Source organism: Nannobrachium achirus (assembly GCF_963921795.1).
Source record: "Nannobrachium achirus genome assembly, chromosome: 1".
NCBI lineage: Eukaryota > Metazoa > Chordata > Actinopteri > Myctophiformes > Myctophidae > Nannobrachium > Nannobrachium achirus.
The window spans coordinates 73,010,975-73,083,063 of NC_137810.1; the positions used below are offsets into that span (position 1 = coordinate 73,010,975).

Below are 72,089 nucleotides of genomic sequence, written 5' to 3' on the forward strand. Positions count from 1 at the left end.
AGGATTTTCTGCCTCTTCTGCCAGTGATCAGTGATCAGTGATCAGCATCCAAGGCTTATTTGTAGTTTGGGTTTAGCTTATAACTTTATATAAATTTCACCACTTTTGCAGTAAAATGTTTTTATACTAGAATCCATGTCATGTATGGGAGGCCTTAGAGAGGAGGAAAAGCTGTGTTGTGTTTGGTCCTGTGTTTCTGTGTGTTTGTCTCTGGTCTGTTGCTGTTGGACTGGTTTGACTCACAGAGAGAGATGTGTGCAGTCTGGCACCATGCCAAGAGCACTTGAGGACGTTTAGAAGGGGTTTGTGTGCGTGTGCGTGTGCGTGTGCGCGCGCGTGCGTGCGTGTGTGTGTGTGTGTGTGAATGTAATGAATGTTTATGTGAATGGGTGAATGTAATGCACAATCTCTGTAATGCGCCTTGGACACACACACACACACACACACACACACACACACACACACACACACACACACACACACACACACACACACACAAAATAAAGATAAAATAAACAAAAATGAAAATAAAACAATTCAAAGGAAGCAAGCAGTGATCACCCCATGATGTTCACTGCAATGTAATTTCAAATGCACTTCATTGCAGATGCTTTTTTGAGAGTAAAAAATAAATAAAAAAGAAGAAGAAGACACGTGTGACATGCATGATCTGGGCAGATTGACCCAGGTAATGTGCCAATCTCAACCCAAAACAACGGTATCGTCTGTTCTGTTTTATACACTCCTGTAGTCTAGTGCAGTTTCTCAAATGGGGGTACGTGTATACCTAGGGGTACGCAGGGGTACTGCAGGGGGTACGTGAGAAAAACTAGAAAATGACAATATGTATTTTACTGACAGACTTTGTGTGAACCTTCTTATTTGTAAATTATTAAAGCAAATGATATCAATGCCTTGACTCCTACCACTGTCATTGAATAGGAAGCATTGACTCCTACCACTGTCATTGAATAGGAAGCCATTTGCTCTTGTATTTTGAACATAGTGACATTGGAACTGGATTTTTGATGTCAATATTTCATAGCAAAATGCTGTGTTCAGGGGTATCACTAGACCAGTGACCAGTGGTCTAGTGTGTAATCACTAGACTCTAGTGATTAATTCAGGGGCGTCATTTGGGTATGGCAGGGGTATGCAGCTGCAATACCCTGGGTCAAGGGGGGGGGGGGGGGGGGGGGAATAAAAGCTACTTTAAAATATAAATCCATGAATGTTTCTTTGTCTATCAATTACAGTATAATAACTACAAATGCAAACTTTAACAAGGTTTTATAATTATATTCTCCACACTTGTATTCTCCCCATCTTGACTAGATGGTATATTCCCAGGTTCTGCAGGTCAGCTGCACAGGTGCAATGCATTATTGTTAATTGTGCCACGTTAACTAACATGCCATGTTTAGCTGCACTTGAACAACCGCTCCATGCTGCAATATCCAGCCCAAGATAGGGGGGAAAAAATTTAATGTATCATGCCTGTTGCTAAGGTATGGCCTGTTGCTAATATGACTGGTGTCTTGTGTGCAAGACACTAGTCATGTTGCCATACCTTAGCTTTTTTCTGACCAATTCAGACCAACACTCCATTATTCGGAGAATGTAAACCTAAACAATTAAATATGTCTAAAAAGCGTTCACAAAAAATAGAACTTAACTGTACAAAAGTACAATTTTGAGGTATTTGTCTGTTACTTTACTTGAGTATTTCCGATTTGCAATACTTTCACTTCGACTCCACTAAATCTCGGATCCAAATATTGTACTTTTACTCCAATACATTTATAAAAAAAACGTAGGTTTTAATGTCACGTTTTAACATTACGCCGGATAGACGCCCTGGGCGAACGGCCGGGCGGGCAAAACGATTGGTATTCCCTCTGTGCATGTTAGTGACACCCGACACCGTTGTTTCAGCTGCAGACAGAGGAGAGGCAGGAAAAGACTGCTCTCCTCTCTTCCTTAAAGTTTCCTCCATGAGCTTCTCTTGAAAGAAACATTTAAGAAACTGTAATAATTATGACAACAGTGAAAATGTAATGTAATATTTGTCCATCTGTAATGTAAAGGAGCTGTAAGCAGCTTCTCTGTTCTCTGCTGCTCTCTGTCACTCACTGGTTTCACTCCAGACTCACTGCCTGCTCTCTTCACTCGTCTGTCTATGACCACAACATTTAGTTGAGTTAGCTCCGCCCCAGTCGATCTGCAAGCCCACAATGCACCGCTGATATAACGTGGTGTGGACTTGTAGGTTAGCTTTTTTGTTCCTGCACGAGGCCATTGTACGTTGAAGCAAACATAGCAGGCGTTAGCAAGCAGACCCTATGACATGAAAGCAGCACTGCTCTCAGTGCTCTGTGTGTAGCAGGTGTAGGTTAGCCTAGTAAACTGACTCCTCCCATCTACGAGGCTAGGTGTAGGTGTGGCTGTGAGGAATGACAGGGAAGTGATCCCACAGAGTGACTGTCAATCAACAACAACCGTCGTGCAGGGGTGTCGCACCACATTCTGGGCCTGGGTACAATGATTCACTGTGGGGCCCCTGTGCTTTAACTATTGAAAAATGGCAGATATACAAGCACCGAGTGCCGCGCTGCGTAGCTTGTAGATCTGCTATTTTTGAAAAATCATGAAAATCAGCTAAAACCTTTTCATGTGAAGGACCCCCCAAATTGTATGTATTTGGCCACAGACCCCCATCTCCAAATATTGAGTTCCAGGGACCCCCCCCCCCCCCCGCCCCCCAGAAGCAAAATTTGAGTTACAAAATACATATATTCAAAGATTTGCGCACATTTTCCACGACTTTTCAAAAATAGCAGATCTACAAGCTTGCTCGGTTCCGCGCTGTGAGCTTGTATATCTGCTATTTTTCAATAGTTAAAGTATAAAATAATTAAGGCCCCTCCACCACCTTGGGCCCTAGTAACTCAGTACCCCTTGTGACGCCCCTGCGTGGTGGACTGGAGGAGCACAGAATGAGTTCCTATGAGCTTAAACTGTCTGGAGGAGCACAGAATGAGTTCCTATGAGCTTAAACTGTCTGGAGGAGCACAGAATGAGTTCCTATGAGCTTAGACTGTGTGTGTTTCTGTGGTGTGAATGCAGCTTCACCCTCATGATGAGCAATGGCTTTCTGTGGTGTGAATGCAGCTTCACCCTCATGATGAGCAATGGCTTTCTGTGGTGTGAATGCAGCTTCACCCTCATGATGAGCAATGGCTTTCTTTACTTTACTTTATTTGTTTATTTAGACGGGACAATGCATGTTAATGAACACTACATAAATGCAATGTAAATACACTGGAATTAGCAAGAATGCTAAATTTCATCCACATGAAGACAAAACAATACATACCAACAAACAGTAACCCTACATTAGGAGAGGGCATTTAAAACATACATACAAGTACTATATCATTCGTTCATTCCTCCTGTAAACAAGAAACAACACATATTACCAACAAAACCCTACATTAGAACAAAAATAATCAGATGAAGCCACTCCTCCTCGACTCTTTGCACATGTATTTCTGCCATGCACATCAGCAGCATCTGAAGAGTCAGTGGACAACCTACAACCTTTAACAATGGATTCACAAAGTCATGTGAATTCCAAAATGTTGACTTTCACTACAAAAATGCTGTGTTATTGGTATTGATTGATTGAAGAGTTTATAAGCAGTTTGCAATAGAAAAAAGTACAGTTTCATGACAGCACAAATCACTGGTACAAATGAAGGCTCCGGGGTGCTGCGTTGGTCACTCGCCAACGAGCTCAGCTCTTTGGCTGACTGGTTAACGTACACACCTGTTGGATGCATGACCAACCAATACCTACACTGTTCCATGAGTGGGGTCAAAAATGACCCCAATTAAAATCCATGCGTTTTGCAATAAACTACTTTGCTCTCACACGTAACTCTGCCATACTTTTGCCTAGCAAAGTGATTTCAACTTTAAAACACTCACACAACTTGGGCCTTTTTTCTGCCTATAGGGATGAGCTGTAAATGTTGAAGCCCCGCCCCCTCTGTCTACTAAACGCGTGCAGCAGCTGTCACACTTTGCTGTCACACTTTGCTGTCACATGTAACTCTGGCCTACTTTTGCGTAGCAACGTGATTTCAACTTTAAAACGCTCACGCCACTTGGCACTTTTTCCGGCCAATAGGGACAAGCTGTAATTGTTGAAGCCCCGCCCCCCCTGTATTCCTATTGGCTGGGCTTTAAACATCCATAACTCCAGTTCGCAGCATGGTACCGTCACGAAATTTGGTGTCTGGACTTAGACCACCATAGGGATGAGCTGCAATTGTTGAAGCCACGCCCCCCCTTTCCTCCTATTGGCTGGGCTTTAAACATCCATAACTCCATTTTGCAGCATGGTACCGTCTCAAAACTTGCTGTCAATATGGACGAGCTGTAATTGTTGAAGCCCCGCCCTCTATTACAAGTATGTTGTCTCCACCCGCCCTGACGGTCGCTTCTCGCCCTTAGGGCGTCTTACTGGTAATAGTAGTAGTAATATAGTAGTAATAGTAGTAGTAATAGTAGTAGTAGTAGTAGTAGTAATTGCGACCGTCAGGTCGCAGTTTAGTATCAAAACCTCCACCGGCCGTCCGTCCGTCCGTCCGTCGGTCACACGTCACACGTCACACCTTTGCCCTGCTCATATCTCCGCATCAGTATGACATCACACTGCTTGGTGTGTGCCGTCAGGGTCATTTGTGTACGGTGTGACGTCATACTGATGTCAGCAGTGTGATGTCATACTGATGTCAGCAGCTATGTCTCTATATATGGAGTTATATGTTGTTTGTGTCCAAATATGGGGCTTGTGAGGTCAGACTTAGTGAGATTCGTCGGTTATCTCCATATATGGAGGGAGAACCAGCTTATGAGCCGATGAGTTGTGTCAGAGTCGAGATCCTGCTTGCATCTAATCTGTCGGTAGATAATGCCGGTCTTATATAAGGGTCATTTGTGTACGGTGTGATGTCATACTGATGTCAGCAGTGTGATGTCATACTGATGTCAGCAGCTATGTCTCTATATATGGAGTTATATGTTGTTCGTGTCCAAATATGGGGCTTGTGAGGTCAGACTTAGTGAGATTCGTCAGTTATCTCCATATATGGAGTGATGTGTTGGTTATCTCCATATCTGGAGATTCAACCTTCAACGATTTTGACATCTTGTTACTAATCTGTCGGTAGATAATGCCGGTCTTATATAAGGGTCATTTGTGTACGGTGTGATGTCATACTGATGTCAGCAGTGTGACAGGAGATAAGCGACCAACGGTCGCTTATCTCCCGATTAGGGAGTCTTACTGGTATTAGTAATAATAGTTGCGACCGTAGGTTCGCAAGTTTAGTATGTGAACGGTCACAGCTTGTCCGTATGTATGATTGTATCTCTGTCACGCCTGACGCTGTGGTTCTATGGGTTTATTGCTCTGACATCATGCTCTGATGTCACTGTGATGTTTTTATGCCCATACATGGAGATCCCTGTCTGTAGAACCAGCTACACAGATATGGGATGTCTTGGCCTTCTGTCTTGGCCATATATGGATTCTGTTAGTGTGGTATGTGGCTGATGTTGTCTCCATACATGGGTATTCCCATATGACGTCCTGTTAGATATGGGCTTAATAGTAATGACATCAGGGAACTCCATGTTTGGGCATAAAAGGGATTCTGTTGGTGTGACATCATAGTGAAGCCAGAGCGTGAAGCCAGAGTGGCAAACCCATTCTGTTAGTGGTTCCCCTGACATCACAGTGACATCAGAGCATGATGTCAGAGCGACAAACCCATAGACCCACAGTGTCAGGCGTGACAGAGATACATACATACATACAGACAAGCTGTGACCGTTCACATACTAAACTTGCGATCTACGGTCGCAACTATTTTACTACTATTACTACTACTATTACACTATTACTACTACTATTACTACTATTACTTACTACAATTACCAGTAAGACGCCCTAAGGGCGAGAATCGACCGTCAAGGTGAGTGGAAACAACAGACTTGTAAGAGGGTGCAGGGCTTCAACAATTACAGCTCGTCCATATTGGCCATCTAAGTCCAGACACCAAGTTCCGAGACTGTACAATGCTGCAAACTGGAGTTATGGCTGTTTAAAGCCCAGCCAATAGGAGGGAAGAGGGGGTGTGGCTTCAACAATTGCAGCTCATCCCTATGGTGGTCTAAGTCCAGACACCAAATTTCGAGACGGTACCATGCTGCGAACTGGAGTTATGGCTGTTTAAAGCCCAGCCAATAGGAAGACAGGGGGCGGGGCTTCAACAATTACAGCTCGTCCCTATTGGTCGGAAAAAGTGCCAAGTCGTGTGAGCGTTTTAAAGTTGAAATCACGTTGCTACGCAAAAGTATGCCAGAGTTACGTGTGACAGCAAAGTGTGACAGCAAAGTGTGACAGACAGCTGATGCACGCGTTTAGAAGACAGAGGGGGCGTGGCTTCAACAATTACAGCTCGTCCCTGTTGGCTAAAAGGCCCAAGTCGTGTGAGTGTTTTAAAGTTGAAATCACTTTGCTAGGCAAAAGTATGGCAGAGTTATGTGTGAGAGAAAAGTAGTTTATTGCAAAACGCATTGATTTTAATTGGGGTCATTTTTGACCCCACTCATGGAAGAGTGGGGTAGTGATACAAAAACTGCAATTTCTTAAAATGAATGAAAGGAATGATAAAAATGCAAATGGCCTCATGTCACAAACATGTTTTATGAGGAATACCTGGAATATGAAAATATTTAAACTTTTAATTTTAAAGATATTGAAGAATAACAACCCCTGGGGTCGTTTTTGACCCCACTCATGCATCCTAGGGTTAAGTAGCGGCCCAGATTCGCCAGCCTCGCGGTCCCCGGTTTCAAAGTGGAGCTTCTCTCCTGGCCGGTGCGCGTGGTCACACTTCTAGGTAGAGGGGACGACTGTAGGCTCCGGGGTGCTGTGTTGGTCACTCGCCAACAAGCTCAGCTCTTTGGCTGACTGGTTAACGTACACACCTGTTAAGTAGTGGCCCAGGTTCACCTCATGGTTGTTGCTCGCGGTCACGCTACATAAAGTCAACTGCGTAAAAGGAGATCCTAAGCTTTATGGCTTATTTACAGGAACCACTTCATGTATCTCATTATAACATTGAACAACAGACGGATAGAACACAGTACTTTGCATAGGATAACATCAATTACAAAAGCAGAAAAGAAAATAATAAAAAAACAGGGCTCTAAAAACAACAGATCTTAGTCTATTCACAAGTCACGAGTAGCAGCCGCCTGAAGGTGACTTTTCAGACCAATTTTGAAGGAGGCTAGGGATTTGATCTCCTTTAAGGCCTGCGGTAGAAGGGGGCACGGTGGCGCAGTGATTAGCGCCTCGCCTCACAGCTAGAAGGTCCAGGGTTCGATTCCCGCCGGGGGACGCTGTGGGCGCTGGGGGTGTGTTCCTCCCTCCGCGTCATCAGCGCCCACAACTCTAGGTGGGGTTGGCGATAGGGCCTTTCTGTGTGGAGTTTGCATGTTCTCCCCGTGTCTCCTAGGGTAGATGCCCTCACAAAAACATGCAGTAGTACCTCCCCCTAGCCAGCCAGGCGCTCCCCAATTCCCCTGGCGCGGCAGGGGGGGAGCGGAAACCAGGACTACAGGTTAGGTAGTTTGCACTGGGTGAGAAAATGGGTTGCAAAAAACGTGGGATAAAAATATATATAAATAGAAATAAGGTCTGCGGTAGGGCGTTCCACATGTTGGTGGTATAGCTGGATAACGAATTAGAGCCTTGTTTAGTGATGAATCTAGGTTGAACATGATGGAGCTGCCTCTGGTGTTGTGATTGTGAACATCCTTGACCTTTAGTTTGCCAGGTACATGGGTATCTTGGAGGTGTGATGCTGCACTCTGTCATTAGTTTATTATTATGTGGTATTCATAATCATAATGCTTTGATGTGCCAAATCTCCCTGCCTCCCTCCCTCTCTCTACTTTACTGTAAACCACATGTCTTCAGCAGCAGTTGGCCACTGGCCATGAGAGAGAGAGAGAGAGAGAGGGAGAGAGAGAGGGAGATGGAGAGGGAGAGGGAGAGAGAGAGAGAGAGAGAGAGAGAGAGAGAGAGAGAGAGAGAGAGACCTGGGTGTCATATAGCTAGGTGTCATATAACAACAGCAACAACAGCAGCTGCAACAGCCAGTGATAAAGATACAATAAGATTAAAATATAGACTGGATATGAACAACATCTATCTAAGCCCACACTCACCTCCCCTTTCCACTGTAAACATCAGCTTCTTCTGTTTATTTTATTGGTGTCAGGCAAATTCACCTAAAACTATTGGTGTGATTACTATGGAGTGCATAAGGTCAGGATATTGTGTATACCAGACCTACTAATGGTCACGGTTTGACAGGTAACACCACTGTCAATTTAAATTACAGTCTGTCTGTCTGTCTGTCTGTCTGTCGTTAGGCTATTGTGCCAATTGTATTTCAGCTTGTGTTCATGCAGGGTGAACCCTGTCCTCACGTCAGTCAGCCCAATGATCTTCTATTGTGTGTTTAAACACTGACTAAAGTCATAGCATAGGCTACTCATAACATAATAAGTTGGAGTTGGAATGAGACATGGTGGGACTTGCCCAACTCGTTCCCTGACTATTATGTGTTCACCTATGACGATATCATCTAACTGACTGTAGCCCTAGAGCTGTAGAGGCGGGTCAAAGTCACATTATAAAGGAAATTAAAGTGCGCAGCTCGGGAACCATTTTGAGACACGACAACAACTGTGAACTTGACAGTCTGTGCGGATGACAAAACAAAACAGAATGGACCAAACTTAACCAACTTTACGTAAAGTAAGTGTTGTTGTTTTAATATTCACTACTAGAACCACTTGGTTCTCACAGGAACAGTTTATAAGCTACTTTATGCTTCTGGTTTCTACTAAAGCTACCACTCCCTGTTGTCTAGTCTGCCTGTCTGTACTTGTTCTCTGTGGTTAATCTGGTTATGAATCTTATGATTGATGTCACCAGCAAAATACTTATTTAGACAGAGCAGAACATTATGAAATAATTATGTTGATTATTTAACCCTATAAGTGACGCATGCATTTGGAATAATTATTTATGACCTTTTATGACAGTAAACCTGCCGCTTCAGCGTTGCACTCTGCAGTCTTTTCCCACTCGGCTGAAACCTTGGTTTTCATTGTGAGTTAACAGTGTCATCCGTTCTGGAGCCCGCCTACTGTATCCTGTTACTTGCGCGCGCACACACGCACGCACGCACGCACGCACGCACGCACGCACGCACGCACGCACGCACGCACACACACACACACACACACACACACACACACACACACACACACACACTTCTAGCGGAACGGAGCACACATGCAAACACAGAGCGTTTCCGTTGCAGACCAGATGTGCAACATGCAGATAGACTTGATACCAGTTTCAATGTCTACTCTGCTTGAATATAAGAGGAGGCTGCCTATGTCTGCCTATGCCTATGACTCACCTTTTCAGACTCCACCTAAACCCATAGCACTACTGAAACACTCAATGACCATACATGAAGCTAGTTAGCATTTGTTTTTAGTTTTTTTTTCTTTACCGATTATTACACATCACTATACCGATATTATAGTGATGTGTATTACCTGCTTATTGTAAATCGCTTTGGATTAAAAGCGTCTGCTAAATGCCTAAACTGTAAACTGTAAACTATGTGAGGGAGAAGTTGTTTTAAGGGTGTGGTGTGGTGTGGTGTGGTTGGTTTCCTTTTGAGTATTTAGTGTTTGTGAACAGTTTTAGAATAAAAATAATTGTAATCCAATCAAGAAAAATATGTAATGAATATTTTAAATATTTTAATACAAAGGAACTGTTGAGCTAGCTGACATCTCAAAGCTGCCAGCAGTCCATGACTTGTTTTAGTGAATGAAACATTATTTTAACCATGGTAAAGTATGTTAATCAATAGTATTATTAACATGATATTCAAAGGTCTACCTTGTTCTGTTGGAACATGAGTGTCTCCCTGTTCTTCTATTGTTCAATTATGTGGTGCTGTAGGACACCTGTTGGTTGACAAGAGCTACTGCATGCATCTGCATCTACTGTAGTCTCATCATTATGATGGTGATATTGTTGTTCATCTACTGTAGTCTCATCATTATGATGGTGATATTGTTGTTCATCTACTGTAGTCTCATCATTATGATGGTGATATTGTTGTTCATCTACTGTAGTCTCATCATTATGATGGTGATATTGTTGTTCATCTACTGTAGTCTCAGTCTCAGCATTATGATGGTGATATTGTTGTTCATCTACTGTAGTCTCAGCATTATGATGGTGAAATCTGTGTAGAAATCCATGCTGTTACGCCACATCTTCAGTACCCAGGTAGCCAGCCGACACTGGACGAGTCCGGTTGAGATCTGGCAGTTCTGGCTGACTTCCGGCAATCGGTTTGCCATAAGTGAACCAGATCTGGGCCAGATGTGTTTGCCAGATGTCTGCTGGGCACCGGTTTGCCGTAAGTGAACCAGATCTGGGCCAGATGTGTTTTGCCAGATGACTGCCGGCACTGATTTACCATAAGTGAACGAGATCTGGGCCAGATGTGTTTTGCCAGATGACTGCCGGCACTGATTTACCATAAGTGAACCAGATCTGGGCCAGATGTGTTTTGCCAGATGTCTGCCGGCACCGGTGTGCCTTAAGTGAACCAGATCTGGGCCAGATGTGTTTGCCAGATGTCTGCCGGCACTGGTATGCCTTAAGTGAACCAGATCTGGGCCAGATGTGGTTGCCAGATGTCTGCCGGGCACCGGTTTGCCGTAAGTGAACCAGATCTGGGCTAGATGTGGTTGCCAGATGTCTGCCGGGCACCGGTTTGCCGTAAGTGAACCAGATCTGGGCTAGATGTGGTTGCCAGATGTCTGCCGGCACTGGTATGCCTTAAGTGAACCAGATCTGGGCCAGATGTGGTTGCCAGATGTCTGCCGGGCACCGGTTTGCCGTAAGTGAACCAGATCTGGGCCAGATGTGGTTGCCAGATGTCTGCCGGGCACCGGTTTGCCGTAAGTGAACCAGATCTGGGCTAGATGTGGTTGCCAGATGTCTGCCGGCACTGGTATGCCTTAAGTGAACCAGATCTGGGCTAGATGTGGTTGCCAGATGTCTGCCGGCCACCGGTTTGCCGTAAGTGAATTTGGCTGTGTTTGATAGGTGCTCGGATATGTTTTTTTCTCAAGTCTGCACGTAATTTCAAGCCTCAGGTCGACATTCAGTAACCCTAATATCCTATCTTGATTTTATAGTAATTCAAGGGAGACTAACCCCAGTTTAACCCAAGGAATGTCGCACAGAAATAAAACAAACCTCCACGTGTTCATCTCGGTGAGCTATACAACATACTAAAAGACGGGCCCTTGACAAATGATGGTTTTCGACTTATAACGCAAAATAGCTAACCCGGGCACCGGTTTGCCGTAAGTTAACCAGATCTGGGCCAAATGTGTTTGCCAGATGTCTGATGTCTAGGGTTAGGTATTTTGCGTTATACGTCAAAGACAATGCGACATCAGACCTTGGTTCCGAGATATGTTGTAGAGCTCTCTGAGACGAATGCATGGATATCTTGATTGTCCTCCTACGACCTTTCTTCCCCGGGATCTCCAATTTGACCAAAGGGTCATAGAGTCTATAACCGTTAGAGGACATTGAAAGGCAGGCCTGAAAAAGCTATTTCCTCACAGGAGTGTCTGTGTGGGATGATTCTTATACTGGTGTGTTCAGCTCACCGAGCCGAACATGTTGGTGTGTGTAACTCCTCTGTAGAACACTCGTGTGCGGAGTAAACAGCCCATGAAGTTAGAATTAGGGTTAGCCCTCTAGGGGTCGCTCAGAAATGAAAGGCACATCCACGCGTTCGTCTCGGCGAGCAGATCAATAATCTTTTTTCCGTTTGTCTGTACGCCCCTTAGAACCCGAGCTAGCCTTTCTAGAAGGGTTAGAAATCGACCGAAGCATTTTCACGCGACGGGACCAATTTCATCAGACTCTGCGTCAAAAAGCAAGTCAGAATAAGTGTCTTTTATCTGAAAAAATATATAATTGAATTGACACCGGCCAGATGTGTTTGCCAGATGTCTGCTGGGCACCGGTTTGCCGTAAGTGAACCAGATCTGGGCCAGATGTGTTTTGCCAGATGACTACCGGCACTGATTTACCATAAGTGAACCAGATCTGGGCCAGATGTGTTTTGCCAGATGACTGCCGGCACTGATTTACCATAAGTGAACCAGATCTGGGCCAGATGTGTTTTGCCAGATGTCTGCCGGCACCGGTGTGCCTGAAGTGAACCAGATCTGGGCCAGATGTGGTTGCCAGATGTCTGCCGGCACTGGTATGCCTTAAGTGAACCAGATCTGGGCCAGATGTGGTTGCCAGATGTCTGCCGGGCACCGGTTTGCCGTAAGTGAACCAGATCTGGGCCAGATGTGGTTGCCAGATGTCTGCCGGGCACCGGTTTGCCGTAAGTGAACCAGATCTGGGCTAGATGTGGTTGCCAGATGTCTGCCGGCACTGGTATGCCTTAAGTGAACCAGATCTGGGCTAGATGTGGTTGCCAGATGTCTGCCGGCCACCGGTTTGCCGTAAGTGAATTTGGCTGTGTTTGATAGGTGCTCGGATATGTTTTTTTCTCAAGTCTGCACGTAATTTCAAGCCTCAGGTCGACATTCAGTAACCCTAATATCCTATCTTGATTTTATAGTAATTCAAGGGAGACTAACCCCAGTTTAACCCAAGGAATGTCGCACAGAAATAAAACAAACCTCCACGTGTTCATCTCGGTGAGCTATACAACATACTAAAAGACGGGCCCTTGACAAATGATGGTTTTCGACTTATAACGCAAAATAGCTAACCCGGGCACCGGTTTGCCGTAAGTTAACCAGATCTGGGCCAAATGTGTTTGCCAGATGTCTGATGTCTAGGGTTAGGTATTTTGCGTTATACGTCAAAGACAATGCGACATCAGACCTTGGTTCCGAGATATGTTGTAGAGCTCTCTGAGACGAATGCATGGATATCTTGATTGTCCTCCTACGACCTTTCTTCCCCGGGATCTCCAATTTGACCAAAGGGTCATAGAGTCTATAACCGTTAGAGGACATTGAAAGGCAGGCCTGAAAAAGCTATTTCCTCACAGGAGTGTCTGTGTGGGATGATTCTTATACTGGTGTGTTCAGCTCACCGAGCCGAACATGTTGGTGTGTGTAACTCCTCTGTAGAACACTCGTGTGCGGAGTAAACAGCCCATGAAGTTAGAATTAGGGTTAGCCCTCTAGGGGTCGCTCAGAAATGAAAGGCACATCCACGCGTTCGTCTCGGCGAGCAGATCAATAATCTTTTTTCCGTTTGTCTGTACGCCCCTTAGAACCCGAGCTAGCCTTTCTAGAAGGGTTAGAAATCGACCGAAGCATTTTCACGCGACGGAACCAATTTCATCAGACTCTGCGTCAAAAAGCAAGTCAGAATAAGTGTCTTTTATCTGAAAAAATATATAATTGAATTGACACCGGCCAGATGTGTTTGCCAGATGTCTGCTGGGCACCGGTTTGCCGTAAGTGAACCAGATCTGGGCCAGATGTGTTTTGCCAGATGACTGCCGGCACTGATTTACCATAAGTGAACCAGATCTGGGCCAGATGTGGTTGCCAGATGTCTGCCGGGCACCGGTTTGCCGTAAGTGAACCAGATCTGGGCTAGATGTGGTTGCCAGATGTCTGCCGGCACTGGTATGCCCACTGGTATGTCCGAATTTCGTGTATTTTTCATGATTGTCCTGCCTGAAAAAGGATTTTTTTGTAATTTTGTATTGATTTTAATGACTCAAGGCCCAAACTAAGCCTGTCTTGAGTACGTGACCTTTAGGGGTTAGAAGTGTCGTACGTAGAGACACGACCAAGTTCATTGAATTCAGCAATCAGCACTTCAAATATGAAAATAAAAAAATACTTGGAGATTCTGGACAGTTTGCCATTGTTTCATTAATTATAAACATGCTGCAATTGCAGCAAGAAAATATTCTCTACTCCCTATGTTGATATGAGTATTAAAACATGAACAAAATCTGTTTATGGTAGATTTAGAGAAGATAAGAAATCTGCGATTAATTTGCGATTAATCATGCGATTAATCAGATTAAATATTTTAATCGATCCCCAGCCCTAGTTTATATATAAGTAAACTATATTTGTTTATGTGCAAAATAAAAGATATTTTTAAACATACTCTAAATTTATTATTATGATATGATTATTATTATAATCATTGTTTATTACTTGTTATTCATATTATTATTATATTGTTACACATTATTATTACAATCGTTATTATCATCATTATATTGTTATGAATACATATGATCATCGACCTTATTACACACACGCACGCACACGCGCACGCACACACACACACACACACACACACACACACACACACACACACACACACACACACACACACACACACACACACACACACACACAGGCGAGGCGGGACTATTTACCCATAGTCTCGCGTAGCCACAATCTCCGAATGGGAGCATTCCAATAGCACCAACAGTCTGGCCACGCGAGACTACCCATAATTCATCATCACGTCAAAGTTCAGAGCGGAGCGCGCGCGCTTTCTCTCTTCCATGTTTTGCTCTGCTGTTGGGAAGGAGACCACATACGCCGATACCGCGGACTCAACAGTATTATACACGGTAATACATCTAAATACTATAATTCATATCACTTCTGTGGCCGCAATGTCGATATCTTGTATGCATGCCGCAGTATTTAAGGTTGTTCACTTGTTGTACATTGTACAGCTGTGTGTGTGTGTGTTAACGTTAGCAATAGCCTTACATTAGCCTTACATTAAGTCGTACCTGCAGTGGCTAACGCATTCTGGCTTTGGATCCCAAAGCCAGAATACGAATAAGCCACTGCAGGTTCGACTTAATGTAAGGCTACGTTAGCAACATAGTTGCTCGCATAGCTAGTTTGAATCACAGAATTCCCGTGTGTGTTGTGGACTTGTGGGTGTAGTAAATTAGTTTAGTGGTGTAGACGTGAGTTGGCTCGTAACTTGTGTGTGATAGTTTTCTCACTTTGCTTTACAAAGTGCCTTTATTTGGCCGTGTTCTAGTACCGGTGTTGTTCATGTGTATGTGAAAATGGGGCCGGATACAACGTGTTTTAGCACGCATTAAAAAGTGAACAGACACCAGGCCACACAAACCACGCTGTTCAAGCTGCTCGTAAATCGGCTCTTTTAGACCTGTTTGTTCTGTTTATATCAGCCAGTTTGCTGGTGTGAGTGAGTGTAGGTGTCATACACGGTACAGCTCTATGCACGACTGTTGGAGGAAATGCGCTAAAACTTGGTTTGTACTTTGTCCTTACGAAGGTGTTGCAGGTTTAACTGTGCTAATCTACAAGCCTACAACTCGTCGCATCCGCTGGGCTAGGAGGGCTTTTAGATCATATATATGGCTCACCGTCTGTCTGCTTTACGGCTCGTGTCGTTTTGGTTCAGATTAAAGGAGCTATAGTCAACTTTTCCTTGAAAAATGGATGCTAAATAAAAATGTTTCAAAAATATTTCATAAAAAAGATTAAGCTTCATATGTTTCTATTTAAAAATGACCACAAAAATCATAAAATAACCATTTGGGCCATTTACATACTGAATGTTTACAATGTTTATATCCCTCTTCTATTATTTTTGATAAGGGATATGAACAAAGTAAGTCTGACAATGGCAAAAATAATTATAATTATTTTACGCTTTTGTGGTAATTTTTTGAATAGAAACACAAACATGAAACTGAATCTTTTTTTTATAAAATATTTTCAAAACATTATTTTTATTTTAGTGTCCGTTTTTCAATAACAAGTCCTATGAGATGGAGTTATTTATTTGAGATGAGTGGACCTGTCTGCTTTATTTTTTGAATTATTTTTTTTTATAGCAGATTTACAGTGCTTTGTGAGATTACTATTTGTCATGAAGTGTGTAGGGCTTAAATGTAACTCCTGCAGGCTGCTTTTGGTAGTGACAAATACATTAATGTTGAATAGAGTTGTCTGCTTAATCGATGTTAACCTAACTTGGTCTCATCTCTCTCGTTCAATGTCCACTTCTCCAGAACCACCTTATCTGTTTGCTGACGAGCTGCAGTGCCGACTGCTTGCTATCTTGGGCAGACTAATCCCTCATCCTATACCTCTCAGGTGGTGGAGCCTTACCTCTAACCCCCACCCTACCTCACCTCAGGTACATCCACAGAAAAGTCTTCTGTATTAAACAATGTTAGAGTGTTTTGATTAAAACAAAAACAAAAAAAGAGAAGAAAAGTGCTAGTTTCTGTGAAAATCTGTGCAGGTGATTATTGTGTTAGTTTGGAAGTGTCCTGTGTACCACCTATTTCTATTTGCGTGCCAGAGCAGGGGTTTTAAAAGTGGGTGACGGGGCACCCTGGGGTGCCGTGACAGCAGTCCAGGGGTGCCGTGAGATAATTTGGTAATATTTGGAATTTATTTGGACACTTGAAACTATATTTTGTACAAAGTACAAAGTGAATTATTTTCAGTCAGTTCTAACCAAAATAGCTATTATCTCAATGTTTTCCTCGCAACATAATCACTAAAATATCGTCACTGTCGGGCAGAAACCTTGTATTTCCAAGTTACAACACTGTCGCACAAAACTAGTGAAAACAGCCGATCTACAAGCACACAACGCCTCGCATCACGAGGCGTTGTGTGCTTGTGGATCTGCTGTTTTCACTAGTTTAATACATATTTTAGATGATAAATACAAAACGAACGGTTTCCACCTGACAACGACGATATACTATAAATATAAGGTGCTGGGAGTGAGAATTATAATGTAGGGGTGCCTCAGATTAAAAAACAGATTTATGGGTTGCCCTGAGTCAAAAAAAAAAAAAAAAAAAAAAAAACGTTTGGGAACCCCTGCTATAGAGACACATGTTTCCCAGATAAAACCACTCCAGCTGGCAGCCATGTAAGGAAAAAATGCCTCATTTTGACTTCTGTGATTTTGTGATGTCACTAAGTAACACTAATTTAATTTGCCTGCTTAGAACGCCGCCCATCCTTGTCCAGAGTGAAGCCAGTGCTCAACACCCTCCTCTACATCTACGTGATACCAGTGGTACTGGTCCTTGGGCTACGTTGACCTTCGTGTTGTCGCTCTGGAGGAACAGCTACTGGGAGCACTTCCGGAGTTCACTCTACCGAGCAGGTACCAGGACACATCCTAAACCTTGTTGTCTGTAGCATAGCTGTGTACATAAAATGATCAATTCCACCATCATCTTATCTTATCCGTGCGGCACTCTATTCTGCTGCTATTCAAAATGTGCTTTACCCAATGATATACAACAGTTCAGTAATTCACTAAAATACATTTGCAAAAGCATGTTAATTTGGTTTTCTGTCTGCTTAATCGATGTTAACCTAACTTGGTCTCATCTCTCTCGTTCATGTCCACTTCTCCAGAACCACCTGATCCACATCTGTGTGCTGACGAGCTGCAGTGCAGACAGCCTGCAGTGCCGACCGCTTGCTACCTTGGGCAGACTAACCCCCATCCTAAACCTAACCTCCCAGTTGGGGGAGCCTCACCTCTAACCCCACCATACCTCACCTCAGGTACATCCAAACAGAAAAGTCCTATCTTACTGTATTAAACAATGTTAAAATCACCAACATTGTAGCTGTAGGAAAGCTTAGATTATCCTCTATCTGCAAAGTGTTTTGATAAAAAAAAAGAAAGAAGACAAGCTAGTTTCTGTGAAAATCTGTGCAGGTGATTATTGTGTTAGTTTGTAAGTGTCCTGTGTACCACCTATTTCTATTTGCGTGCCATAGAGCAGGGGTTTTCAAAGTGGGTGATGGGGCACCCTGGGGTGCCGTGACAGCAGCCCAGGGGTGCCGCGAGATAATTTCGTATCATTTGGAATTTATTTGGACACTTGAAAAAATATTTTGTATAATTTTAAACTTGAAGTACAAAATTATTTTCAATCGGTTCTAACCAAAATGGCTATTATCTCAACGTTTTCCTTGCAACATAATCACTAAAATATCGTCACTGTCGGGCAGAAAATGTGTATTTCCAAGTTACAAGACTGTCGCACAAAGCTAGTGGAAACAGACGATCTTCAAGCACACAACGCCTCGCATCACAAGGCGTCGTGTGCTTGTAGATCTGCTGTTTTCACTAGTTTAGTACATATTTTAGATGATAAATACAAAACGAACGGTTTCCACCCGACAACGACGATATGCTATAAATATAAGGTGCTGGGAGTGAGAATTATAATGTAGGGGTGCCTCAGATTAAAAACAGATGTATGGGTTGCCCTGAGTCAAAAAACGTTTGGGAACCCCTGCTATAGAGACACATGTTTCCCAGATAAAACCACTCCAGCTGGCAGCCATGTTAATTTGGTTTTCTGTCTGCTTAATCAATTTTAACCTAACTTGGTCTCATCTCGTTCATGTCCACTTCTCCAGAACCACCTGATCCACATCTGTGTGCTGACGAGCTGCAGTGCAGACAGCCTGCAGTGCCGACCGCTTGCTACCTTGGGCAGACTAACCCCCATCCTAAACCTAACCTCCCAGTTGGGGGAGCCTCACCTCTAACCCCACCATACCTCACCTCAGGTACATCCAAACAGAAAAGTCCTATCTTACTGTATTAAACAATGTTAAAATCACCAACATTGTAGCTGTAGGAAAGCTTAGATTATCCTCTATCTGCAAAGTGTTTTGATAAAAAAAAGAAAGAAGACAAGCTAGTTTCTGTGAAAATCTGTGCAGGTGATTATTGTGTTAGTTTGTAAGTGTCCTGTGTACCACCTATTTCTATTTGCGTGCCATAGAGCAGGGGTTTTCAAAGTGGGTGATGGGGCACCCTGGGGTGCCGTGACAGCAGCCCAGGGGTGCCGCGAGATAATTTGGTATCATTTGGAATTTATTTGGACACTTGAAAAAATATTTTGTATAATTTTAAACTTGAAGTACAAAGTTATTTTCAGTCGGTTCTAACCAAAATGGCTATTATCTCAACGTTTTCCTTGCAACATAATCACTAAAATATCGTCACTGTCGGGCAGAAAATGTGTATTTCCAAGTTACAAGACTGTCGCACAAAGCTAGTGGAAACAGACGATCTTCAAGCACACAACGCCTCGCATCACAAGGCGTCGTGTGCTTGTAGATCTGCTGTTTTCACTAGTTTAGTACATATTTTAGATGATAAATACAAAACGAACGGTTTCCACCCGACAACGACGATATGCTATAAATATAAGGTGCTGGGAGTGAGAATTATAATGTAGGGGTGCCTCAGATTAAAAACAGATGTATGGGTTGCCCTGAGTCAAAAAACGTTTGGGAACCCCTGCTATAGAGACACATGTTTCCCAGATAAAACCACTCCAGCTGGCAGCCATGTTAATTTGGTTTTCTGTCTGCTTAATCAATTTTAACCTAACTTGGTCTCATCTCGTTCATGTCCACTTCTCCAGAACCACCTGATCCACATCTGTGTGCTGACGAGCTGCAGACAGCCTGCAGTGCCGACCGCTTGCTACCTTGGGCAGACTAACCCCCATCCTAAACCTAACCTCCCAGTTGGGGGAGCCTCACCTCTAACCCCACCATACCTCACCTCAGGTACATCCAAACAGAAAAGTCCTATCTTACTGTATTAAACAATGTTAAAATCACTGTAGGAAATCTTAAATCATCCTCTTTCTATCTGCAAAGTGTTTTGATAAAGAAAAAGGTAGTTTCTGTCAAATTCTGTGCAGGTGATTAGTGTGAGTTTGGAAGTGTCCTTCATGTACCACCTGTTTCTAAATTGCATATAATTCTTGAGGTAGCAGGTTGCTATATCACTATATGATGGTATACTGTGAATATCATAGAATCAATTCATTCTTTTAGTGGCAGATCTACAGTGTGCTAGTGAATGTGGTGAGATTGTAGATTATTTTGTGATATCACTAAGTCATGCTAATTTAATTTGCCTGCTTACAGCGCCGCCCTACCAACTGACGGTGGAAAACCAAACCTTGTCTGTAGCATAGTTGTGTACATAAAACAATCAATTCCACCAAAGATTGATCTATCTCAACAGATCATCTTAACTTATCCCTGTGCACTCTATTCTGTGGTTATTCAAAATGTATTTACCCAATGATATACAACAGTTCAGTAATTCACTAAAATACATTTGCAAAATCCTAACTTGTTCTCATCTCTCCCTTGTTCCAGGTCCACTTCTCCACCTGATCCTGGGCCCATTTTAGCTGGTATGTACACATTTAGATTTCATTGTAACGTTTGATCCTAGGTTTAGAGTTTTCTTGCAGTGAAGTGAGAGGGTTCTATGGATTTTATTGGATTTGCACTGTTCATACTAGTGGTGACTGCACGGGGTCGTGTCTGCGTGCTGACGGGCCGCGGTGCAGACAGCCTGCAGTGCCAACCGTCTGCACCTTCGGCAAACTAAAGCCGGCATCATAGTCGCCTCGGCGGTGGAAGGCTTTACACCGCGGTGTAGTCTTTTCGAGTCTTTTTGAGTCATGAAACTACAACATTACATTATTCCTCGCGGTGGAGAGCTTTCCACCGTGAGTCCCGACACATCTCTCTGTTTTTACTATCAGACAGACAGACAGGCTCTACACCCCGTTCACTGATTGGTCAATCTAGACTAGTCAGTCACGGTGAATAGGACTCCACCGTGGCGTACTATGATGGCCTGCACTTATTTTCTGACTTGAGGTGGAAAGCTTTCACCTCAAATTTGCGGTGGATAGCTCTCCACCGTACACTCTGATACGGGCTTAACCCCTCATCCTACACAAACCTCCCAGCCTCATCTCTAACCCCCACCCTACCCTCAGCCTAAACCTAACTTCACAGGCAGCGGTCTTGAGCGGATCCTAACCCTGCGTCACAGGCTCTCAATGCCAGTGGTTCTCAACCTGTGGGTCCCCCAGGCGGTCCCCAGTTGATTAACGTAATGTGCACCATTGTTTTCTCACAACCGTAAACAAACCAAGCATGAAGTTTAAGTGAAGAGAGTGTACCACAAAGTGACTATTTAAGGACCTTTACAAATCAAACATTGGCCAAATTGTCAAATATTAGAGGCAGAAATTGTGAAAATAGCAGATCTGCTATTTTCATAATAGAACTGTTATACAAAATGGAATGCCTCAACTCTTACTTGTCAGGGTGGGGGGGTCCCCAGGTCAAATATGATTATTTTGGGGGTCGTGGCCTGAAAAGCTTGAGAACCACTGCTCTAAACAGACCCCATTGACATTGTGATCCGTTGGCACCGCAGGATTTCGGCACAGCGGGTGGACCCCGACTGTACATGTCACAGCAATCCTGTGCTAGCCTACAACTCACCCCAGTGGGGCTGGTTTTACAAAGATTTTAACCCATTTAGGCCTAACCTATAGTTAGGCCCAAATCAGATATTGGCCTACAAAAAATATGTTGATACATACTGTACATGTACTGTGAGCCCCTCCCATACACTAAAATGTGTACCCGGCCTGAAAGGGTTAAACTGGTCTGTATGAGGGGGGGTGTTTTGGAAGTATGGAAATGGTGCTCACACTGGCCAGTTTGAATGCCAAAAAGCCATTGTTAACTACTTGTGGTGTATTTGACCATTTTCATTGCAACATATGTCAGTAAATCTTTCCGTGTTTACAGTGTTTTCCCAAGACTGGTCGTCTGAGGGACTTCTGATGGTTTTCGGGGCCATACATTTCACCTGGTCGATCTGTTCTGTACCCTTTGGCCATAATGACTGAGCGTTACTCTGAGTACTGTAAGTCATCAAATCAGCGAAGAAAGGCATTGTCTGCCGTCAATTCACGTCTACAGTCACATTTTGCAAATATTCACACCTCTATAGATGAACCGGCTGAATGTGCTGATCCTGTGGAAAGTGGTGATCAACTTCCAAATTTAGTTGAACAAGGTGCTCAGTTTGGTGATCAAGTTGAAAATGATGATCACAGTGACCAGGATTCAGAGGAAGTGGATTTTATGGACACAGAGGTTAATCCTGAGACAGTGGGTGACTTTGTAAATAGGGTTGAGAGCGGTGATGATGATGATGAAATTCAACAGCCGACTCTAGCTACTAACTTGATGAACTGGGCCGTGGAATATGGTATCACTCTCGTTGCATTAACTGCCTTGTTGTCAGTGTTGAGGCCTCACCACCCATCCCTTCCTAAGGATGCTAGAACACTCCTCTGTACCAGCAGGAATTATGTGATCAAACAAGTTGCAGGTGGTGCCTACTTTTACTTTGGGATTGTAAATGCTCTGTCATGTTTCTTCAACAAGACTTGGTCGAAAATTCCAGATCGGCATACAATCAAACTACAACTAAATTTTGATGGGCTCCCTCTTTTTAAGAGCTCAGGTGTCCAGTTATGGCCAATTTTGGGGTTGGTGCAAGGATTTGGTGAAAAAAAACCTTGCTTAATTGGCTTGTTTGGTGGAACCTCAAAACCTACATCTCTGAGAGAATACTTGAGTGATCTAGTGACAGACATACAAATCGTAGCAGCTGGCTTTACATTTAAAGGCAAAACACTATTCATAAAAATTGCGTCAGTAATTTGTGATGCCCCTGCGCGAGCATATATAAAAGCCATAAAATATCACTCTGGATATGCAAGCTGTGACAAGTGCACAATACATGGCCTTTATGTAGATGGCAGAATGACCTTTCCAGACACCAAATGCTCTGCAAGAACAGATGAGAGTTTCAGACTTCATTTGGATGAGGAACATCACAGAGACATCTCCCCACTCACAGAGACTGGCATTGGTATGGTTACTATGTTTCCTCATGATTACATGCATCTTGTCTGCCTCGGAGTCATGAGGAAGCTCTTAGAGCTGTGGGCAGGCAGCAAGGGCCGTCTTAGTTACCGCTTGCCATCTGTGAAAGTACATCTGTTGTCAGAAAAACTGTTGTCTTTCAAATGTCATATGCCAAATGAATTTGCTCGAAAGCCCAGATCTGTTGTAGAGAGACATAGATGGAAGGCAACTGAATATAGGCAATTTTTATTGTATACTGGGCCAGTTGCACTTATTGATGTTGTTAGCACACCAGTCTACAACAATTTCATGTTGTTATATGTTGCCATATCTCTGTTGGCATGTCCAAAGCTGTGTGCGCTCTTCTGTGATTTTGCCCAAACTTTGCTTGTGTCTTTTGTAGAACACTTTGGACAGCTTTATGGCAGGGAAAATCTTGTGTACAATGTGCACGGCCTTATACATCTCAGTAATGATGTAAAGGAGCATGGAGAATGTTTGGACAACATTTCCGGGTTTCCCTTTGAGAATTATCTTGGTCAAATAAAGAAAATGGTCCGCAGCCCCCAGTTCCCAGTTGCGCAAGTTGTGAGGCGAATATCAGAGGCTGACAATGCAGTTTGTAGTTCAGATAAAAATGTAAGCAAATTCAGAAAGCCCCACAGTGAGGGTCCGCTGCCATCGCACATCACGTGTGCAGCTATGCAGTACAAAGAAATGAGTCTTCCACAATTTTGTGTCAAGGTATTCACAGGTGATAACTGCATATGTTCTAACGGTACAGTTGGCATTGTCCGGAATATCTTTGTGGTTGATGGGGATCCATATTTGGTGTATAATGAGTTCACCCATTGTTCAAGCTTCTTTGACTACCCGATAAATTCATGCCAACTTGGAGTGTTCCTTCTTTCAGACCTGTCTCAGGAAATGAAATGCATTCGAATGGATGAGAATGTAACAAAGTATGTACTACTTCCATTCAGAGAAAAATTTGTGGGCATGCCATTTCTCCATCTGTCTTAACATCTTGGTTTTCGAGCAACAGGCACGTGACCTTTCGTGACGTATTGCCCCAGAAGTGATTTCCCCATTCATTTTCTCTATACGGGTCGGCTTTGTTTGACCCGTATGGAGAAAATGAATGACCATAAAATAACCATAAAACATTACGTTTTGGTGCAAAAACGACCCCCCCCCCCCTCCCCATCCTCTTGGTGACAGAGATGAGTGACTAATAGGCTAATTCTCACCTGCAGTCCCTGGCCAAGACATATAGATACAGGCCTACTAACACAGCGGTTCTCAACCTTTTCAGGCCGCGACCCTCAAAATGATCATATTTCAACTGGGGACCCCTACCCTGACAAGCACTTGGAATTATAAGAGTAGGCATTATATCATTTTGACTCATCTGTTCCATTGTGAAAATAGCAAATCTTCATGCTCACAACGCAAGATCGGCTATTTTCACAATTTCGGCCCTCAATTTGGGACAATTTGGCAATTTCTTTACCAGAGGTACTAAAAAGACCTTAATCTGTCACTTGAGAAATGTGCAGATACCATGTATATACTTATACTGTATGTTGGTCTGTTGAGTGAGAAAACAATGTTTACATTTAGCTAAACATCTGGGGACCCCCCCAAAATAATGTGGGGACCCACAGGTTGAGAACCACTGTACTAACACATGACATACTAACAGACATACTAACAGACGTACTAACATGACATACTAACATAGACATACTAACATGACATACTAACATACTAACATAGACATACTAACATGACATACTAACAGACATACTAACATAGACATACTAACTGCTCGTGACCCTCTAACTCAGTGGTTCTCAACCTGTGGGTCAGGACCCCTAGGGGGGGTCCCCAAATTATTTTGGGGGGTCCCCAGATGATTAACTTCATGTGCAACATTGTTTTCTCACTCAACAGTAAACAAACATAATTCTTAAGTGTATAGAGCACATATGCACATTTCTTAAGTGACTATTTAAAGACGTTTTAATACTTCTAAAATGACAAATTAAACATTGGCCAAATTGTGAAATATTGAAGTCAGAAATTGTGAAAATAGCCGATCTACATGCTCACAACGCAGAGGCGTTCTGCTTTTCTCTGAATAGAATCTGCTATTCTAGGTATGCTAGAACCATGTTATACAAAATGTAATGTCTCAACTGTTAGTGCCCCTCAGGGTGGGGGGTCCCCAGTTAAAATATGATTATTTTGGGGGTTGTGGCCTGAAAAGGTTGAGAACCACTGCTCTAACTGACCTGGCAGACTGACTGAAGGCACTTTTTCCTTAAGGGGATAATGCAGTCTCTTCTATTAGCCCCCGTTGTAATGCAAAATATGCCTGTTCCTTGATGCATTCACCGTTTTTTTCGACAAATCGAATGTTTATGTACACGCAGGAATCCGTGGATCACCGGTCTGCTTTGTTTGAACCGTAAAACTTGCATAAGAATTTTTTGAACTTTCTTTGGAGAAAATGAATGGGGAAATCACTTCTAGGGCAAGCTACGTCACGGAAAGTCACATGCCTTAACACCCTGTATTTTTTTTATTGTCTTTTTTATTTATTTTACTCTGAACGGATTAGTTAGCTGGTCAATCACATGTAATGTAATATATTTTTACTACCGCTTTGATGTCTACCTGAGAAAAATGTGCAAATATGTGTAATGGGTATATACCTGAGAAAAATTTGCAAATATGTGAAAAATGGGTAATGGGTTTATTTCTGAAGTGCCAACATAGTTGGCTGCCGATGACCACAGCTGGTGAGACTGATTCAGAGACACTGAGCAAACATGGTACAGCTGCCATGAACTAATTCAGATGCCTGGACGATAAAGACACTGGACACGTGTGAAGCTGTTACAAAGCAAAGAGGCACCTAACCTTGTGCCTGGATATTGCTAGGTGGACAATGCTAGTTATTAGCTACAAGCCTACAGTGAACATTTAGACCTGGAGTGGACACTGATGTTTTTTCCATTACAAGATATCAGACCATATTATCATCACTGAGAATGGGAGTCTTGCATATCCTTTGAACTGCAGAACCAGAACCCTGACAAAGCTTCAAGTGGTCCAACCTGAAAGCCACGATACAGGACTGAGTGGAGCGGGTTTCCCATATCTCAGCTTGAACGCCCACGCCAAGCAGCGGGAGGTTAACAAGAAGACAACAAACTGTGAGTTACCCGTCATGAAGTGTCAGGTGAAATGGCAGGACTCATAGATAATGTATCAAAAGGTTTAAACCGCACACCAAAAATATTAAACTGATGTTTCAGCCTTGGTGATTATTAGGATTTTATTTGTGTTACAATAAGTGTAAAATATTCTCGTAGAGACTCGAGGGTGTCTGCGTTGCATTCAGGGTAAAAATCAAAATCTGACCTTCTGTTTCCCAGTGTCAGACCTGTAAAAAGTATCCAGACCTGTAAAAAGTATCCAATCAGAGAAAAGTTTCCATTTTCTGGGAAAAGGGAGGTTAGATCACGATCCAACCTCCAAAAAGATAAATGTATTTTTTCACCCGGAATCCACCTCAGGCACCCGATCTAAAACGTAATTAAGCACAAAACGTCGCACACTTCAGCTTTAATGCTGAGCCTGAGGAAAGCCAAAGGCTGAAACACATCTGTTTTGTACTGCTGCTGTGCGGATTAAATCTGTTCTGCTGCAGTCAGCCTGCTCTGATTGCAAAAGACCGTCTGACACAGGCATGGGAGGGTTACAGTTTGGCTGATACTGATAACCGATATGCAGCACCAATGCCAAAATGACCAACACCGGCTAGGGGTGTCACGATTCTCCAAATCCACGATTCAATTGTGTCAATAGCAAATAAAAAATCACTGGCACTGTCTAAAAAAAATACCTGTCTGCCATTCTGCAAAACAAAACAATTCAGTGGGCCATAAAAAAATAATTCACTGAATAGCAAACCGTTGTCGTCATATCTACGACACTTTGGTTGTTTACATAACTCAAAATGTAACAAAATGTTTATTTCAAAAGACTTGTGGTGAGATGAAGTCGATCTCTTAAGACGCTTGTTTACAATTGCTTTGACTCAGAGGTGAAAGACGTGAGACTCCCGCTAGGCCTCTCCTGTGCGACTGGCCGGTGCAGGTCAACTGAGAGCCGAGCTGATTCACTGCTCTTCACCGCTGCTGTGCAGTGCAACAACCACCAATAGCAATCCAGTCCTCTCACTGATCAAACATTTGTTCTTGTATCTAATATAGAGGTACCAGTAATTCATAAGCAGTTAAAAAGTTGTGTAAAGATTTAATACATTTTAAGAAGAAGATAACTAGTCCGACAGAATGCAGCCTACCAGCGGACTGCAGTTCAGCTCATGTGTGTGGGACTGTCAGCTCAGCTGCTGCTGTGTTGTCATTCAAGGAGTGTTTGTTTTCGGCTGCGTGCAAGTGGGGTGGAAAGGCAGAAATAACACTGGTCCTGGAGAATCCCGATCCTGTTTTTAAGTACAACGTTCAAATCGACAGCTCCTTTTGAACGATTTTCAATTGAGAATGTAAATCGTGACACCCCCCAGCATGGGCTGATACAATATGGTTGATGATATACTGTATCCCTAGTTCCTAGTATATACAATAAGAGTGTCAAAATGTGTTTTTTGTAAATGTAAAATTTTTGTGTAATTTTTTTTTATCCCTTTCAATTTGAGGTACAATGTACCACATTGTCGAATTCCTTGATGAGGGAGGCGCAGAGGTGGTTCCAGCCTCCTGGGTGCAGGATGGACACAGCTTTTGGCCTCCCTATGACACCAGAGCCCTGTGTGACCGTGCCATAATGAGGGAAGACCCTCCCGAAGATTCTTGGTCAACCTATCGGGTCCGGATAATGAAGACAAAGGGTATGCTTTAATTATAATTTCATCTTTGGCAACCACAGATCACATTCAATTTATGGGTAACAATAAACAGAGAAAAGTATTGATTTCAGCATTTAGTAAAATGTTAACTTTTATTTCCAGATACATATAACGAGGCACGTCTGCTGCTCCCAGCGGCCCTGCTTACATCAGATCTGACAGACGATGAGCACGATACTCGTCCATCCTTCAAGAAACGGAAGCGAAAGTAAGCTGGGATGGGTACCGAACACCTGTATTATTTGCTACCAGGAGCATGACGCTGACGAAGCAACACCAGTCTGTCTGGCCACAGAGCTACATTGCTTTTTCATGTCCAGTTTTACCGTAGAATTACATGTGGTGGCTCAGTGGTTAGCGCTGTTGTGTCACAACAAGAATGTCGCAGGTTTGAACCCCAGTCCATCCCGGGTCTGTGTGGGTTTTCGCCCGGTGCTCCGGGTTCCTCCCACCATAAAAAGACATGTATGTTACTCCTGTCTGTGCCCCTGACCAAGGTAATTGCAAAAGAACTGGAGTTGGTCCCCGGCGCTGCACTGCGGCTGCCCGCTGCTCCTAGTTCTAGGAAGGTTCCTAGTAGAGCATACATGGAGAACTTGCGGCCTGATATATTATTGTTTTCAGCTGTTACAATTCCAAACATGCAAACATGACTCACTTTAATTACTTCAGTCTATATTAGTAGCTTAATCACCAGCTACTAATTAAAATAGCCGATCTACAAGCTCAAAATACGTTGCAGCGCGCTTTGAGCTTGTAGATCTGCTATTTTTGCAAATTTTGACTGTATATGCATTGTGGCCCTCTGGAGTGAATGTGGCTCTCCACCATTAAAGTTGCCCACCCCTGTAGTAGAGGATGGGTCAATTACAGAGGATGATTTTCCCTGTGGGGATAAATAAAGGATAACTTGACACATTTTTTGTTAATAGAGCTGCAAGCAAACTCCTGGACTCAAGCAAAGAAGATGTGAATGCCAGCAGTCATGAGCAATCCAGAGGGAGAGCTACCAGGGGTCAATCTCCTTTGGCACCTGCACCAGCCATTGCTGCTCCAGCTGCCCTCACACGAGCCATTCTTGCTCCGGCCGCCACCAGTGTGTCTGCTCCGGCTGCCACCGTGACCAGACCATCCTATGAGTCCACCATTTCTCCAAGTTTCCACAGACCTAACCCGGGGAAGAAAACGCCTAACCCTGGGAGGACGACGCCTATCCATCCTAACTTGGGGAGGACAACACCTAGCCGTTCTAACCCTGGGAGGACGACGCCTAGCCCTACTCACTCGGGGAGTTCAACGCCTAGCCCTCCTCACTTGGAGAGGACAATGCCTAACCCGGGGACGACGACGTCTGGCTGTCCTAACCCTTCCATACCAACCTCTAGCCATCACAGGCCCCCCCCTGTGTGTGATCGTAAGTGTCTGACAGCAATTATGACCATTCTTTCTTTCTGTGACCAAATACCTCCAGTCTTAACTTTGCGTTTAGTGCTTTGTAGGCTTCTTTATTGTAGTGATGTCACTGTTTACAGATCTCAGATATTAACTTGATAAGTGTGTTGTGTTGTATTTTACAGCAGTTCTACGCCCAGTTCTACGCGAGATTTTAACTTCCCTGGAGATAGTTAAGCAAAATCAGCAAAGGATTTTGCTACAATTGCAACGTTCTTCTCGTCAGCCAACCGAGGTGCCACAGGTTTCTGGCATTCCATTGACTTCACTGGATGATCTGAAGACGCTTGAGGAGGCCATTGCTACACAGGCGGAATACAAACAAAACCTGGTAGGCGAAATTGTTGCACTATGGCCTTTTTCACTAAAGATGTTATGCCATATGGATGCATGTAAAAAGTATACCTCCCTTAGAGGTTTATGGCACAGCCTTTCCACCGATCTTGTTTGTGATATTCATGGACAGGATTTTGAGCCGTAGTGGCCGGTGAACTACTGTGAAAAGTACAAACAATTGTATTTTATATTACTTTTTATAGTTTGGTTTTCACTTTGGGCCTTTTTAGGCTGTTCAGTGTATAAAGACAAAAGAAAGGAAAATAAATAATATATATATATACATGCACGCACGCACGTACGTACGTACAGGCACAGTAACATTTGCAATGAACAATTTTGTCTTTCAGATCACGGTCTTGGGCCTGGCAGGTGATTTGACCCTAAAGGATACGGTGTGGAGAATCATGGCCAAACTACTGACCAACCAACTGGCGCAGACGATGAACTGGCGAGGGATAAATGATAAGATTGCCTTTCACTCACTTGCCATTAGGGATGTTGTCCTGAGTAAGTTGTTTTAGTATAGTTTCTTCATTTTCTAAAGCATTTTTTGTAATACTTATTTGCTTTCTGAATGGGAGTTATGGTGCCAAGTGCCAACACAGGAAACTTATCTGATGCAGTGCATCATGGAAGTGTCAGATGTTTTGATCTGCGCCGGTCCCACAAATTGACTTCATCCCTGGCTGGACACAAATGCTTGTAGCTTGTGTCAAAAACCTGATTCTATAAGTGTCTTTTGAGTCCTTCGCTAAGGTTTTTTGAAAAACCTGTTTCTATGTCAGTGGTTCTCAAACTCTTTCATGTGAAGGATTAATAATACAGAATCCTTATAAGGTTTTTTTAAAAACCTATGTTTCTATGTCGGTGGTTCTCAAACTCTTTCATGAATGTTAATACATTCAATAACATTTTCTTTATACCTTTTCAAGACTTCAACACCACTTTTATCACATTGGTGATAGGGGTATAAATCACTAGTTTCATTACGATACAATACAACAATACTGATACGATATTTGCTGATATCACAAAATCTGTCAGGGTATGACATTAATTCAATTCGGCGGTCTGCGATCAATATGGTCAAGTCAGTAAGTAAAATTAGGATTTTCTTGTGAATTGCCGTAACCTGCCTGTTCGTTTGTGTGTTCTTTAAGGAGCTGTGCGCCGAAATGAAAGCACCGCAAATGCATCTGATGGTGAAATAGAGGCATTCATCAAAAGGTGGCTGCAACTCGCATCCGACAGAGGGGGAGGAAGGAGACTCCGGGCCGAGAGACAGAGACGCCAGGCCGAGAGACGCCAGGCCGAGAGACAAGCTGAACTGACAGAGATGGAGGACGGAGAAGATGAGCCTTGAGACGGGCTGAGAGACGATAATAAGTAAGTTGTGTTCCAAAAGTATTTGTCTGAAGTGCCCGTCTGTCCATGTGACGGTCTGTCAATTTGACTATGTATCTGTTGGTCTGTCTAAAGCTGAAGATACACTACAAGATAATTCCCCTGCTTTTAGCGGGGATACCCAGTTGGGCAGAGTCTGTCCTAGTCTACATGATTCCACAGTAGTTGTGGGCAGTTGGCACCAAAAAGTGTGTGAGGGCCACAGATTCCAGTCGAGTGTGGCCATAACTGTGTCTAGTGTCTGAAGCTTAAAATATTTATCCTACATTTGTGGTATGACCTGTACCACAAATGTAAATAGGGTGAATGTCTGTGAGAGGGCAAGTGTTTTAAGACTAACAGTATATTTAAATGTCAGTCATGCACCAAATAGTATCCAAACAAATAAATAAGAAAACACATTTGGGGCTGCATGCTTTGCTGTTTGCTTGCTTTTATGTTAAAACATCAAATTGATTAAAAAAATATCTCAAAATGGTTGCCAGTGGCAACCACTGTCATGTGTTTATCTGTCTCTGTCTAGCTGTGTATCTGTCTCTATCTAACAGTGTATCTGTATCTGCTTCCCCCCTTCTCTATCAATCCCCCCCCCCTCTCTATCCATCTTTTAGGTCTCCATTTGGTGGGTGTTTGGCGTTTAAGTAAGTTCAAAGCCCAAATTGTTGCAGCTGTTTTGGGTTAAGTACACGTTAAAACCCTCCAATTTTGCACCTTACTATTTTGGGTTGTGTACAAGTTCAAACCCTACATTTTTGCACTTTTGTTTTGCACCTTGTTTTGCACCTTACTGATTATTTCCATGTCCATATAAAGCGACAAAAGATGTTCTCGTATGAATGTTATTGTTATATAAGCTACAGTATATTGGTTTTTGTGACCTATGTGGTTTAAATGTGTGTTGTTGCTTTGATGTAGTAATTTCAAAGTTTCAAATTAATTCCTGGATGATTTGGCTAATACATATTTCACGAGTAACATAGTTGTTTGGAAATTGTATTTGGCATTAGAAAATGTTTAGAGTGATGACCTCTAGAAGAGTGATAGACTATAGAGGCTACTTTGCACTTATCAGTGTGTCTTGAGATTTTATCTTACCTGGTGTGCCTTGAATACCAAAGGTTTGAAAACCACTGTACCTGTATTACTGGTAGGGCTGCACAATTTTGCCACTTCAAGTTGGGATTTTTTCCCCTTTGCAATTTTCTGTAATAAATTGCACATGGTGATGTTGTAGAATGCACTCAGTGCAGCTTATATACAAATGACCAGTTATGTGCGCTTTTTCAGTGCGAACTGAAAGGTAAGGTGAACTCTCTGAAACACAGCAGTTGCTAACTTTACGTTGCTGTTGGGTCATTTAATTAATAACATTGGCCTACCTGCTGTGAAATTAATAACATTGGCCTACCTGCTGTGAAATTTCATGTTAAATCCATGTTAAAACAACAAACCTCAAAGGACTTATCAAGCAGCAAATGGTGCATTTTGTTATCATTCTTTTGAATAAATTCATCTTCTGTAATAAATTGGACATTGTTGTTAAAAATATATGTTTCTTTCTTTGCGGTGTGGGGGGGGATCACTTGTTACTTTAAATTAAAAATATTGTCATGCATTTTTCAATGAGGTACAAGCTAATATGTCACTGGTTTCTTTTCTTCTTTTTATTGTGTGGGTTACTGATCATTTCTGGTAATGCAGTGATGGCTGACCCAGTATTCTGCAAGAGCTACCCCAATATCTGCCTATGGCTGAGCTTAATTGTAATAAGCTTATCCATAGGCAGATATTGCAGTAGCTCTGTCAGAATGGGTTAGTCATTACTTTTTACAGGCTGTCAACCTGCTTACATATGGGTTAGTATGGCAGAAATTGCATGGGCCAGTTCTGGCAATTTTGTTGGGGCGATTCCGGGCCTGGATCACCCCAACACAATTGCCAGAACTGGCCCACGCCGGCCCAATGCTGGTTCAGTTCTGGCAATTTTGATTGGGTGATTCTGGCCCGGACTCACCCCAACAAAATTGCCAGAACTGGCCCATGCTGGTTCAGTTTCGGCAGCCGGACTCGGCCCGAATCCGGTTGCCGGACTTGGGCCCGATCTGGCATGAATGACGGCCCAGAACTGGGCCGAATCTGGGCCGATTCTCTGGCCCATGCTGGTTCAGTTTCGGCAGCCGGACTCTGCCCGAATCCGGTTGCCGGACTTGGGCCCGATCTGGCATGAATGACGGCCCAGAATCGGCCCAGTTTCGGCAGCCGAGTCAGCCGGACTCGGCTGCCGAAACTGGGCCGATTCTGGGCCGATTCTCTGGCCCATGCTGGTTCAGTTTCGGCAGCCGGACTCGGCCCGAATCCGGTTGCCGGACTTGGGCCCGATCTGGCATGAATGACGGCCCAGAATCGGCCCAGTTTCGGCAGCCGGGTCCGGCTGCCGAAACTGAGCCGATTCTGGGCCGATTCCAGAATCGGCCCAGAATCGGCCCAGTTTCGGCAGCCGGACCCGGCTGCCGAAACTGGGCCGATTCTGGGCCGTCATTCATGCCAGATCGGGCCCAAGTCCGGCAACCGGATTCGGGCCAAATACGGTCTTCTCGGCTTGCTGCATGTGGGCCAATTCTGGCCCAAAAGAATTTTGCTACCTGGGTATTCACTTGATTGTGCTTAGTTCAGTGTGGTATCAAGCACCGAAAACTCACAACACGTCGCAGTGCGTGTGTGCGTGCGTGTGTGTGTGTGTGTTTTGTACATTCATTCATTAATCATTTCCTATTTTCTGCTAATCTTGACAGGTTAAATAAAGACCAAAGATGAGTGAGTGTGTGGAGAGAGAGGAGGAGGAGGGAAGAGACAAACATCTCATCCACAGAGCAGAGTCTCCAACAGCCAGCTGTGGGTCTAAAGATGAACCTGGACCTCCACGCTTAAAGTAAGACAATCCTCCTGTACCATATACACACAATGGCAGTGGTGTAAAGTAACTAAGTACATTTACTTAAGTACTGTACTTGTACTTTATGCGTATTTCCAATTTACAGTACTTCTACTTCTACTCCACTACATCTCGGATCCAAATATTTTACTTTTACTCCACTACAATAATTTGGCAATTTTAGTTATGGCTTTTTAATAAAGTCCAAAGCAAAGCCCATTGCCTCCAAAGCATGCTCTGTAGCAGGTCTTTTACATTTCTGCTTTGGCTCAGCATATTGTTGGAAGTGGAGGACTGTGGTCAAGAGATGGGGACAGGGGAATTGGGGGCAGAGGGGTCTATGTGTTCATTCACATGATCATTGTATGAATATTGTTGTGATTCCAGAAGTGTTGACCACAGAGCAGAGTCTCCAACACCCAGCTGTGTGTCTATGAAGAGTGACTGGTCTATGGGAATACCTCCTCACTTCAGTGAACCTGGACCTCCACACACACAGTATGTCAATCCTCCTATTATACTAGTGGCATGTCACATACAAAAAAGCAATACTCAAAGCACAGTTTAACAAAGAGCCAACAGTCTAACAGTGTCAAACAAAAGTGTTCATAACAGTCAATGCTAGTCAGTGCAACACAAGTATCTCACCGCCATATCAACACAGCAATAGTACTCAGTTCAACCAACACAACCCAACAGCGCAGGGCCAAACAATAAGTGACCATAGTCAGTGTAAATAAACCAAGAATAAAAAAGCAAGAAAGGGTGCTACAGCAAGACACCACAAGCAACCCTCTCTGGGAAAGTACTTAGAGGTCAGAGTCAGTACAACTTTTGTTCCAGTAGTGCAAGGTAACAGTTGTCCTAGGTTGTCCTAGGTTGTCATATTAGGCCTTGGCAAGCGTCCGTTATGAGTCTCATTGTATTGCATGAGAGCGACCGGCACAAAGGACTTTCCTAGTCTCTCGCGCCTCCGTCCTGGGTAGTGGAAACAGATGTTCCCTCTCTTACTCCAGTAACTGAAGATCTCAGGGTATATATAGAATTCAAGGTACTATGTGTGCTGTTTGTGAAAGAATTGTACAATTCACAATGTGTTCAGTATACAGACTGACTGCGTGTTACTTTGTTTATATGATTTTATTTCAACCATCATGATGTATCCGAGACTGTTCCATAATGCTCATTATCATCACAGCCAATTCAACCAATCAGATTGCTTTGTCAGAACTACTTTGTTGTGTAATCTACAATATATGTACACTCAGTGTTGCCATGTAGATCTACAGTATGGCTCCATTTTAGTACATTTTACTGCGTTCCAGTGATATTTTATCACAATGTTTTTCCTGTTACTTCAACATGGAGTTTTACTCTCTTGTAAAATGCAAGGTAACAATACAGAATCTATAACAAACAGACTCTTTCATTCACATGATCATTGTATGAATATTGTTGTGATTCCAGAAGTGTTGACCACAGAGCAGCGTATCCAACACCCAGCTGTGTGTCTATGAAGAGTGACTGGTCTATGGGAATACCTCCTCACTTCAGTGAACCTGGACCTCCACACACACAGTATGTCAATCCTCCTATTATACAATACACAATACATTACACACACTATATACATTATAGAGTGTGCCAACGGTGACGCAATTGTAGTCCTAGAGTGGCCATATTTTGGGTCCCAACCCAGGTGTTTCAAATGTTTGATTGGCATAGAACTAATGATCTACTCCAACTAATGATCTACTCCAATCAGAACACCTATGTTTGACAAAATATGGCCGCTCTAGGACTACAATTGGCACGGGAGAGTGTTTTCTGCAGGTGATTCAGTCCGAGCGAATCAAAGGGTGCGTTCAGAATGTGCACCGGCTGTGGTTAGGGTTAGGGCTTAGGGTTAGGTTTAGGTATAGTTTTACTGAGGTTAAGGTTAGGATTAGGGTTAGGATTAGGCATAGTTTTACTGAGGTTAGGTTTAGGATTAGGGTTAGGTTTAGGCACTCACTACACACACCCGGTGCGCATTTCCGAACGCACCCTTTGATACACTCGGACTGAATCACCTGCAGAAAACACTCTCCCCAATTGGCACACCCTATACACAACATCACAACACAACAAAGTAATATCATGATAATTGTGCAAATAATGGATAAAAACAAGACACAATAGTCTAATAACAGTATCCTCCCCTTTCAAGCTGTATTCATAGTAGTGGGTATCAACATTTTCAGGCCATGACCCCCAAAATAATCATATTTGAACTGGCGACCCCCAAACTAATCATATTTGAACTGTACCGCCCGTCCCGTGAACATATAAAAGTATATTTTCCACCCGTTTTCACCCATCAAACTCACGTCCCTGTCGGATATCCACGGATACCCAGCCCGTAGCAGGACTCTGATCTATACTCAGATATATAAGATTAGCTGTCTGTCTTTTCAACAATCTATAGATAGTTTCTTTCATGAAAACTGGAAATGGACATTTTTAACAAAGTTGAAGTTCAACTATGCAACAATGTAGAGGACATAAACTCAGAGATGTTGTGCTATATGTTATTGTTCTAAAATGTGACACAAACTAATGATCATGAACACATTGACTTCACAATGATAATTGTATGAATATTGTTGTGATTCCAGAAGTGTTGACCACAGAGCAGAGTCTCCAACACCCAGCTGTGTGTCTATGAAGAGTAACCACTCTAAACATCATCCTCCTGTCTTCAGTGAACCTGGACCTCCACACACACAGTATGCCAATCCTCCTATTACACAATACACACACTATATACACACAACGCCATAACACAACAAAGTAATATCACGATAATGTGCAAATAATGCAAAAAATAGTGCAAAAAACAAGACACAGAGTCTAATAACAGTATCCTCCCCTTTCAAACAGACTCTTTCATTCACATGATCATTGTATGAATATTGTTGTGATTCCAGAAGTGTTGACCACAGAGCAGAGTCTCCAACACCCAGCTGTGTGTCTATGAAGAGTGACCACTCTAAACATCATCCTCTTGTCTTCAGTGAACCTGGACCTCCACACACACAGTATGTCAATCCTCCCATTAACACTATACAATATCATGTTATGAAATTCATAAAAAAGAATGTATCTCGTAATTTAGGCCTATCTCCAGATCACGTTCTTGATCAAATCAAGCCCTTTTCTACCAACCATAACAAAAGCACGGATGGCAGTGGTTGTAATTGTTCTGTTCTGGGTGAAATAAGATAAGGCGGTTGCGAAGTCGGAAGGCGGTCGGAAGTAATCAGATTGCCGACCGTTGTGAAGGTCACATGAGCCGACTCAGCGCCATAGCAACCAGCACAGCTGATTTCTTTGTTTTATGAGACCCGTTCCATAATGCTCATTATTATCACGGCTAATTAAACCAATCAGATTGCTTTGTCAGAACTACCTGTTGTGTAATCTAGCCTGATTTCAAGACTCTACGCTGGAGCTTAAGAGTCTGAGCCTGTCTGCATACTATTTGATTGAAAAGGGGAGGGGATTTCAAATTTGAAATTCCCAATCACAAGCGATCTGGTGGGAGGGGTTGTGTTTGACTTTTGCACACAAAACAATCCCTCCTCCCCCTCCCCTCAATGACATGCACCCAACAGGTCACTGTCTTTGATGTTTCACTGATTAGAGAGAATCACTAACGAGCTATTCGACACTTGTATGGCTCAATCAATGACTGCCCTTTTGAAGTTCAAAGGGAGCAATTAAGAACTCTGGTGAGCCACGCAGCCACCCCTCCCTCCACTGTTTCTGTTGATTTTCACCCCACCCCCCCTCTCTCTTGCTTTGAATTCATTGGTCGGTTTCGCTCGGTTTGAGAGGTTTTCGTTAGCAAGAGCCACGTCATATGACACATCCAGACCAAGAGATGCAGTTCACTCAGAGAGTGGGCGGGTCTATTGGCTGGAGCCAGGCTATGTGTAATCTACAATATGTACACTCAGTGTTGCCATGTAGATCTACTGTATGGCTCCATTTTAGTACATTTTACTGCTTTCCAGTGATATTTTATCACAATGCTTTTACTGTTACTTCATCATGGAGTTTTACTCTCTTATAAAATACAATGTAACAATACAGAATCTATAACAAACAGACTCTTTCATTCACATGATCATTGTATGAATATTGTTGTGATTCCAGAAGTGTTGACCACCGAGCAGAGTCTCCAACACCCAGCTGTGTGTCTATGAAGAGTGACCGCTCTAAACATCATCCTCCTGTTTTCAGTGAACCTGGACCTCCACACACACAGTATGTCAATCCTCCTGTTAACACTATACAATATACACAACACCATAACACAACAAAGTATTATCATGATAATGTGCAAATAATGGATGAAAACAATACACAGTCTTAATAACAGTATCCTCCCCTTTCAAGCTGTATTCATAGCAGTGGTTCTCAGCCTTTTCAGGCCTTGACTCCCAGAATAATCATATTTGAACTGGAGACCCCCAAAATAATCATATTTGAACTGTCCCGCCCATCCCCATGAACATATAAAAGTATATTTTCCACCCGTTTGCACTCATCAAACTCTGGTCCCTGTCGGATATCCATGGATATCTGGCTCGTAGCAGGACTCTGATCAATGCTCAGATATATAAGATTTGCTTTCTGTCTTTTCAACAATCTATAGATGGTTTATTTCATGAAAACTGGAAATGATACTGTTTTTTTGGTTATTTTTAACCCTGTTAATCTTTGACAATAAAGTTTGAAGTTCAACTATGCAATAATGTAGAGGGGATAAACCCTGAGATGTTGTGCTTTGATATTGTTCTGTAATGGGACATAAAAACTAATGATCATGAACACATTGACTTCACATGATAATTGTATGAATATTGTTGTGATTCCAGAAGTGTTGACCACAGAGCAGAGTCTCCAACACCCAGCTGTGTGTCTATGAAGAGTGACTGGTCTATGGGAATACCTCCTGTCTTCAGTGAACCTGGACCTCCACACACACAGTATGTCAATCCTCCTGAGCTTCTAAACACATTCATTGCTCTGAACGTGTTAACACGTTCAGAATAAGAAAAACTACTCTGCCTGCTCATAACCCACTGTAGGTTACCATGACTCTGTGGGAGTCTAAAGGGGAACAAACAGCGGACACATTTTTACACATTATTTTGTGCTTTAACTATTGAACAATACTGTAGCAGATATACAAGATCAAAGCACGACACTGAGTGCCGCACTGCGAGCTTGTGGATCTTCTATTTTTGAAAAATCGTGAACATTTGTGCAAGTCTTTGAATAGTTTTTTGAAAAAACGTATGATTCTATGTCAGTGGTGCTCAAACTGTTTCCTGTGAAGGACCCCCAAAATGATATGTATTTGGCCATGGACCCTCCCATTATTTAGCAAAAGGGTTAGGGTTAGGGGATATTTAGCAAAATAAGCAAAATTTGAGTTACACTTGTTCGCTTTTCAAAAATAGCAGATCTACAAGCTCGCAGCGTGGCACTTGGTGCCACGCTGTGTGCTTGTATATCTGCTATTTTTCAATAGCTAAAGTATAAAATAATGAAGGCCCCTCCACCTTGGGCCCTGGTAACTCAGTCCCACTTTCCCCCCCCCTGGATGTGGGAGTCTCCAGGAGGCTCTTATCTGATGATCTGATGCTGAACACAGGCTTGTAGGGTTCTAACATGATGATCTGATGCTGAACACAGGCTGTAGGGTTCTAACATGATGATCTGATGATGAACACAGACTGTAGGGTTCTAAAATGATGATCTGATGAACACAGACTGTAGGGTTCTAGCATGATGATCTGATGAACACAGGCTGTAGGGTTCTAGCATGATGATCTGATGCTGAACACATGCTGTAGGGTTCTAACATGATGATCTGATGCTGAACTAGGGATGGCCAAATGGAGATTTTTTCTTAACCGATAACCGAAAGGCCTTATCAGTTAATTAACCGTTAACTGTTAAGGAAATGTGTTCAAAAATGTGCTATTTTTGCGATTTAAAAAAAAGGAAAATACACCCGTTTTTCCCCATAATAAAGTGCCATATTTACAAATTACAAACAATAAAACTAGGAGAAACAAGAATACAAATGTTTTCTAAAAGAAATGTGTTTTTGCAAAGAAACCGTGGGATTGAAACGATCAATCTGTAATGTGATGCGCTTTCGCCAGGCCAGGCACGTGCGCACATACAGCAAAGAGGGCTGGAGCCCTTAACTTTTATCAACAGAATTGTCCACCAAAAGGCCCTTCAGCCCATGCCTCTCTAAAATTCTGTGCACTCCCTGGCTCTCGCCTAAAAACAGCAGCAACGAGATGCTCGCATGTAGAGCAATAACTTTCAATCGTATGACATTTGGAATGGTTGAATCGGCTAAACGTGATGTCCATTTCATTCATTTTCTTCTCTCTCGACCGTGTTTTGTGTGTGCTGATGCAGCGATCATTGAATTTGCGACTATGAGCTGTGCTATTTTCGCATATCCTAGGCTACTCTCTGTAACCAAGACGACTTTAGCGTTCCTCACGTCGTCATCAACATGTAACATTAGAAAGTTGTGTTTTAAGCTCTTCTTAACGGGATTCAATGTGACGGGGGTCTGTTTTGTAAAATCCAATCGACGACGGAGCATTTGTTGAACAAGTCAGCGTGTACGACTCCAAAATCAAGCAGCGTAGCCGACTCGCAGTTGCGTGAATGCTGCGTGGATGTTACACAGATATTGGTGTCCCAGAAATGTGTGACCACAGCGCGTATAGTTGCATGGTTGATGACTTGATGACTTGATGTTGCGTAGATATTGGTGTACGGGGCTTTTGGTGTGACACATGGGTTGATTTCCTTTTTCTTTTCTTTTTTATCGGTCAAAATTGACCGTTAGTGCTTACCGGTAACCAATTTCTTATCGGTTTACCGGTAACGGTTAACCGTTGGCCATCCCTATGCTGAACACAGACTGTAGGGTTCTAACATGATGATCTGATGCTGAACACAGACTGTAGGGTTCTAACATGATGATCTGATGCTGAACACAGGCTTGTAGGGTTCTAACATGATGATCTGATGATGAACACAGACTGTAGGGTTCTAACATGATGATCTGATGATGAACACAGGCTGTAGGGTTCTAGCATGATGATCTGATGAACACAGGCTTGTAGGGTTCTAGCATGATGATCTGATGAACACAGGCTTGTAGGGTTCTAACATGATGATCTGATGAACACAGGCTGTAGGGTTCTAACATGATGATCTGATGAAAACAGGCTTGTAGGGTTCTAACATGATGATCTGATGATGAACACAGACTGTAGGGTTCTAACATGATGATCTGATGAACACAGACTGTAGGGTTCTAACATGATGATCTGATGCTGAACACAGACTGTAGGGTTCTAACATGATGATCTGATGATGAACACAGGCTGTAGGGTTCTAACATGATGATCTGATGAACACAGACTGTAGGGTTCTAACATGATGATCTGATGAACACATGCAGGCTTGTAGGGTTCTAGCATGATGATCTGAACACAGGCTTGTAGGGTTCTAACATGATGATCTGATGAACACAGACTTGTAGGGTTCTAACATGATGATCTGATGAACACAGGCTTGTAGGGTTCTAACATGATGATCTGAACTAGGGTTGGGTACCGAAAGTCGGTACCGGGACAGAACCGATAAGGACATGACGGTTCCTGGGTACCCAAAAATTATATTTACTTTCGGTACCGCTTATCGGTTCCTAGACGCACCAGTAAAAAAAAAAAAAGACGTGCTATCCGTTCTAAAAAAGGCTACATCACATTACGTGCACTTCACAGGACAAGCCCTACACGGGCTACACTACGAAGGGCGCACACTCTGAATTGGGAAGCGGCTCTTGTATTCCTCCAAACACACACACACAAGCGCACACACAATCGGGGGACAACAACAACAACAGCGATGCTAGCAAAATTAGCAGCCCATCCAGCATCCACCAGTACAGCTGGCGAGTTTCTAAATTCTAGGAGAGCCAAGGCAAAACCACGCCCCGGACTCATTCAGCTGAGCCCTGCACAGCCAGAAAGACGTGAGATGAAGTCGAAACATTTATGACAGCGTGGCATTCATCTGAAAGACTGTACGGCAACAGCAAAAGTGCTTGCGGACCCCCGTGTGTCTCTCTGGGTTAAGGTGCGACTGCGGGCTCAGCTCTCTGTCGCTCGTTCGCCGAGCTGTGTTATTTTGTTAAATCTAAGCTGGCAAATCTAACACTTCCGGTAGCCGATCTTTTCAGAATAAGATATGGTGTGCTAGCCGCAATAAGACTTCCAGGCGGTGGTCGACTTCTTAATCTCTTCAGAATAAGAGTATCGCTGAAGACATTGAAATATGATTTCATTTGTCATAATTCATTAAAACTGTAATTAAACATTCAAATTCAATTAAAAAAATATGTTTTAAATGATTCAATAAAACTGTAAATTAAACATTAAAATTAAATTTAAAAAAAAATGTTTTTGTGTAAAAACCAAACCATTTTGGAACCGAAATAGGAACCGTTTGGAACCTGAACCGATAAGCAGAATCGAAACCGGAACCGGAATCGTAAAAATCCAAACGATACCCATCCCTAATCTGAACACAGACTTGTAGGGTTCTAACATGATGATCTGATGAACACAGGCTTGTAGGGTTCTAACATGATGATCTGAATGAACACAGACTTGTAGGGTTCTAGCATGATGATCTGATGCTGAACACAGGCTTGTAGGGTTCTATCATGTCAGAGATCATCATGAACTGGGAGACTGAGAGGCCATTTACACATTTAAAAGTCATGAGTAAAATCTTAAAATCAATTCTGGCACTGACCCACTGAGGTAGCCTCAGTGGAGAGCAGCCGGGATGTGGCATATAGTCCTAATAAAGTTCTTCATCTCCACAGACAGAGGAAGAGGACTGAGCAGACGTCCAGATGTTCAGGAGAGACATTCACAACCACACCTGGACTGAAGACATCCGCTCAGACCAGCAGTGGACAGAGTAAGACAATTTTGCAAAATAATTTGGACAATTTAGCAAAAAAATAAAAATATAAAAAAAGAAACATTGTCAAAAAGGGTACATCTATCAACTCTGGACTAAAACAATTCAGATAGATACCTATATTATCCCACACATGGCCCTCTTCTAGCACCACCATGAGGCCGATTCTTGCAAAACACATTTTTGGACACTGCTCCTACAGATTTTGCCCTAAAATCACACAAATCGGTACACACTATGTCTACACTCATGTCATCAACATGGATCTGTCCCATATAGCGCCACCATCAGGCCGATTTTTTCAAACACATTTTTGGACACTGCTCCTACAGATTTTGCCCTAAAATCACGCTGTGACCTGACGGTCGCTTATCTCCCGATTAGGGAGTCTTACTGGTATTTAACACATTAATAATGTGTGTAAACCGTTGTAAGCATGTAAAGTTATAAATGAAGCTGAATGTTTAAAATGTCTTCATTGTCTTCTCATAGCAGGTGTCAGTGTGCAGGAGGATTTAAAGGTTTATAAGATCACTTTGAACAGTCTGGATCGTGTGACAGACGTCACTGAAGTGCCCTCCCTCAGCAGCATCTTCACAGCGCTCTACATCACAGTGGGAGAGAGTGAAGGGGTTAATAACCAACATGAGGTCTACCAGCTTGAGACGCTCTCCAAGAAGAACACCCTCCATGACCAACCAATCAACTGCTGTGACATCTTTAAGCCCCTCCTCCTTGGCAGAGAGACACCAATCAGAAGAGTTCTGACCAAGGGCGTCGCTGGCATTGGAAAAACCTTCTCTGTGCGTAAGGTCGCTCTGGACTGGGCAAAGGGTTTGGAAAATCAAGATGTCATTCTCCTGGTTCCCTTCTCATTCCGGGAGCTGAACTTGGTCAGAGATGAGCAGCACAGTCTTCTCTCACTGATCCATGTTTTCCATCCAACGTTGAAGAAGGTCACAGCAGAGCAGCTCGCTGTCTGGAAGGTTGGCCTCATCTTTGATGGTTTGGATGAAAGCAGGTTGTCCTTCAACTTCAACAATGACATCATCTCTGATGTCACAGTGACATCGTCAGTGGACGGGCTGTTGACAAACCTCATTGAGGGGAATCTGCTCCCATTGGCTCTCATCTGGATAACCACCAGACCTGCAGCAGCCAATCAGATCCCTCCTGCACATGTTGACCTGGTGACAGAAGTACGAGGGTTCACAGATCCCCAGAAGGAGGAGTACTTCAGGAAGAGGTTCAGTGATGAGGAGCTGGCCAGCAGAATCATCTCACACATGAAGACGTCAAAGAGCCTCCACATCATGTGTCACATCCCAGTCTTCTGTTGGATCAGCGCTACCGTTCTGGAGGACATGGTGAAGACAGACGAGACAGGACAGCTGCCCACGACCCTGACTGCCATGTGCTGCCACTTCCTGTTGGTCCAGACAAAGAGGAAGGAGCTGAAGTATGATGAGCCTCATCAGGGGAAGAAAAGAAACAAGAAAAGAAACAGAAAAGAGGGAGAGAATCAACAGAAGATGATGGAGAAGGACAGGGAGGTTCTTCTGAAGCTGGGCAGGCTGGCGTTTGAACATCTGGAGAAAGGCAGCATCATGTTCTACCAAGAAGACCTGGAAGAGTGTGGTCTGGATGTGAAAGACGTCTCGCTGTACTCAGGAGTGTGCACAGAGATCTTCAAAAGAGAGGGCGTGCTCTTCCAGAGAGCAGTCTACTGCTTTGTTCATCTGATCATCCAGGAGTTTCTGGCTGCAGTCTACCTGTTCCACTGTTTCACACAGAAGAACATGGAGGTACTGAAGACATTCCTGGGACGTGACACAAGGGGACATGATTACACCAGTGACATGTCCTTGGAGGACTTCCTGTACGCAGCCAACCGTAAAGCCATACAGAGTAAGAATGGTCACCTGGACCTGTTTCTCCGCTTCCTTCATGGTCTCTCACTGCCGTCCAACCAGAGTCTGTTAGGAGGTCTACTGGTTCAGACACAGTACAGTCCAGAGAGCATCCAGAGAGCCATCAACAACCTGAAGACGATGAAAGATCCTTTAGGCAACTTCTCTCCTGACAGATGTATCAACATCTTCCACTGTTTGATGGAGATGAACGACCACTCAGTGCATCAGGAGATCCAACAGTACCTGAAGTCAGGGGACAGATCAAAGACAGAACTGTCTCCAACCCAGTGTTCAGTTCTGGCCGCCATGCTGCAGATGTCAGAGGATGTTCTGGAGGAGTTGGACCTGGACAAATACACCACAGACGTGTTTGGGCGACTCAGACTCATCCCAGCTGTGAGGAACAGCAGAAAGGCTCGGTTAGTAGTCATGTGAATAGAAAATTTAGAACAGAAACAATGTACTGTATCTTCACACCACTACACTATAACTAGACATGATAGTTAAATCAACAGTGATACGCACGCACTCACGCACGCACGCACGCACGCACGCACACACATACACACACAAAGGTTAAGTCAGCGCTCAGCACAGCCGTTGTGCATATAACCACACACAAGCACATGACACACAAACTGTGTGCAGCCAGCAGCAGTCAGCAAGTTGATCAACCACAGCAAATAAAACAAATAATAATGGGCAGCTGCCAGTCAGACCTTACCTTTCAGAAATGAACACAGCGGGCATTACTGTAATGAGCCTCTGAAAATCCTCTTGTATAATCATCCTGGTTTTGGGTAAATTAATTCCTCTAACTCTGTGTGCCCTTCTCTGACGGTGGTGGACTTAATGGTGTTTTTTGTAATTATTTCTCCTTCACCGCCTCTTTTTGTACTCACAGCCTAATAATCTTTATAGTTAGTCTTTTTTACATATTTGCTAGTTATACTACCTGTCTGTGCTTCCTGTTTACTTGAGTTCAGACTTGGGGGTTGAGTTGAGTGAGTGTGTGTTGACCAGGGCAGGGCAGCTGTTTGGGCATTACGTGGGCGCCTCTCCCTCCCCCGAACGGCTTCAGGTGCAGTGATTGGCACATTTTTTAATAGCTGCATGCACCGGGTTGGCCAACACTGCCGCTGTCAGTTTTTCTTTTCTTTTTTCTTTTTTTCCCTTCCTCTCTCCCTCCCTCCCTCGCTCGCTCGCTCGCTCGCTCTCGCTCTCTCCCTCTCTCCCTCTCTCCCTCTCTCTCTGTCTTTTCCCCAACACATTTTCGGCGCCTCTCAGAAGCGTCGCTCTAGGCAGTAGACTAGTTCACCTACATATACACGCCGGCCCTGCTTCCATCCCACTTAAAACACACCTCTTCCCCCTAGCATTTGAGCCCTAGACCCCTCCCTCCCTGTGCCTTTTATCTGTCATTGTTTTATATCTTAAATGTTTTGTTTTTATAGCTGTTCTTACAAGGTTTTAAATGTTTACAAATGTTTCTATTGTTTTTGCTTTGTATTGTATTTGTTTTTACTGCGTTCTCATGATGTACAGCACTTTGGTCAACCTGCTTGTTTTTAAATGTGCTTTATAAATAAATGGACTTGACGTGTGTGTGTGTGTGTGTGTGTGTGTGTGTGTGTGTGTGTGTGTGTGTGTGTGTGTGGTCTGATTGACCACCTCTAATTACAGACTTGTTGGCTTTAGGCATAACCTCCAGAAGCAACACATGGAAGTTGTGTCTTCAGCTCTCAGTTCTAATCCATCCCATCTGAGACACCTGGACTTAAGTTACAACCTACTGGACCACCTGGATCTACTGGATCTACTCTGTGCTGCACTGAAAAGTCCTCATTGTAGACTGGAGACTCTACGGTGAGATTAATTTACAATCATTATTTCCATCAGTGATTTATCATGTGATTATAATATGAATATTGTGGCATGAATAAGGTTGATATCATAGTAACACACATTGACTGGGATAATGAGGCGGTACAGTGACTACAGTGTGTACAGTTCACTAAATTCACTCAAACCACTCAAAGACTGTCTGTCAGTATCAGGGTAAATAAAAAAAATCCAAGTGGCAATACCACAATGCAGCTCTGTTACTAGTAGCTTGGTGTTTTTACAAGCCCCGCCCAGAGGCACTCAGTTACCGTCCTATGTGTGTGGGCGGTGCTTAGAAGCCCTGCATGGCAGGATTTGAGAGAAAATCAAGCGCTCCCTTCTCTAGTTCAGCTTCACAACACTGTGGAAAGAAATAACGCACCTGGGTTTGATATAAACTGATTCAAGGTGTAGATTATTGTGTCATTTAGACACTGGTTTAATCAGAAACCAGCCAATCAGAATCAAGTATTGGAACTAACCATTTATAAACTCTGTTTTCAGTCACTTTGCTGGATCATCTGTTTTCAACCTGTTTGGTTTTCTACTCTAAAACCCAGACAGTCCATCCAGACCAGGTCCTTTAATAGGTGGTTGTAAGCAGGTTCTCAGAATAATGTATTTTATAGCAGACAATCAAACATTGTGTGTTTTATTTGTCATTTAGACTGATGAACTGCTGGTTGTCAGAGAGAAGCTGTGAAGTTCTGGCCTCAGCTCTCAGATCTAATCCTTCTCATTTGAGAGAATTAGACTTGAACTTCAACGTGTTGCCGGTGTCTGGACTGAAGAACTTCTCTGGACTGGAGTCTCTGCAGTGAGTAGACTTGGACTGTGTCCATGTTGGTTAGTGCAGTGATTCCCTTGTTTCATGTTCCAATGGCATAACGTATATTGTGCTAGTCTGCCCCAACAATCCCCTCCTCCCACCACATTTATACAGTCATGCACCTGCTGAAGATTCATGTTTATGTGTATAATCTGTTGCAGTAAAATATACAGGAAAACTACGCAAAATATGCTGGGCTTGCATGATTTCATTAACCCTGCATTTTTCCAGTGGTGTAAAGTAACTATGTACTTTTACTTAAGTACTGTACTTATTTACAGTTTTGAGGTATTTGTACTTTACTTGAGTATTTCCAAATTCCAATACTTTTACTTCTACTCCACTACATCTGGGATCGAAATGTTGTACTTTTACTCCACTACATTTATTTGAAAACTATAGTTACTAGTTACTTTGCTGATATAAATTATAATATTTTATAACATACATAAACCACTTTAGCCCTATTTTATACCTTGGCTATTTGATCTACAAGCTCACAACGCGTCACATCGTGACACGTTGTGAGCTTGTAGATCTGCTATTTTCAAACATGTTGGACTTTTACTTATAGTATTTTAAGTACATTTTTATGCCAATACTTTTGTATTTTTATTTTACATTTTTTATTCCGGACTGCTACTTGTAACAGACTACTTCTACAATGCAGTATTGATACTTTTACTTAAGTAGAAAATGTGAGTACTTTTTCCACCACTGCATTTTTCCATATTTCCACAGTTAATAAAGTCATCTCTCGTCCTCAACCGTCGTTCAGGTTCACACAGAACATAAAAATGTGCTGTAAAATAAACAGTGCTCGTGTGTGTGTGTGTGTGTGTGTGTGTGTGTGTGTGTGTGTGTGTGTGTGTGTGTGTGTGTTTGTGTGTGTGTGTGTGTGTGTGTGTGTGTGTGTGTGTGTGTGTGTGTGTGTGTGTGTGTGTGTGTGTGTGTGTGTGTGTGTGTGTGTGTGTGTGTGCATGGACTCTGTGCAGGCAGAAGATATAATCTCTTCCCTTGCTCAATAAAACATAATGTCTATATTATCTACTCTGTTAAAATTCAAATAATGACTATTTAAATGAATCCTACTTGATGCATTCATTGCACTCCTTGTAAACTGAGCTTTGCCACGTTCATAAAGGTATACTACAGTAGTCTAGTAAGAAAATGGTGTGTCACCTTTTCAATCACCTTTTTTTAATCTAAACACAGGCCACAGTTTTAGCAAATTCCCGTCATTTCACTAGTAGCAGAAACACTGTAGTGTCAGGTAGTGGAGGCGTTGTGTTAGACAGTCAGACATTGATGCATTGTTGTTCTACTTCCTACAGAGTGAAACATGGAGGAGAATTCTGGACTAATCCTCAACTCCTTAAGAGATGTGAGTATCTGTCTGTCTGTCTGTCTGTCTGTCTGTCTGTCTGTCTGTCTGTCTGTCTGTATTTGTATACAGTGTTTTATCCTCTGTTGGCCCCTCCCTCCCTGGATGCTGTCCTGAAAGCTCTTCAGTAGAGCTTCCAGTGAATGCAGGAGGTTTCTCTGCTCTTGGCCTGGTCCTTCACACCAGCTGATGCTTGTTTACAAAACACTCCCTCTACCTGACACACCTTCTGCAATGTTCAACCCTCCTTCTGCCACACATTCTGCTTAATGTCCCCCAAACACACTGGCCCTCATTTATCAACGTGGTGCAGATCAAAATGTTGGCGTACACCGACATTTAGGCAAGTCTCTGCATTTATCATTTCAATGTGACTTTGACGTTGGTGTAGGGCGGGATCAAATCTCACATCAAGTTCAGAGGTGGTGTAGGATTCATCTTACACCTCTTATTCCATTGTAGACATGCAGGGCAGCATTGTCTAACTATCTGACAGACAATGGACACATGTATTCACTCGGAAATGCATATCTAACACACTAATAAATAATCCTGTGAAAATATAACATTTTATAAAAATATATAACCAGCTACATCATGGACATGTACGCTGATTTTATTTCCAAGTTACAATGACAAGCAATCAAAATCTAGCGATATGGAAGCAATCTACATTAAGTGCTTTAACACTAACAGTCTATTGCAGATCTGGCTCAGAACAAGCATAGATACGAACGCATGCGAGAGCATTTTCGGGAACTGTGAGCCTCCAATTTATAGTGACGTGAATCCTTTATTAAGGATAAAACCTGAAGGTCCAAACCTGGCTGTGCCCAGCCCAGTGCACACTGTGGATGATTTATTTGAGGGTCCACGGCCCACCGGGGAGATGGCCAGCCAGTGCGGAATACCGGTACATGATTGCTATAGTTTAAGCACTCAAACGTGCCCAAACATAACCGTGGGGTCTCTCAATGTATACAGTAGCTACTGTACATGCTGGAGTTAATGATGAAACCCGACGCTCCACCTGTGCCCACAGCGCACCATCTTCCCCGTGGGCGCCGTGGATTTATTTATGCCACCTGGAGATCACTCAACACCAGCCAGCCTTCATCCATCAATGCTTAGAGCCTCATTCATTCTGCAACCACTGCATTCAGATGACCTTTAGTTTCCAGGATATCTGTCATTAATGTGGCGAGCCCGTGAGATCATGGCCATGGGGAATTATTGCTTGTAACCAAATGAACGCGCACGGATGTGGTTTAAATTAATATCCCAAAGTATTCATGGCAGTGACTTGTGTCATTCATGTCGGCTGCAGTGCTATAGCCTCCTTGTCAAAGATTGTACCGTTGGTTAATCCCACATTCCCACTGTCAAAGACTGCTGTATAAACCAAAATGCTGCTGTTCCAAGCCGTGTGTGTGTGTGTGTGTGTGTGTGTGTGTGTGTGTGTGTGTGTGTGTGTGTGTGTGTGTGTGTGAGCTTAAAAATTCAGCCCGAGCTGAATTTAGTTGTTAGGACGTTAGGTTGTTAGTATTCCACTTGTTCTGGCCGTAAAGTCGGGGCCGTCCGCCGCCACCTACCTGTAGACCCCCACCACCTACCTGTGGACCCCCACCACCTACCTGTAGACCCCCGCCACCTACCTGTAGACCCCCACCACCTACCTGTAGACCCCCGCCACCTACCTGTAGACCCCCGCCACCTACCTGTGGACCCCCACCACCTACCTGTAGACCCCCGCCACCTACCTGTGGACCCCCACCACCTACCTGTAGACCCCCACCACCTACCTGTAGACCCCCCCCACCTACCTGTAGACCCCCACCACCTACCTGTGGACCCCCACCACCTACCTGTGGACCCCCACCACCTACCTGTAGACCCCCACCACCTACCTGTAGACCCCCACCACCTACCTGTAGACCCCCCCACCTACCTGTAGACCCCCCCCACCTACCTGTAGACCCCCGCCACCTACCTGTAGACCCCCACCTACCTACCTGTAGACCCCCACCACCTACCTGTAGACCCCCCCCACCTACCTGTAGACCCCCGCCACCTACCTGTAGACCCCCACCACCTACCTGTGGACCCCCACCACCTACCTGTAGACCCCTGCCACCTACCTGTAGACCCCCGCCACCTACCTGTGGACCCCCGCCACCTACCTGTAGACCCCCACCACCTACCTGTGGACCCCCGCCACCTACCGGCAGACCCCCACCACCTAACTGTGGACCCCCGCCACTGCAGGCCGCTAAAAAGGCCGTAACTCGGGGCCCCCAGCGAGAAACGGGGCCGGCATCTAGGGGGTACCCAGGCGGACCCCGCAGACCCCCACGCCGCTTGGAAAAACATATGGGAAAATAGTCTAAGGTAGCCGATCTACAAGCTACTGCTCCACTCCACGGCCCCTGGTGTATATATGTGACCTGACGGTCAATTATCTCCACATTAGGGAGTCTTACTGGTAGATCTGCTATTTTCAGAGCACAACACCCGAGCTGAACCAAACATAAAATGACTTGTCTTTTAGTTCTACTGGATCTCGTCTCCACTAGTCCCTCCCTAACATTTTAGTCTACTTTTATTTATTTTTACAAAATTGTCAGTAAATTTAGTCTTAGTTTTAGCCATATTATCTTAAATGTGTGTTTAGTTTTTATTTAGTTTTCCACAGTGAAAAAAGTTGACGAACATTTTTCGTCATAGTTTTAGTTTAGACAAAATCAACACTAATAGCCTATCAATCATAATGAAAATAGACATTCTTACAAGCAATTTTTACTTAAAAACAGGGCATAATAATTCATAATAAATACATGTTTTCTCTTCCTACAAATGTAGTGGAGTTAAAAGTACAATATGTGTCTTTGAAATGTAGTGAAAGTCACAAGTATCCAGTAATACAAATACTCAGGTATTAGTACCTTAACTACACAACATTACCTTAACTACACAACATTAACTTATTGTGTTGTGTACTCAGTTACTGTAAACCAATGTCTGTCTCTCTCTCTCTCTCTCTCTCTCTCTCTCTCTCTCTCTCTCTCTCTGTGAATATTTTAATACTTTTTCAATATTAAATATTTGTAATGTTTCCTGTCTTGTTTTTTCTCTCATCAGACTTCCATCGTCTCACACTGGATCCAAACACAGCGAGCAGAACACTCTGTCTGTCTGAGAGCAACAGGAAGGTGACTCGGCCAGAGGAGGAGGAGCTTCAGTCATACCCTGATCATCAGGACAGATTTGATGATGAGTGTTTTCAGGTTCTGTGTACAGAGGGTCTGACTGGACGCTGTTACTGGGAGGTAGAGACGAGTGGAAATGTTGAGATAGGAGTGGCTTACAGAGGAATCAGCAGGAGAGGAGAGGGTCCTAATAGACTTGGGCACAATGATCTGTCCTGGAGTCTGGACTGTTGGGGAGGCTCTTACTGCGTCTCTCACAATAGTAGGGAGACTCTCCTCCCTCTTGATTCCTCTGACTCCAACAGAGTAGCAGTGTATGTAGACCATGCTGCTGGGACCCTGTCCTTCTATAAGGTGTCCTCTGACTCACTTGAACATCTTTACACCTTCCAGTCCACATTCACTGAACCACTCTACCCTGGGTTTAGGTTTCCTTATGTCTCCTCCTCCTCAGTGTGTCTTTGTGAGGACAGATAATGTCTCTGATGAGTTGACATCAACCAATATGGTTGTTATGGATGTGTGTTTGAACACAGGAAGCATTTTGGACATCCAAGGTTTCCAGCCAACAGCAACATAGTTTATGTATATATTTATATTTTATATGACTACAGTACAGTCAATACTGCAACGTAGAAATACTCTGATAAAAGTAAAAGTCCAGAATTCCAAGTAAAAGTGCAAAAGTATTGGCATCAAAATGTACTTAAAGTTGTGTTGATTTCACCAACTAAAAATATGATGAAAAATGTCTGTCGACTTCCTTTTTTCACTGACTAAATAAAAGCTAAACAAACACTGAGCTATGATGACTAAAACTAAGACTAAATATAGAATTGTCAATTTCGTAAAATGTCAGGGAGGGACTATTAGTGGAGAAGAGATCCAGTAGAACTAAAAGACAAGTCATTTTATGTTTGGTTGCGCTCGGGTGTTGCTCTCTGAAAATAGACGATCTACAAGCTCACAACGTGACGCAGCGTGACAGGTTGTGAGCTTGTAGATCTGCTATTTTCAGCACACAACCAAGTATAAAATCAGGCATGCCATCATGGCCGCCAAATAACATTTTAGTCGACTAAAACTAAAATAAAATCAGATGACAAAAATATGACTCAAACTAAATGGGGGGTAGGGGGGCTGTCTCATAAGGATGCAGCTGCAGTACACAGTTCTCCCTTACCCAAAGTGGTGGCAGTGTCTCAATCGTGGGCTGGAATGTGTAGGCGTCCGTGTGTCTCTATAGAATCAATGTTCAATTTCAATTCAAAGAACTTTATTGGCATGAGAAAACATATGTTTACATTATCAAAGCAATGTAATGTCACACTGCGGTGCTCTAGACATGTTCTCTGTCTACTGTCTCCCCTCTGCTCTGTATGGCTAACACATTCAAGTATCAAATTAAATGTTAAACACTTCATCTATTTAGAAAACAAGAAGGTATGTTGACTAAGACAGTCCATACATTTGGAAACATATGTTTACTTCAATATTGTCTTCAGTTCATGTAGGATTATTTTAAAAGTAGGCTAACTACAGTTGAATTGCAATTTGACTTCTATGGGCTGGCTTGCAGTGCACCGTTCTCCCTTACCCCAAGTGGTGTCACTGTCTTAATTGTGGGTGTGAATTTGTAGGTTCCCGTGTGTCTCTATAGATGCCTTAACAATGCAGGTGCAGGTCTGCACCAAATGAACCCAACCGCCCATATGATGCAATGGATAAGTAGTCACTGCACTCACGTTTAAAAATGCATTCCATGTTTATATTGCACGTGAGGTTGTTGCTTATGTTTAGCATAACATCCACTGGAAAAACGATTTCTTGTCCAAACAATACCCTGTAAGGCAGGGTTCTTCAACGTTCTAAGGCCAAGGACCCCTTAGTTGAGAGAGAGATGAAGCAGGGACCCCCACAACCCATAGATTCCATATAGTTTCATTGTTTGACGGCACAATCATCAGTGTATTTTGGTTTCATGTCAATTTGTGTTTTCAGATATTTAACCACTTGAACCGTCAATACATAATACATTTGGCCTTTCACTCTGTACTTAGTCTGCTCTTTTTCTCCCTCTACACCAAAGCTCTTTGCCAAAAATAGCCGATCTACAAGCTTGTAGAGCTTATCAGAATATGGACGCTAGGGTTCAAGAAGTGATTAATAATAAAAAATTTAAAAAAAGCTTCTATCACACAAAGATTTGGAGGACCCCCTGTAGTAACTCTGAGGACCCCTGGACCCCCTGTTGAAGACCCTTGCTGTAAGGAGTCATGTGACATCTTCATGGATGTTTGTCTGTTAAGAGGTTGTTGTATTTGTGGACGTAGTCCATTATGTATGTTGATGATTGGTCGCAGTCACTGTCAGTCATTTATTTGTATATTTAAGTCAAGACTCTGAACCCCCAGTTGCTCCTGATGAGCAGTAGGTGGCGCTGTATAAATGCATCATTTACCTTTTTATGTTCTATGCAACTTTATTTACAAAGCCTAAAAGGCAAGTCTGATTTAAATGTTCCAATGTCCAAAGCCAAATACACAAATCATTGATTGCAATAATTTGTACGACAATCAATTTGCACTGTCCTAGTGTCTATTACTGTTTTTTATTATTATTATTGCTATGTTTTTGCTTTTACTTATGCATTATTTTAATTTTGTGTGAATGATTTGTTTTTGTTCTTTGCGACTTTGAGTATCTTGAAAAGCGATATATAAGTTAGATGTATTATTATTATTATTATTTGCAACAAAGGAAGGTGACTCTGCCAGAGGGAGAGTCACAAATTATTTTACCAAATATGTTTATATCCATCAGACAATTCCAATTTACTGTGGACCTTTTTTCTACTTTTATAAAAAATAAATGTTGAATACAACCAAATCTTTGCAGTTTCCTTAATAGTGGTATACTTTATATCCTCAGGTCAAGCTCATTAAGTCTAATCAGCTGTGTGATTAATATGAAATGCATTATGCTGTCTGGGCCTGTTCCCATACACACCCATTGTAACTTCAAACTCCATTTTAACCAGGATAAAGTCATCAAAAACACCCTTTTTTCTGGTGACTCATACTGTCCTACAAATACATTTTGTTTTTAATATTCTTTTGTGGGAAATGGAAACATTCAATACAATCAGATTAACGTTCATGTTCCAGCATGGATTTATCACCTTCTGTTTTTAGTTACTGCAGTACCCCTCTTCAACCTGTAGGTGTCCTACCTGACCACAGGAACATAACATAACATACTCTATACTCCAGAGTGGTCAAAATAATGCCCTATTCACAAAAGAAAAAAAATAGAAGCAGTGCTCTTCCGAGCACAGGTCTCCACCAGGTCAGGTAGGTCCTGGTGGCGCGTCGCTAAATGTGAAAAGGGTGTCATGTTTTCTTTGGCCTTTAACGGCAAGGTGACATGATTGCATGCATGATTTGAGGCATTTTGATCCAAAAATGTGTTTGGCAAAAGTCGACCTGCTGGTGGCACTATAACAGGCCAATGTGAAAAGAGTGGCTGTTCCTTGAGCTAGTGGGAATGTGCATGCAGAATGTCTCTGTAATCACAAGCTGCCTGTAGAGATACTGTCTACCCATTTGTGTGATTTTTGGACAAAATCTGCAGGAGTACTGGCAAAAATAGTTTTGCAAAAGTCTGCCTCATGGTGGCGCTAGAACAGGCCCTGTCGGCTGGTGGAGACAAAAAGTTAGGGATTGCAGTAAATTGTAATGTTGCTCTAATACATGATTGTCTTGAACTAGCAAGAGGCAGTGTGCAGGTCTAATCTTTCATCCTACTACTTTTTGTCTTTATATAAAGGCCAGTGGTTCTCAAAGTGGGGTTCCGAGGACCCCCAGGGGTCCTTGAGGGGGTTCAAGGAGGTCCACAGCTAAATTAGTCTGTATATAGTGTATAGCATCACATCAAAGAAGGAAACATACCACATTTTATAAGCATCTCTTAATTTAGAAAAAATATATATTGCTTTATACAAAACAAATATCTACCTTAAATTAAATACATTTGTTCAACCAATGAAAAAAAGGAGAGCACTCAAAATGGCCAAGGGGACAGGCGGGCAGATTTGTGCACTTTAGACAAAAACACGTTTTTGCGTGCACTTTTTAACTATCAATAAAAATAAAACAATTGTGGGAAATACATATGAATTCTATTATGTTTAGTTGTTTTGTAATTATTTAATTTAAGAGTAGGCCTAGTCATGTCATGTGACATGATTTTCTTTTGGCATTCACGTGCGATGGAATGGAAGACGGAAGTTAGCGAGTCTTCCCTCTTCCTACCTGAACCCACAGACATAAAAAGGTCGACGCCTCTTCCGGCTCTCTGGTACCCATCTCGCCTTGGTGGGCATTTTTGATTGACAGGCTTGGAATCCTTCTGTGTGCGTAAGGTCGGTGGGCAGGTTTGAATGGAAAAGTCCCGGAAAAGACGCGTTGTGATTGGCCAGTAGTGTTTTTGAGTGGCAGCCTGCCCTCGACACTTCCTCTTTTGAGCCCACCAAGGCGAGACGGGTCGCTCCAATCAACTGCAGTGGGTGGACGAGGTATCTAGCTTTTTATATCTGTGGTGTGTACCTGTAGCGTGACTGATAGCTCAAACAAATTCAGCAGCAAACATGGATATCCGTCCATTTCTGAAGCGTAAAACGCCAACACAGGAGCCGCAGCCGCCTGACGACGGCAGCCAACAGCAGCCGGTCCCGACCATAGCAGCAGATTCTGCCGAGATACCAGCGGCCCCAGCAGAGCCGCCAGGCCTGCAGCCGCTAGCAGCAGCCCCAGAACCACCACCCAGCCCGGGGCCATCAGTTAGAGTGGATGAGGCCCCAGAACCACCACCCAGCCCGGGGCCATCAGTTAGAGTGGATGAGGCCCCAGAACCACCACCCAACCCGGGGCCATCAGTTAGAGTGGATGAGGCCCCAGAACCACCACCCAGCCCGGGGCCATCAGTTAGAGTGGATGAGGCCCCAGAACCACCACCCAGCCCGGGGCCATCAGTTAGAGTGGATGAGGCCCCAGAACCACCACCCAGCCCGGGGCCATCAGTTAGAGTGGATGAGGCCCCAGAACCACCACCTAGCCCGGGGCCATCAGTTAGAGTGGATGAGGCCCCAGAACCACCACCCAGCCCGGGGCCATCAGTTAGAGTGGATGAGGCCGCGGGGCCTTCGGTGGATGATCTTGGGGAAAAACACAAGCAACCTATTCTATCTGAATTCCCCCAAAAAATGATTGGAAAAAGCAAAAGATCTTTTTCCACCATTTATTACAATAAGCACCCATGGATGGAATATTCTGTTGCAAAGGACGCCGTCTTTTGTTTTCCCTGCCGGCAGTTCCAGAATGACAGCAGCGTCAAGGATTCATTTCGTAAGGATGGAGTGAGTGACTGGAGTAAGCTGGGCTCTAAACTGGACAAACACGCAATATCTGAAGGCCATAAGAACTGCATCATTAAATGGGACAACTTTAAAAAGAGCGCATCTACAGGCTCTATTGCAGCTAAACTATCAGATAGTTATAAAGCTACTGTTGAGAAGAACAGATCTTATTTGTGCAAAGTGGTTGATGTCTGTTGTCTGTTGTCTAAACTTGGATTGCCTTTCCGTGGACACAGGGAGGGGAAAGAGTCAGACTCACAGGGCAATTTTCGTGAGTTTTGCAGCTGGTTTTCTAAATATGATTCTGATTTTGAAAGCATGCAGTCAAATTATTTTAATTCTACAAGTCCAAAATTCCAGAATGAAATAATTGGAAATTTGAAATATGTGCTAATTTGATTCATGCAGACATTGCAAAAACTGTGCAGGATACTGTTTTATTTTTTCTATTATGGCAGACGAGGCCAGGTCCTCCAAAACGGAACAGTTGTCGATTTGTTTAAGATATACAGAGCAGCTTGAAATCAAGGAGCGTTTTCTGTGTTTCCTTGACTGTTCAGCATCTCGTGATGCGGCTGGGATCGTGGACGCTATAAACACAGGACTGGAGATGGGTGGTCTCAAAAACATCCCAATTGTTGCACAGAGTTACGATGGTGCCTCTGTAATGTCGGGGCACCTGTCAGGAGTACAGCAGCGCATCAAAGAGACCTATCCCTACGCAGCTTATATTCACTGCTTGGCACACAAACTAAATCTGGTGCTTGTAGAGTGTTGCACTGTCAATCGCAGCGTGAAAACATTCCTGAACGTTATTGATAAACTGTTCTCTGTATTTGCACAACCGTCGAATCACCATAAATGTATTGAAATCCAGAAATCACTGCACATGAAAAAAAAGGAAATGGTCCAGCCCAGTGAGACGAGATGGGCATGGAAGTGGAGGGCCGTGCATGCAGTTAAAACCCACTACTCTGCTATCACTGGGTGCCTAAAAGACATTAGTGATGAGGGAGGGAGATGGGCTGTTGATGCCACTGGCCTAAATGAACACATGACAAGAATGTCATTCATTGCATGTCTGGTTTTATCTGAGGATATACTGCGTGTGATCCACGTTACACACAAGGCCCTGCAGTCCAGCAACTCCACGCTCTGCCAGGCTGCAGAAAATCTAAAAGCTCACTTCAAATCTCTGAGGCAGGCAAACACTGATACGTGGAGCACGGTGTGGGAATCAGAGAAAAAGTTCAGCGAGGGCAAGGTGAAAGACGTGGCGGCGGTGACTGTAACTGAGGAGGATGCTGAAGCAGCAGCAGCCCCTGCCCCTGGCCCAACTGCAGACCACTCCAGTGACTCCACCCCCCTCCTCCCTGTCGGGTTTCCTGATAACGTCTACTTTGGGCCAATCTGAGTTCCCAGAGGTAATTTTTTCCGCCACTAGGTGGCGAAAACTGAAAATTAGCCTCTGGGCCAAGATGGGAGGATCCTTGGGCTTCCGCGTCATCCCAGCACAGATTCTGTGTATGGACGCGTCACATCCGGTCCTGTTGTGCTGTGCAAACTCGGAGACGGTCCGAATCGAAACCAACATCACAACAACAGACTACAATGGCTAGATCAGCAGCTGAACCTACCTCCGGTACTTTGGACAAATATATTGAACATTTGGGACATGGCGTTGGAGTCGATGTTTTAAAACCATTGCAGAAGTTATGTTTGTCTACTTTAGTGAAAGGGCAAGATGTTTTTGCTTGTCTGCCAACGGGATATGGTAAAAGTATAATTTACCAAACCTGGCCTACCTTGAGCGATATGCTAGCCAGAGGTGGCTATCGAGGTGTGCTAAATGGAATTGTGATCGTCATTAGCCCGTTAATCTCTATCATGGAGGACCAGACAAGACTCTTGATGTCTAAAGGCATCCGCGCTGCATATGTAGGTAAAGATAAGCAAACAGACCAAGCAATCAAGGACGGCGAATACAACATCGTGTTTGGGTCACCAGAGTCGCTTGTGTCCATTCAATCGTGGAGATGCGTTCTTCAAAGCCCACTCTACCGCCAGCGTCTTGTTGGAATTGCAGTCGATGAGGCTCACACGCTTGTGGACTGGTGAGTACAAAAGGAACCCAATGTAAACTATCCAATGTGCTTTATTTGGTTTTAAATCCCCATTTGAAACTTGATCTGCCCCGCACGACGTCCTGTTTTCTATGAGAACATAGGCGAATTATTTTATTTATATTAGCCTACATAAACGCTTGTTAGTTTAAATTGCCTTCTAAACAAGCCTTGCTATGAGAACAATAGGCGAACGCATCGGTAATATCAAGGCGATGTCGCCGATACGTGACGCAAATATGATTCTTTCATATACTGTAGCCTTTTAAAGCACCCTTCTGTTTGTTGAGCACTGCCTTTTACAGAGGTTAGTTGGGGAAATCAGCCGATTTTCGTTTCGAATTTAGTCAGTCTCGCTAAATTGAAGGATAATAATCCTATCATTTAATAATATCATGTAATATGGCGTAGCCATGACTGTTTCACTGATTGGTTTCACTGTAAACGCCAGGTCTATGAGAACACTGCTGTTTATATAGTATCTCTGTTCTCCAGGCTTGTGTGTGAAGCCATTCTTATTTCTTTTGTTAATCCAATGGCCCAACAGAACACTACCAATTGTTTTGGTAATGTTGCGGAGGGTACGCTTTGTTTACAAGAGATGAAAAATAGCTATAGCAGTAGTTCCAAAATGTTTTAGCCCGTCACCTAAAAGAGAAATTAGACGTTTGGTCGTTTGCCTAGTGCATTAACTATTGAAAATTGGGGGAAAAAGAAGGGAAAAAAAGAAAGACCTGGGAAAATAGCAGATCTACAAGCTCTCAACGTGTCGCTTTGCGCCACGTTGTGAGCTTGTAGATCTGCTATTTTCACTACTTCTTAGACATTTGTTTTCAAATGTATGGAATTGAATTTCTTAGATTACATTTATTTATTAATGTGATGTAGGCCTATTTGTTTTTAATTCATGACATTCCTAAGTCCATAAAATGACCCACAAATGCATCCTAACCCAGTGTTTGGGAACCTGTGTACTACAGTATGTCATCACACTTGAAACATGTCTCAGGATTACATCACACTCAACTGATTGTATTAATGCAGTCAAATTTTGCATTTAATGTTGCTATAAGCAAAATAGTGAATTAATTAACACCACACGTCCGATTTAAAAAATGTTTGAATATTCTTTACAGCCCATACAATCTCATACCTCACTAGAAGTTATTATTCTTATTCCTATAATATTTGGCCTATTGTGCTTTTTCAAATCAAAAGGTTTCTATTCCATAACTTTCTTAGTTGTGTTAAAGAACTTCTGTGAACTCATATACAGCAGGATTATATTCAGAATATGCCCAATGTTCACTTGGGTGTGGAGCTTTGAAATGTTCCATATTCCCCTAATTCTGAGCAATTGTATTTACAGTTTTTCCTTCTCCTCCACTCTCTTAACAGGGGCCTATCACAGGGCACAGAAGCTCCTTTCAGGAAATGGTACGGACGGGTTGGAGAGCTTTGTTCCATCGTCGCTGCATCTGTACCGATGCTAGCAGTAACCGCAACAGCATCAGCAATGACCAGAGAGATGATTAAAAAAGAACTGGGAATGCAGGGATGTCTTGAGGTGGTGAAGAGCCCTGATCGTACCAACATTCGACTAGCAGTCAAAAAGGTTTTGAAGAATCCTTGTGCTACGTTTGGATGGCTCTGTCAGGAGTTGTCTCGTAAGGGGACAAACACAGAAAAAGTAGTAATTTACTGCAAGACTATCGATGACTGTGGCGTACTTTACTGGGATGTTTTTAAGCTGTTACTTGGAGAGAAGTCAGTATTCCCTGCAGGAAGCAATGATGTTGCTAAGAATCGACTTGTCGATATGTTCCATTCAGAGACCTCAGACAAGATCAAACAGCAGATCATAAACTCACTGAGCGATCCATCGTCTGTACCCCGGGTTGTCATAGCTACAACTGCCTTAGGGATGGGGGTGGATTTTAAAGGGGTGAACTATGTTGTCAATTATGGCCCCCCCAGAGCATTTCAAACAGAGGCACGCCAGTGTGCAATGCTCACTCAGCCCATGATATACTGTACGCAGCAAAGACACATTTTACGTTGCACTTCGACTTTAGCCCGGGACACAAAACTAGTGAAAACAGTAGACCTGCAAGCTTTGAGGGACTGGTTCTCCCAGTAAAGGCTGAGATCAGGAGTTTGGCAGTGGGAAATTCTCTTTTTCAAAAAAGAAAAGAAAAAACAATAATACCTAGAATAGTGCAATAGAATTGCTACATATAAAACCTGAGTATTAAACTTCGTAAACAAATGTAGAGAGAACAGTACTAAAATTAAGGAGAAGTCTTGTTTCTCTGTGGCTGGACCCTCAAGTTCAAAACTAGACTGTTCCTCCCAAAACCAACATGTTAGGCTCTAACTACCATCTAAACAGTGGTTCCCAAACTGTTAAAGGAGTAGTTCACCCCTAAAATGACTTTTTTTCCCTATTGTTTACTCACACCAGGGAGACCTGAGTTCAATAATATCTCTTTATGGATGGGGACCCAAATGCATGCATTTGGGTCCCCATCCAGAATCAATGGGGGTAAATTTACATACTATAATCAATTTTTTGTCTTATGAACGCGACAAATACAAAGAGATATTATTGAACTCAAGTCTCCATGGCGTGAGATACATAGAAAAAAAGTCATTTTGGGGGTGAACTACTCCTTTAAGCCTGTGAAAAAAAGACATTAGTGAAAACCTTCAAGCTTTGAGGGACTGGTTCTCCCCTTCATAAAGAAAATAAAGGTAACTGGTAACTACCTGGTAATACCCAGTATTTACTGGGTAATAACTTGGTAATTACATGGTAACTACCATGGCAACTACCTCGTAATTACTAGGTAATTACCAGCTATGTACCTGAAAACTACCAGGTAATTACCAGGTAATATTAAGTATTTACCTGGTAATTACATAGTAAGTACCTGGTAATACCTAGTAATTACTCGGTATATTACCTGGTAGTTACCAGGTATTTTCCTGGATATTACTAGGTAATTACCTGGTAACTACCTGGTAATACCCAGTATTTACTGGGTAATAACTTGGTAATTACATGGTAAGTACCTGGTAATACCTAGTAATTACTCGGTATATTACCTGGTAGTAATTACCAGGTAATTATGAGTATTTTGATATGCAATTACTATATAATTACATGGTAACTACCAGGTAATATGACTAGTGTATTACTAGGTATTTTCCTAGAAACTACTAGGTAATTATACACATTTATTATTGTAATTACCATATAATTACCATGTTATTTACCAGGTAATTACTAGGTAATAACCAATAATAATCTGGGCAAGTACCATGGTAGTTACCTGGTATTTACTAGATATTTCAATCAGAACTACCAGGTATTTACCCAGTAATTATAGATTATACAATCAATCGATTTGTTCATTGACCGAGAGGCGGCTAATGACTCATATACTTGACCATATATTAATCTGATAAGTACCATGTTTTACCTGGAAATTGATAGGTACTTACCTGGTAATTACTCGGTTTTCACCCAGTAACTACAAAAATAACTACCTGGAAAGTACACAGTTATTAAGGTGGGATTGTACCGCAAAAGGAAGTGACGTCTGTTTCTATGTTATTACCTGGCAATTACTCATTTGTTACCTAGTAACTACAAAAATAACTACCTGGAAAGTACATGGAAAGTACACAGTTATTAAGGTGGGATTGTACCGCAAAAGGAAGTGACGTCTGTTTCTATGTTATTACCTGGTAATTACTCATTTGTTACCTAGTAACTACAAAAAGAACTACCTGGAAAGTACATAGTTATTAAAGTGGGATTGTACCGCAAAAGGAAGTTAAGTCTGTTACCATGTTATTACCTGGTAATTACCTGGTATTTAGCCCATAACTAGACAAATATCACATTACCCAAGACACTTGGACCGAAAATTACTAGGTTATTACCAGCTATGTACCTGAAAACTACCAGGTAATTACCAGGTAATATTAAGTATTTACCTGGTAATTACATAGTAAGTACCTGGTAATACCTAGTAATTACTCGGTATATTACCTGGTAGTTACCAGGTATTTTCCTGGATATTACTAGGTAATTACCTGGTAACTACCTGGTAATACCCAGTATTTACTGGGTAATAACTTGGTAATTACATGGTAACTACCATGGCAACTACCTCGTAATTACTAGGTAATTATCAGCTATGTACCTGAAAACTACCAGGTAATTACCAGGTAATATTAAGTATTTACCTGGTAATTACATAGTAAGTACCTGGTAATACCTAGTAATTACTCGGTATATTACCTGGTAGTAATTACCAGGTAATTATGAGTATTTTGATATGCAATTACTATATAATTACATGGTAACTACCAGGTAATATGACTAGTGTATTACTAGGTATTTTCCTAGAAACTACTAGGTAATTATACACATTTATTATTGTAATTACCATATAATTACCATGTTATTTACCAGGTAATTACTAGGTAATAACCAATAATAATCTGGGCAAGTACCATGGTAGTTACCTGGTATTTACTAGATATTTCAATCAGAACTACCAGGTATTTACCCAGTAATTATAGATTATACAATCAATCGATTTGTTCATTGACCGAGAGGCGGCTAATGACTCATATACTTGACCATATATTAATCTGATAAGTACCATGTTTTACCTGGAAATTGATAGGTACTTACCTGGTAATTACTCGGTTTTCACCCAGTAACTACAAAAATAACTACCTGGAAAGTACACAGTTATTAAGGTGGGATTGTACCGCAAAAGGAAGTGACGTCTGTTTCTATGTTATTACCTGGCAATTACTCATTTGTTACCTAGTAACTACAAAAATAACTACCTGGAAAGTACATGGAAAGTACACAGTTATTAAGGTGGGATTGTACCGCAAAAGGAAGTGACGTCTGTTTCTATGTTATTACCTGGTAATTACTCATTTGTTACCTAGTAACTAAAAAAAGAACTACCTGGAAAGTACATAGTTATTAAAGTGGGATTGTACCGCAAAAGGAAGTTAAGTCTGTTACCATGTTATTACCTGGTAATTACCTGGTATTTAGCCCATAACTAGACAAATATCACATTACCCAAGACACTTGGACCGAAAATTACTAGGTTATTACCAGCTATGTACCTGAAAACTACCAGGTAATTACCAGGTAATATTAAGTATTTACCTGGTAATTACATAGTAAGTACCTGGTAATACCTAGTAATTACTCGGTATATTACCTGGTAGTTACCAGGTATTACCAGGTTACCAGGTAGTTACCAGGTAATACCCAGTATTTACTGGGTAATAACTTGGTAATTACATGGTAACTACCATGGCAACTACCTCGTAATTACTAGGTAATTATCAGCTATGTACCTGAAAACTACCAGGTAATTACCAGGTAATATTAAGTATTTACCTGGTAATTACATAGTAAGTACCTGGTAATACCTAGTAATTACTCGGTATATTACCTGGTAGTAATTACCAGGTAATTATGAGTATTTTGATATGCAATTACTATATAATTACATGGTAACTACCAGGTAATATGACTAGTGTATTACTAGGTATTTTCCTAGAAACTACTAGGTAATTATACACATTTATTATTGTAATTACCATATAATTACCATGTTATTTACCAGGTAATTACTAGGTAATAACCAATAATAATCTGGGCAAGTACCATGGTAGTTACCTGGTATTTACTAGATATTTCAATCAGAACTACCAGGTATTTACCCAGTAATTATAGATTATACAATCAATCGATTTGTTCATTGACCGAGAGGCGGCTAATGACTCATATACTTGACCATATATTAATCTGATAAGTACCATGTTTTACCTGGAAATTGATAGGTACTTACCTGGTAATTACTCGGTTTTCACCCAGTAACTACAAAAATAACTACCTGGAAAGTACACAGTTATTAAGGTGGGATTGTACCGCAAAAGGAAGTGACGTCTGTTTCTATGTTATTACCTGGCAATTACTCATTTGTTACCTAGTAACTACAAAAATAACTACCTGGAAAGTACATGGAAAGTACACAGTTATTAAGGTGGGATTGTACCGCAAAAGGAAGTGACGTCTGTTTCTATGTTATTACCTGGTAATTACTCATTTGTTACCTAGTAACTACAAAAAGAACTACCTGGAAAGTACATAGTTATTAAAGTGGGATTGTACCGCAAAAGGAAGTTAAGTCTGTTACCATGTTATTACCTGGTAATTACCTGGTATTTAGCCCATAACTAGACAAATATCACATTACCCAAGACACTTGGACCGAAAATTACTAGGTTATTACCAGCTATGTACCTGAAAACTACCAGGTAATTACCAGGTAATATTAAGTATTTACCTGGTAATTACATAGTAAGTACCTGGTAATACCTAGTAATTACTCGGTATATTACCTGGTAGTTACCAGGTATTTTCCTGGATATTACTAGGTAATTACCTGGTAACTACTTGGTAATACCCAGTATTTACTGGGTAATAACTTGGTAATTACATGGTAACTACCATGGCAACTACCTCGTAATTACTAGGTAATTATCAGCTATGTACCTGAAAACTACCAGGTAATTACCAGGTAATATTAAGTATTTACCTGGTAATTACATAGTAAGTACCTGGTAATACCTAGTAATTACTCGGTATATTACCTGGTAGTAATTACCAGGTAATTATGAGTATTTTGATATGCAATTACTATATGATTACATGGTAACTACCAGGTAATATGACTAGTGTATTACTAGGTATTTTCCTAGAAACTACTAGGTAATTATACACATTTATTATTGTAATTACCATATAATTACCATGTTATTTACCAGGTAATTACTAGGTAATACACAATATTAATCTGGGCAAGTACCATGGTAGTTACCTGGTATTTACTAGATATTTCAATCAGAACTACCAGGTATTTACCCAGTAATTATAGATTATACAATCAATCGATTTGTTCATTGACCGAGAGGCGGCTAATGACTCATATACTTGACCATATATTAATCTGATAAGTACCATGTTTTACCTGGAAATTGATAGGTACTTACCTGGTAATTACTCGGTTTTCACCCAGTAACTACAAAAATAACTACCTGGAAAGTACACAGTTATTAAGGTGGGATTGTACCGCAAAAGGAAGTGACGTCTGTTTCTATGTTATTACCTGGCAATTACTCATTTGTTACCTAGTAACTACAAAAATAACTACCTGGAAAGTACATGGAAAGTACACAGTTATTAAGGTGGGATTGTACCGCAAAAGGAAGTGACGTCTGTTTCTATGTTATTACCTGGTAATTACTCATTTGTTACCTAGTAACTACAAAAAGAACTACCTGGAAAGTACATAGTTATTAAAGTGGGATTGTACCGCAAAAGGAAGTTAAGTCTGTTACCATGTTATTACCTGGTAATTACCTGGTATTTAGCCCATAACTAGACAAATATCACATTACCCAAGACACTTGGACCGAAAATGCCCCAAAACTGGGAAGTAATTAATTTGCGTTCAGTGCATGCCAAGTCCTGGCAGTCCTTTACATCTGTGAGTCTGCTTCTCCCCTGAACAGCACACTGTATGTCAGTGGCTGTCACGCGATAAGAATTCCCATCAAAAACCACCATCACCAGCCATCACAAATGACATTAAGATGAATGCATATTATTATTACACCTCCTCACTCAAAACACATCGCTGGAACAGATATGCAAAAACAGGTGGGCTAAGATAAATGCTTTAATCCAATATGGATTACAAAAACAGTGCAAATAGTCAGGTTTTTTTATCACAACAGATTTCTTTTTCAAAAAAACTAAAACTAAAACAGTGCAAACAGTCAGGCTTTTTTATCACAACAGATTTCTTTTTCAAAAAAACAAAAACAATTACCAGGTAATTATGAGTGCAAACAGTCAAGCCTTTTTTTTTATCACAACAGAAAAGATAAAATATATATATACCAGGTAATTAATAACAATGATAAATAATACCTAGAATAGTGCAATAGAATTGCTACATATAAAACCTGAGTATTAAACTTCGATATATTAAACTGCACCCCAAGAGCCAAACTTCTCTTTACGCCCCCTGGGGGCGTACAGCAAGTGTGATGCACAGCAAGCGTGATGCCTGTGTCTTATGCCTGTGCCTGAGGCCCATGCATGCAGGACCACGCATGACGCTGACTATGATACTGGTACTGTACAGCATGTGTCTTTATTGTTTTTGGTTCTAGTCAAATGAAGAATCACACGACCAGGAGCAGCAGACCTGACAGGGAGGAATAATGGTAGCATTTCAAACAGAGGCACGCCAGTGTGCAATGCTCACTCAGCCCATGATATACTGTACGCAGCAAAGACACATTTTACGTTGCACTTCGACTTTAGCCCGGGACACAAAACTAGTGAAAACAGTAGACCTGCAAGCTTTGAGGGACTGGTTCTCCCAGTAAAGGCTGAGATCAGGAGTTTGGCAGTGGGACATTCTCTTTTTCAAAAAAGAAAAGAAAAAACAATAATACCTAGAATAGTGCAATAGAATTGCTACATATAAAACCTGAGTATTAAACTTCGTAAACAAATGTAGAGAGAACAGTACTAAAATTAAGGAGAAGTCTTGTTTCTCTGTGGCTGGACCCTCCAGTTCAAAACTAGACTGTTCCTCCCAAAACCAACATGTTAGGCTCTAACTACCATCTAAACAGTGGTTCCGAAACTGTTAAAGGAGTAGTTCACCCCTAAAATGACTTTTTTTCCCTATTGTTTACTCACACCAGGGAGACCTGAGTTCAATAATATCTCTTTATGGATGGGGACCCAAATGCATGGATGGGGACCCAAATGCATGCATTTGGGTCCCCATCCAGAATCAATGGGGGTAAATTTACATACTATAATCAAATTTTTCTCTTATGAACGCGACAAATACAAAGAGATATTATTGAACTCAAGTCTCCATGGCGTGAGATACATAGAAAAAAAGTCATTTTGGTGTGTGTGTGTGTGTGTGTGTGTGTGTGTGTGTGTGTGAGTGAGTGTGTGTGAATGTAGATTCATATTATCATGTGTTTTCTACAGACCGGTCTGGCCCCAAGCACTGGGTGGGTGTTTTGCAGAAACCAAAAAGTGGTCTGTCAATGACAGGACTGTGATTTTCTCTCCCACCTACTGTACCTTTTGGTTTCTGAAAACACCCACCCTAGTACAAGCACCCACACAAGCCAGACCGGTCTGCAGAAGACACATGATAATGTGATATCACATGACTGGTGCTTCACAAGGCCCCCTCATTTTTTAATTTTGTATTTGATGGTTAGCAGCTCATAGGATTTCCTCAACTTAGCCACTTTGTCCTGCAGGGTGGGATTGGCATCCAAAAATGCCTTGCAGGTTTTGGCATAACTAGCCAAACTCTGCTTCTCTTCTTTTTTTGGCAGCTCTCCAAATGCCCCACCCTCTCCGGCAATGTGGACATCTGCAATGACCGCAGACATTGCAATAGTGTTGCGGTCCAATCCAAAGGCCTCACAGCATTTTGGGATGCTCCGGTTCTTTTTGAAAAGCTTCACGATCTTCTTGTAACGGTGGACCACGTCCTCCGGGCTATTGACTACAAGACAGATCAAAGAAAAAAAGAATTATATATATAAACACTCATAATTACAAATATATGTACAATCCTGAGAATACATGATCAGTACACTATTCATCTTCACTCCAGGGTTTAATTGATATAGTATATACATAACAATTTCATAATAGGGCCAGCCTGACTATGCTAAATGTAGCAGTTAAGAGATTGTGTGGGGGTGGAAGGGAGAGTAATCTTAGCAAAGATGCTCCTACTAAGAAGTCTTCCATAGACCTTGATAGGGTGTCAGGAGTCTGAAAGCTCTCCAATGTAGGCTATAAAAGGGGTGCATTTACCAAATTTGGGGACAATTTGATGCTGCAGTGTGATGTAAAATTTCAAAATCCAAGGTCCCTCCTTAACTCTGACAGTAAACAAATGGACCGGTTAGGGTTCATTTGGTTCCATCTGTACATCAGAGTTTTGTGTCAAGAGTTACAGACTCTTAGGGGTCAATTTAGAACGCCCTAAGGTAAACCCACAGTCCCCCTGGAATCCACTTTGATAACCTCTGATGTAAGCAACAGCGTTGTTTGTGTGTGCATTGTTACAGAAGCAATATGACAATCTTCATTTTTCCAGATACCTCGCTTTCCAAATGAAGCCATCTTTATCTTCTTTTTTGGAGAGCCCTCATCTGATGATGATGATGTCGATGGCTTCCTTCTTCTCTTCTTGTCCTTCTTCTTTTTTTCAAAGAAGGACTCAGTAGAGTCGGAGGATTCTCCAAGGTCCTCGCTCCTTTTCTGTGAACCTTAAATTTAGCAAATATATAGAGAGAACAAATCAATAAGATTGCAGTGATTGCAATTTAATTTTGTGAATAAATATCTAAGAAAATCTAAGAAATTCTATAAATTAGAAAGTAAACAGCCATACAAGCTCACAATGCGGCGTGAAGCAACGCGTTGTGAGCTTGTAGGTCTGATGTTTTCACTAGTTTTGTGTCCCGGGCAAACGTCTAATATCTCTTTTTTGTCACAGGCTTAAGAGTTAGGGAACCACTGTTTAGATGGTAGTTAGAGCCTAACATTTAGAGCCTAACGGTTTTGGGAGGAACAGTCTAGTTACCTTTTGAAGTGGAGGGTTGCTCCTTTGAAGTGGAGGGTTGCTCCTTAAGGAGATCCCTCTCCTGTTTGAGGAGTCGGTTCTCGTCCTTTAAAAGACGAATCTCCTCTTTGAGGAGCCGGTTCTCGGCTTTAATCTGGTACATGTCGAACTTGAATTTCTCCATAGTTCCACAAGAACCACGTTGAACTTCTTCAACTGAAAAGGAAGCACATAGATGTATTCAATACTTAAAATTGTATTTATTTCAACGTGTTAACAGCAGAGTCTGTAGCTCGCTCAAATTTAGACACACTCCAAAGGTAAACATATACTCAAGATGTGCTACAGAGGTAGCACATTTGTAGACCACTGTAGCATACCTGTAGACCACTGCAGTGTATCTATAGATTACTGTAGCACACCTGTAGACCACTGCAGTGTATCTATAGACCACTGTAGCATACCTGTAGACCACTGCAGTGTATCTATAGATTACTGTAGCACACCTGTAGACCACTGTAGACGACCTACATCTATAGACCGCTGTACTACAGAGGCTTTGGTCCTTTAGTGACAGTTAAGCATGGCAGTCTATTAGTTTCCTTAACTGGTGCTAATGTTTTGTTTTTGTTTGTATTTCATAGGTATTTTTGCTATAATGTCTATTTATATTGCATTTGTTATGTTATGTTTTGTTTTAACCTGTACAGCACCTGGTCATGTTAAATGTGTTTTTTAAATACATTTTGAGTCGGCTTGAGTTGAGATTAAGTATTGTGGACTATAGATACAGTACAGTGGTCAATGTACTGTATGTGGCGGTACAATGGTCTATATGCCGATATAGCGGTTTAATGTTTTAGTGCAGTGGCCTATAGATGCTGTACAGTGACCTCATGCACCTATACATACAGTACAGTGGTCTCATACAGCTATAGAAGCAGTACTGTGGTCTAGATACAGTACAGTGGGTGGTCCCTGGAGCTCTAGATACAGTACAGTGGCCTATATACAGTACAGTGGTCTCTAGATGCAATACAGTGGTCTCATGCAGATGTACGGTGATCTCATACAGCTATACCTCCGTGACGGTCTGTGACCTCATACAGCTATAGATACAATACAGTGGTCTCATACAGCTATATATATACGGTAAAGTGGTCTCGTTTGCCCAAAACTGCATGATTCTTGCCCCAACCTATATGAAATTGGGTATGTCTGTACAGGGGAGGATTGTAGGTATCCATGTAACCCATTTCCATTCCTAAATATTGATGTGACAGCTCAATGGACAATTTGGAAAATGGTGATTTTTTTTTTCCCCTCACCAAAATGTTGTCTAACTTTAAATCTTTAGGTATTTAGCCCCCTTCCCGACATGGCAGCATGGCAAGGTTCG

The 72,089-nt window shown here is 42.4% G+C and overlaps 2 protein-coding genes and 1 long non-coding RNA gene across 3 annotated transcripts; all 3 read left to right on the forward strand.

The window, feature by feature from the left end:
• Nucleotides 1-14,736: 14,736 nt before the first annotated feature.
• Nucleotides 14,737-19,758, forward strand: LOC308293442. The gene is made up of 6 exons (XR_013962469.1): nt 14,737-14,846; nt 16,278-16,405; nt 17,238-17,398; nt 17,656-17,808; nt 18,676-18,828; nt 19,695-19,758. It is a non-coding gene; the product is annotated as an uncharacterized lncRNA (long non-coding RNA).
• A 9,964-nt stretch (nt 19,759-29,722) lies between these two features.
• On the forward strand, nt 29,723-32,607 carry LOC308293425 (uncharacterized protein). The gene is made up of 4 exons (XM_080735942.1): nt 29,723-29,762; nt 30,118-30,277; nt 30,931-31,156; nt 31,786-32,607. Exons 2-3 carry the CDS (start codon nt 30,175-30,177, stop codon nt 31,131-31,133), a joined length of 306 nt encoding a protein of 101 aa, XP_080592068.1. The 5' UTR covers nt 29,723-29,762; nt 30,118-30,174; the 3' UTR covers nt 31,134-31,156; nt 31,786-32,607.
• Nucleotides 32,608-43,125: 10,518 nt separating this feature from the next.
• Nucleotides 43,126-45,544, forward strand: LOC308289807 (protein NLRC3-like; the record flags this gene model as incomplete). The annotated part of the gene is made up of 2 exons (XM_080731567.1): nt 43,126-43,193; nt 43,939-45,544. 2 exons carry the CDS (start codon nt 43,126-43,128, stop codon nt 45,542-45,544), a joined length of 1,674 nt encoding a protein of 557 aa, XP_080587693.1.
• Between the last annotated feature and the right edge of the window lie 26,545 nt (nt 45,545-72,089).

Excerpts from the sequence above, each read along its gene's own strand:
- LOC308293425 (XM_080735942.1), top strand. The coding sequence starts at position 30,175 with ATGGCCAAACTACTGACCAACCAACTGGCGCAGACGATGAACTGGCGA. Across the intron at positions 30,278-30,930 it reads CATTAGGGATGTTGTCCTGA|GAGCTGTGCGCCGAAATGAA; the intron begins GTAAGTTGTTTT and ends GTGTTCTTTAAG.